Below are 68315 nucleotides of genomic sequence, written 5' to 3' on the forward strand. Positions count from 1 at the left end.
AAATAGTGCAGCGCCTATTTGGTAGTCGCTTGCATCGGTGTCTACCGAGTAGGGTAGGTCCTTCTTCGGCAGCGCCAACACCGGCGGTGCCAAGATGGCGTCCTTGAGCTTATGAAAAGCTTTCTTGCACGGTTTGTCGAATCCTTCCAACTGGACCGGTTGTCCTTTCCTCAACAGTTGATTGAGCGGATGCGCGATTTTCGCATAATGTGGAACGAATCTGCGGTAGACATTACGAAGTCCCAAGAAGCTCCTGAGCTGGGTCTGCGTTTGAGGGTACCTCACTTGTTCCAATGCGATGGTTCGCGCAGCGTCCACTTCCAATGTACCTGGCCGAACGACATGGCCCAGGTACTTGATCTTTTCGACGAAAAATTCACACTTGCGAAGCTTGAGCTTCACACCTGCCTTCTCCAATACAGAAAGTATTTCATCCACGTGCACGATGTGCTCCTCCCACGACTTGCTAAAAATTATTATGTCGTCCAGATACACCAAACAGCACTTCCAACGGAACGGAGAGAGCAGGATATCCATTGCTCTCTGAAACGTCGCTGGCGCGTTAGTTAGCCCGAAGGGCATTCTTGAGAAGCGATACAGTCCTGAGTGACACGAAAATGCGGTCTTGTCGCGGTCGCGCTCAGGGATAGGCATCTGCCAATATCCCGAGATTGCGTCTAACGCCAAGAAAACCTTGGTGTCACCAAGCGAGTCCAGGCACTCATCCATGCGCGGTAAGGGGTACGTGTCCTTCACCGTCACTGCGTTCAGCCTGCGGTAGTCTACGCAAAAACGCATTGACCCATCCGGCTTGGACACCAGCAACACGGGCGACGCCCATTCTGACTGCGCTGGTTCTATCACTCCTGCCTCCAACATCTTCTGCACCTCTGCATCTTCTACTTCGCGGGCTTTAGGCCTGGCCCGATACGAGGCTTGTGCGATGGGACGAGTCTCGGGGATCAACTCGATCCAATGGACGGTGGTATTAATTTCGCCAAGCGTCCCATCCCACATCCTTGAATACTTCTTCAACATCCGACGGAACCGCTCGCGCAGCCGTTCCGGCACGTGGCTCAGGTCGAGGTCCTCCACGTCCGGCGGTGGCGGCTCAATCCTGCGTTGCGGCTTCGTAGATGCCGACGCGGAGAGCCCTGCCGACCGTTCTTCTGGCTGGTCCTCGCGCGCTTGATCCGACGGTTCGCATCTTGTCTCGCCCGTAGGCGTCTTGGTGGAATTAGGAAAATTTTCGTTCTTCCTTTCTTGAATTCCCGAGAACTTCACCAATGGTGGTTTTGCTCTCGAGCGCGGCTCTCGGATGCGGTAATAATTCTGCCACCACTTGGCCTTTTTGCACCCTGACAGGGTACGTCCTAAAATTCGCAACGAGTAAACGAAATGGCCTGTCAGGCTCAACCTGAACGACACGATTTGTGCACGTCAACCCGTGCCTTTCGTATAACTACGAGTACGGCTGAACCGCAACCAGGCCCGCTCTCTTCGAGGTGCATTCCACGACGCGTTGCGTCGCTGGCTCGATAGTCGTGGCTCTTGCCACTTTTACCTTAGGGGAAATTCGCTCCCCCTTTCCACCATTCTCGTCCTCTCCCGCGACGAGATTCTTCTTCCCTTTTCTCGTGGAGAACCGCCTAACTATCGGAACCTCCGAGAAATCCGCCAACTCAACCGTTTTCTTCCTTAGATAAATTGCTTCCACAAACCGGTCACAGTAGTCCGCGCCTAGAATTAGCGGGACTGCTAGTTTTTCGCATACAATAAACTCGGCTGCGGCCACGAATTTTCCAAGCCTCACTGGCATTCTAATTGTGCCGAGAGTTCGGAGTGGCCTATTGTTCGCGTCGTCGATATCTTGGGTCGGTCCGTAGGACACTAGAGATTCCATTCCAGCTGGGAGTTCCGATTTTCGCACAAGGTTTGGTCCCGCGCCGGTGTCTAAAACAGACAACACCCGGCTCATCAATCCAATTGTGGGTCCGATGTCCGCGTAAACCTTGTAGTTTTTTTCGCGCAAGAACCAAAATCTTCTCAGGACACTCCCTTCGCTTAACCCTGTACCAGGGTCTTCGAACTTCTTCCAGCGGATGATCTCGGGCTCGGCTCAAAATTTTCTTGCCTTGAGCTGGCCCTTTGGGCTTATCCACCAATCCAACAACCTCCTCCTCCAGGCCTGATTTTTCCTTTAGAGACGGGGAACGGGGCTGAGCCCCGGGCACAGTACGTCGACCCTGTGCCTCTCGCGACTCATGCAAGATTCCCCTCTCTAGTTTTCCTGCCGCTGCGGGATCCTTCTCACATCCGACGGCGCGGGCCACGCGGTGGGCCCTCTGAAGGGTTGGTTCGACCTCGGCGTTGAAGCACTCGGCGTGCTCGCCTTCTGCGAATCGAACCAATTCTTGACCTTCAGGTAACTCGTCGATGGTATCCCTAACCTCGCCATCGTAGACAACGCCTCATAATTTTCCAAAACTCAGTGCATTTCCCGGAGGGAAAGAATGCACGTTGGCGCGGCGTGCCCCTTTTCATAGCAATGATAGCACACCAGACCGTGCGTCTTGACGGGATACGGTGTCCTAGGTCCCCCACGGGCCGGCGCCCTTCCTTGACGTTGCGGCCTTCCCATCCAGCCTGGCCTTCGAAACGTCGTACCCTTGTCTTCTATCGGAATGCAAGGCGCCGGCGTGTGGCCGCGCCCCCGAAACATCATCACGGGATCCGTGGGCTCTGAAAACGACTCCGTCTTGTATGCAGGCGTCGGTAAAGTTGACGACCCGCTGTCCCCGTAGTCCTCGTGTCCGTAGCCCTCCGATGGCTCAATGAACTCGCCTTCGGCTACTAACGCTCCTTCGTAGTGATTTTTGCTACTTCCATGCGCACCGCGCTCATCTGACGCGGACATGGACTCGGCTAAATGGACTGCGGCGTGACTTTTGCGACCGGGATAAGAAGCCCTCGGCTTCTTCCTCGCCCTGAACGTCGAGGGCGTCTGAATCGTGACCTTCTTGGTCTTCTTGTCCTTAGCGCGGCTCGCCGAGCCATGCGCCTTCGCGTAATTAACTAGTCTCAAAAACGAAACGTCCTGATTCTCTTGTCGGTATTGAGATATCATCGGCTTGATACTCGAATCGAGTCCTTCAATAAACATCGTCATCTGTTCTTCCATCGAATATACGTTTCCACATCGATTGCTTGCGTCCGTCAGACGGATATAAAATTCCATCTCGTCTTCAGACGGTCTTTGCTGAACTTATCGCAATGCGAGCACGGCTTGACGGATCGCCTCGTTGGTTGCGAAACTCCTCAACAACCACTGTACGGCCTCCGGCCAAACGAATCTCTTTCCGTGATTGGCCCCGGCCGTCTGAGACACAGAGGTGTACTGTCTCAAGGCGATGCCGCTTAAAAATTCAGGCAACAGGCGGATCGCTTGCCCCTCGTTCATTTCTTGAGTATCAAACTCTTGAACTAACTTTGCCAAAAAATCCAACACAAGGACCCCGTCCTCTCCTGTGAACGTGTTGTCCTTCTTCACCTTAGGCGGAATATCTCTCCTAATTTTTCGCACGGCGGTCCGCTGGGAACTTGACAAATATGTCTGCAGGTTCCGCAAGCGGTACGTTCGGTACGAAAGTAACTTCTTGAAGAGGTAGTTGGTCGGATTCAGCTCCTCCAACTCCTCCCATCGCGGCCCGCGCCGCGTTGCGACATCTTCGGGCTCCGCGTCCTTGTCTCTCCGCGAGGCGGACGAAGTGACTCCGCCTCGTCTGGAAGAGATTTTCTTGCTTGACGAAATTCCGTTTCCGTCTTCTGAACAGTGTTCGGAATCGCCCGAATGGTTCGACGAACCGCCGTTACCATCTTCGGAGGGACCAAGCGACTCCAACTGTGAGTCGCGGTTCTCCGGATCGTCACTACAGTGACCCTTGCTTGCACGTCGCTTGTCCTTCTTCGAGGGCTTCGACTTAGAACTCCGCTGCCGAGCGGGCTTGTCCTTCTTCGACCGACGGTCGCCCTCTCTACCCGAAGGGAGCGGCTCGTCGTCCGATCCTTGCGGAGCTTGATCCGCGGCCTGCTCGAGGTCCTTGAGACGTTGCGCGGCGCGATCGAATCGGTCATCGATGCTTGTTCTAAATTTTCCTAAGGACTCCAAGGCTTGATTCGCGTCGCGCCTCGCGTCTTTGACCGAAATTTTCAACGAGGCTAGGACCTCCGGCTCCAGACCGTCGGTCGCCTCACCTCGCTCCTTCTCGACGAGATACACTCGAGCCGACAGCTCTCCCAAAACGGTGTGGAACTCGGATGCTTGCAACTCCAGTTGCTTCCGGACGAGGGCTAATTCAGCCTCGAGATTTTTCTTCGCTTCTTCGCGAATGTCGCTGCTCATCTTCTCCAACTTCTCGTCGAGGTCAGTCTTGTCGGCGGCTATCTCCGTAGGGGATTCTTGATCTCCGGGGTCCGTGGCCGTATTAGCCTGGTTCCAGTTGCGAAGACCCCTCGGGATCCTCGACGCTCGTGCCGATCCGGCTCTGCTCACCCCGGGACCGACGTCCCCGGGTGCGCTTGTTGACATCGCTCGTACGAGCGGACCTACGCAGCAAAGAAGTTACAAACAAAAAGAAAATAAAAAAGAGTCCGCTACCCAGACCACTTTTGTAGTGCGTCTCCAGACCTGGACTTTCGTCGACAAAAATTCTAGGTCGGGAGACCACTTTTGTAGTGCAATGCGCCTGTCGGGCAGAGACCGCGGTCCGATGGTCCAGCAAAAACAACAACAGCAACAAAAAGAAGAACTGCCGATGGCACAGCGCTACGGAGTGTCCGACTCTCCCTTCTCCGTTTAAACGAGCTTGCGACTCGTAGTAGCTCGGATCCCTGATGGGGGGGCACAGAGAAATAGCCCGGCCCGGGATCGGTGTGGTAGAGACTTGCGAAGAGATCTGCTCGACGAGTGTGGGGTGGGGCGCGTACGTAGGTACCCCGGTTCCACTGGGTTGTAAGGCCAATGCTCGTTGAGCTTTTTCGACACCTTGTAACGCGACAAGGCCTTCGACGGGGGCGTTGCAACGCAGCCCGACGGGATGAAATGAAAGTAGCAGCGCTACGTCAACCGTGCCGCCCGATGGCTCGAAACACCTACACCGGTTCGGTCGCAACCGACACCGATGGTACCAACACTGGCTCGTAATTTAACGGAGCCCTTCGAGGGAGACGTCGTTGCAAGAGTCTCCGTCGGAAAATGGGTCACAGTAGCAGCGCTACGTCAACTGTGTCGCCCGATGGCTCGAAACACCTACACCGGTTCGGTCGCAACCGAGGCCGATGGCACCAACACAAGATAAGGGAAAAATAGGTAGAATTAGAGATAGAAAAGGATAGGGAAATAAAGGAAAAAGGAATGGGAACCCCGAGCGATAGGGGATGCCGTAGGCTTAGGCAAAAGGGAGCGTCTTGGTAGAGACGGACTTCGACCAAGGCGACATTCAACTCCGGCAACTCGGGTTGGTTTATTGACTTGTTCGGTCAAAGGGCTAAGTTATACAGAGCCCCGCCGGGGCGAGTACAGTAGCTCCCGGCTCTAGATTCTAGATCTAATCTAGTGTCAGCAAAATTAATGCCAACTAATTAACTAAATAAAATAAAATAATTAAAAATTAAAACTGTGCAATTATTCACACGTGTGTCCCCCAAACCCGGACTACCTTTCGTATCCAAATGTTTTCCTTTGTTTTCACCCCCCTTTCCAATTGCGTATTGCACTACAATACCACACGGGTCGCCAGTCGTTCGGCTCTTCGTGCTCCTGTAGTAAGGTGCAGCCGAGCTGATAGGCACTTGCGTCGGTGTCTATCATGTATGGTCGAACATGCCGGAGCAACGCGAGGATCGGCGGAGCGATCATGCACTTCTTAAGGTTCTCGAACGCCTGAAATTGCGCCTCGGTGGGGTTGTAGAAGTCAGAATCCGAATCCTTGCGCGTCATGTCTGTCAGAGGACGCGCTATCTTCGCGAAACCCTTAACAAATCGGCGGTATAGTTACACGCCCCGAGGAACGAGCGCACCTGAGTCAGCGTCCTCGGGAACATGAACGTCTGGAAGGCGTCTGCTGCAGTATCAGCGACGCTCAACTTACCTGGGGATATAACGTGCCCCAGGTAGTGCACTTTCGGACGGAAGAAGCTGCACTTTTTGAGCTAGAGGGAGATGCCGGCACTCCGCAACAAGCTCAAGACGGTATCGAGATGCGTTGCGTGTTCCAAGTTCGTACGCGAGGACACGATAACGTCATCGAGATAGACGAGGCATATTTGCCAACGGACTCCGGAGAGTATGATGTCGAGAGCACGTTGGAAGGTGGCCGGTGCCCCTTTTAGTCCAAACGGCATGCGCAAATGGCGGTACGTACCCATATGTGTCGTGAAGGTAGTCTTATCCCCGTCCTCCGGAGCGACCGGGATCTGCCAATAACCGGAATTGCAGTCCAACGTCGTAAAGACGGCTGTATCTCCTAACGAGTTGATGCAGTCGTCCATACTGGGCAGCCGATACGAATCCGCTGCAGTCTTCGCGTTGGGGCGCCGATAGTCCACGCAGAACCGAAGAGAGCCGTCTTTCTTCGGTACGAGCACCACCGGGGACGCCCAATCAGTGCTTGCGGGCCGGATAACCCCAGCATTCAACATTTTGTTGACCTCCTTCGCGACCATTTCGCGCGTGGCCGGGCCCTTCCGATAGGGCATAGAACGAATCGGTTTAGGTCCCGGTTCGAGGGGAATGCGGTACTCCGTGGCTTGGATCGTTCCGAGCGCACCGCTCCACGGACTGGAGTGCTTACGGAGCATCTCGAGCACGTGGCCACGGAGCTTGTCATCGTCGACGTATGACATGTCAATCTCTTTTTCCCAATCCATCGGTGGGTTTTTGGGATCCTTCTGCCGGGAGGTACAGTACCCTCCGCCGTCGGTTGGGATATAGGTGACCGTTCGTCCGGGTTAACCCCTCCATCCCAGCGGTATCGTCGGAGTTGGATCGGCCAGCTCCTGCCTCTCCGACTTGATCGGTCAAGTCGGTCAGGTGCAACGCATGCGCGATCCCCACAGCGACTCGACGTTCGGGCGTGAGGATCGCAAGGGGGTTGCGCTTCCAGTATCCCACGACGGTGTGCTTCGGAAGCCGCCTATCCCGTCGCGAGAAGTTCGTGACGATGACTTAGAATGTCTGGTTCGGCAGGACTTCCTCGACGCCATTCCTAAGCCTCACTCCATGTCAGTGTTGGAGTGGGGTCTTGGGCTCCAGGAACACAAGACCCCTCCCCGCAGTTGTCACACACACACGGGCTTGCGATATCGCGTGGATGGTAACCCAGCGGACGATTCGGATCGCCTGCGGGGCCTCCTCGCGTACCTCTGGGCGACTCGTTTGGGGACCGTGTCGCGTGGTAAAGGGAGTCGGTTCCCCTTCCCATCGACGATGGCTACCGAGCCACCGTGACGAAGTTCGAGCTTCTGTCCGTCGATGTCGATGCTGCGTACGTGAGCATCGATGAACGCGGTCCCAAGTAGAACGGCAACATCGAGTTGTTCGGCCACTACGAAAGGTATGCAGAACGTCGTGTCGGCAACCGGATCGCGAGGCGGACGACCGCCGTAAGCCGAAGCTGGTTACTGTTCGCGCCTGCCAGTCGTGGTAATGGCGCGTCCCATATTACGTAGCAGATCCAGTCGGCGGGGAGGTCGGCCTTCCTCACCAAGTTGTAGCCCGAGCACGTGTCGACGGCGATCGTGTGGGGCTTAAACGCGTTGCCTCCGGTGGCCACGGAGCCCAAGACGTTGTATATTTTCGAGGTCATGAGGCATACGAGGCCATCGACCACCTTGGGCGCAACCGTATCGGTGAGGTCGTTCCGCTGGGGCCTTCGACTTCGGCGTTGGCACCTCTTGCGTTTCCTTCGGCTCGAGTCGGGGGACGTTCGCGTCTCAGTGATACCCGTCCCGGTGTTGGAGTCCATACGAGGCGGACATTTCGCAGGCGACCTTGGGCTCACGGAAGTCAGGAGGTCGACCGACTTTTGTCGGTCGTTGTTACTCCCGTCTCGCTCGCCGCGGGTCACTGGGACGTCGGGTGTTCCGGTGATGCCTTCTTCCAACATCGGGTCTACGTGGGCCTCGGTGCTCGGTTTCCCCTGCGATGCCGACATTGCTGGAGTCCCCGTGCTCGACTTCGATAGTGGGGGATGTATTATCAGACAATACCCCCCGTGTCCTTGGCGAGCACGCGGGGACCGGTCTAGTTCGTGGGGAAAAGACGGCTCACGCGACCGCGTGTACGTAACCGTCTTTACCCTTTTTGGAACTACCCGTGCTATCGGAGCTAACCTCCTGGCTATCGATGGCCAGGTCTTCTTCGAGTAGCCGACCGCGTGGGTCGGGACGATTCCCCCACTACAGCCGCGCGTCATCAGCGAAGTACTCGAGTACTTCCTGACCTTGGCCTGCGACGTTAGGACGTCGCAGGATATAGGGGGACGAGTCGAGCCGGTTCTACCCCGTGTCCATCCGTAGGTAGAGGGTAAGGATCCTGTACCCAGTCTTGCAGGTACATTATCGCATTTTGTACCTGTTGGGGTAACCGAGAACGGTCTCGGTCCCCTCTCCCTCCTTGGCAGGGGTACCTTGTGTCGGCCTGGCGGTAGTCGGGCCGACCCCGACGATCGAGTTCGGTACGACGATACCCGCCTCCACGAGGAGCGAGGCGAGCGCCCCCACCCGACCGATTCTGGTAACCTTGACGCGGGGGACGACCTTTGCCGACCGCTTGCCGGAGGGGATTGCGCGCCCCTGGGCGCACCTCCATCTGGTAGCGGTAGTTCCTGTACGCCGTGAACATCCTTTGTTCCGGCGACAGAAACGGGCAAGCGTACATGGCGTATCCGTATGTACGGCATAGACAGCACACGTACCGCTGCCGTCCGTTGAGGCGAAAGTCGCCCCGTGACGCGCCTCCTCATCGGTGAGGAGGGGTACGCGAAGGGCTTCACCTCCGGTATCTCGGTTCGATATGTCGAGCTCTGCGACCCGGGGGTCCGTACCCCTTGCCACTCTTGGAATGGCTGCGAATGCAGTCGCGTAACTCGATGTCGTTCCGGTCGACATCCGTGATGGGGTTCCTGCCCCCACGGGCCCTGCTACTCTCGTAATGAGAACAAGGTCGGCCTGCCACTCATCCTCCCCGATATGGAGGGTCGAGGCGGGCGAACTTGTCGCGGCGGACTTCGTAGTCCTGCCAGCCCTCCCTGCCGGTTTCGGATCCGGCAGAGGTGAACCGCGCCGAGCGCGGTACGTCGTCCCTTCCGCCATGGCGATGTGGCGGATGGTCGGAAGATCGGTTTTCTGACTGCCTGGCAGCCTTTGCACAGTTTCGGATAGTGCGGCACGGGTTGCGGGTGCAAGTCCCCGCACGAAGTAGTGCGCGAGGGACTGTTCGGAGAACAGTGCCGTGCGTCGGAACGCAGCAGTTTCGAGTCGGTCAGCAAACGTGCTTTCCGTCTCATATGATTGCTGTCGCGCCGTAGCGACAGCGTCGTACGCTTCACCTAACACGTCGTCCGTGAGGTAGCGTTTCAAGAACTGATTAACGAGCCCCGGCCAGCTCAAGTTGTCGTGGAGCTGGCCCGCGCGGAGGCCACGCATCGTATAACTCGTATACAGGCGCTCCGCGTCGCGCTCTAAGAAGTGCCCGAGGATTCGTATCGCAACACCTTCGGTCAGGTGTTGCGAGTTGAAAGTGATCCGGATATCTTTCAAGATCGGCAGCAGCTGGATCGGGTCGGTACCGTCGAAGCTGCGCGTCGTGGGACGGATCCCACAACAGCGTTGGACGTACTTCGCGATCCATCCCGCATCACCCGAAGTAACAAGCCTCGAGGTGTTATCCAAGAGGTACATACGATAGTCAGCAACGGCGCTGAATTCTTGGATCATCGTAAGTACCGGCTCGAGCCCGGGTTCAGCGGGATCCAGCTTGCCGAAGGAGGTAACGGGTAGCGTACGGACGTCTACCGGACCTGGACGCTCGGCGTAAATCGCCGGCTGGTAGCCACCCCAGCGGGGATCGACGGAGAACATCGGTTCTCCAGATCCGCGGGCGGCTCCTCCACGGTCCTGTTCGTCCGCGTACGATACGCGGTCCACTTGCCGCCTTCTTCCTGTGATAGGCGGCAAGGCTTGGGCCTCAGACGCGAAGTTTGCGTCTATCGGATGACGGCTTCCTTCCGTAGTCTGACTGGTAGAGGCACCAGTCGGACGCCAACCTTCGGGAGCGGCGGCGCTCGGAGATACGGTACTACCGGGCCCTCTCGAGGGGGCACCGGGTAGCCTTTCGGCCATGGTACGTTCCATGTCAAGAGCACGCCGACGGGTGGCGTTGAGCTCAGCGGAGAGGTGCGCGAACGCACCTAATTGCTCCGCGGACGGAGAGGTTCGGTCCTCGGGTCGTCTCACGGAGGTCGGCCTTTCGGGGCGACCTTGTCCGGACGGTCCGGGCGAGGCGAAATGGGAGTCTTCGACGAGCACTATCCGCGAGTGTAACTCGTCGATCTTTGCTCGGAGATTCTCTAAGGACTGCGTCACTCTATCGAACCTCCCTTCACGCAGGGAGCGGAGTTTGGCCATACATCGAGTGTAAACATGGTCTGATACATCGATCCGGACGGAAGTACGGACTTCCTCGATGTATTCGGCTATGTCGTCGAATATCGCCGCCGATCTTTCTTCGGAGGATCCGAGCGACGGTTCGCGGGCACGAGGACCTGCGTCGCCGTCGCCCGACGGGGCGGATGGGGACTGCACAGCGGCCGGACTCAGATCCGCCGCTTCGGCGCGGATCGAGGGCTCGAGCTCTTGGCTCATCTCGACGCGATCGGTTCGCGGAGTGAAGCGGAAGTATTCTCGGAGATCGAACTCCAGGGCCTTCTAGGTCGGGAGACTACTGTAGCATAAACACCCCCAGATGACCGAGGGTGTATGCACAGTCCGACGTAGACCCCGTTCTAACAGGAAGACGGGGGAAGCACCAGCTAGCGAGGCAGGGAAGCGAGCCCTGGTAGCGGTGTGGTAGAGCGGGACGGTCGGGGACAAGCGTACGCGCAGGCCGATCTACGCCTCGACGCGCCGGAGCAGCGCTGGGTAACGTACCAGCGCTGACGGGCGGAGGCAGATCTAGGCTCGCTTGCGTACGCGGCTGTCCCCTACCCGCTTCGTCCCGGTTAACGCGCGCGAAGGCGGATCGCGCGAGTTAGTTAATCTGGAAGACGGACCTAGGCGGTAGGTCGTGGACAAGTCCGTGCTTGTCCCTCTCACCGCCGCCGGTCCGCTCGCGTATTTAATATACCAAGTAATCGTAACTTATTACAGTACAGTACGGGCTGTACTGTAATACTGTCATCCATCGGGGCTGACAGTACACGTGTGCGCGCGTGCTCCTTCGCGTGCGGCACACGCGTACACGTGTGTACGCATGCGCCCTGTACCCGAAGGGTACACGTGGCCATGCGCGGTAGTACTGTGGAGCTCGACGCTCTACAGTAGCTGATCTAGTTCTTGATCTAATCTAATTTAAAGCCCCAGGGGGGCTATACTACAGGAACCACACTCCCCCGAACTCGCGGGCTGCCTTTTTCTGCTGGGGGAGGAGCTTGGATTTGAATGCTGGTTTTGTGTTTGGCATACAGTGTGTTCTTTAACGGTTTCGTAAAGATGTCGGCTTTTTGGTCTGTCGTCGGTATGCGACGGACCTTGATTTTTCCGGTTTGTACGGTTTCGTGCAAGAAGTGGTAGCGAATGTCGATACATTTTCTCCTTCTTGTGGCGCCTTTGTTTTGCGCCATTTGCAATGCTGCAGTGTTGTCTATGTGCAGCGTTGGTTGGTGTGTGGGGATGGTCGTTTCTCTCATCATGCTGGCCAGCCATAGTGTGAGCGTGGCGGTTTCAGCGGCGGCAATGTATTCCGCCTCGCAGGTGCTCTTGGCGACGATGGATTGTTGTCGTGCCGGCCACTGCACTGGCGCGCCGTTGAGCAGTGTCACGGTGCCTGTGATGGACTTTTGAGTTGTCACATCGTTGGCAAAATCAGCGTCCGAGTACGTTTGTATGGTGAGGCTGTTGCGCTTGCCTCTGGGCATGAGGATGCCTTCCGATCGCGTCGTGTGGAGGTATTGTACCAGTCTCTGCAGTAGCTTCCAATGCCGCGCGGTCGGCTTCTTCCGGGCGCGGGCGAGGGACGTCGTTGCGAACGCGATGTCCGGCCGGGTGCTGTCGGCGATGTACCTGATTTCGCCGACAGCTTTTCCGTATATCTCCGTGATGTCTGTTCGTGCGCCTTCGTCGCTCGTTGGCGAGTCTCCTCTGACTCCGACTAAGTAGGGAGTGGTCTTGGGGTTGCTTGCTGCTCGTGCGAACAAGGTCACCACACTGTCGACATGGGCGGGCTGGGAGAGGTGTATTCCGGGTTTGCTGTACTGTACGGACCAGTTGAGGTACTTGTCGGGTCGTCCTTAGCGTTTGACTGTGTACTTTTTGTCTAGGGCATTGTACAGCTCGTCGATCATCCCTCGTGTCGTGGCGAAGGGCAAAAAATTATCCATGCTTATTCCTACAAGTATGATGTTCTCGTGATCTCTTTTCGTGAAGAGAGAAGTGTCTGCGCGGAGTTGTTTGTACCCGTGTTTTTTGAGGTGGGTATGCAGCTCCGTGCTGAAGATGTTTGATGCGGTTGGTGCGCCGTACAAATTTCCCTTCAGCTGCCCACGGTTGCTCTTGTGTTTGTATGTTCGTTAAACCGTGGTGGTTGCCATACGAACACTTTGTTGGCGTGCTGGTATTTTCATCGAGGTATGCCCCCGCTATGTCTAAATGTTCGACCTGCATATCCATTGATGCCGCTATGGCGAAGAAGGATCGAATCGTGGTCCGGTCCGCCATATATGTTGCGGTTTTGTCCGGTCGAAGTGTACTGTAGGCTTCATGAGGTCCCCTTTGATTGAGCATCTGGCTTTGCGCTCTGTGCCCTTGGTTTTCTTGCCATGTTTGTGGCGGTACGTCATTGTGGTCGGCAGGATATTTTTGCGGTTGGCCGGGGTGGTTTTGGCGGTCCAGTCAATTGCGTTCATCCTATTGAGCTGGTCTAGCTCATCATCATGGGCCTTGCTCCACTGTGGGGCGTCGGGGAATTTTCTTGCCTGCTTGAGCGTCTTGGGGGCAGCGGTGGTGGTGGTGATTTTTTTGGTATGGTGCTCGTGCGCTTCTTGCTTCGTTGCTTCTTGGTGGCCGTTGCCGGGGTGTTGGTTTTGTTGGTGCTACGCTTTCCTCGTTTCTTGCGCGGTGTCGTTCTTTGCGCGTGGTATACTGTGTTTGTGGTGTGGCACGGGTCGTGCTGCCGTTCGTATGGTCGGAAGTCAATGGCACGAATTTTTGTGTAGCGTCGTGTTTGGATGTTTTGGAAGCAGATGTGCGTTTCATGAATTCCATACATATACCTCTATTGCGCGGCTTTGGCGTGCAGCTTTGGCATGTGCGGTTTGAGGATTGGCGTGAAGCCAAGTTGCCCGAACGTGAAGACTTTTTGTGCCGAGGTGCTTCGCCGTACCACCGTCGGTGTGATGTGTTCTGGATGCTGTGATGGTACGTAATGTTGTACTTGAACACGGAGTCATTGAGGGCATCTTGCCAGTGTACGTCGTGCAGTTGGCTGTGGGACAGTGTTGCCGGGACTTCGTCCATGAGGGTCCTGTTTATGCGTTTAGCTAGCGCGTTTTCCTGCGGCGTGTAGGGTGTGGTTGCGCGGTACGTTATGCCTCGCTGTTGGAGTTGCGATTGTACTTGTTTCGCATGATATTCCTTAGCATTGTCGGTTACCAAGAGATGCGGGTGGTGTCCTTTTTCTGCTGCGACATGGTCTATTGCCTCTATGATTGCTTGTGGTACTTCCGCGCGGTTGTTGAGGTTGTGTGCCTATAGGTATATTGTGGGGGTGTCAATAACAGTGAGGAAGTAATTTGCATTGTGGTTGGACGTAGGCTTAATTGGGTTGCATACGTCGGACGATAGGCTGAGGCCTCGTTCTGTGTCGTGGGATGTGCGCTTGTGCGGGCGTGATGATGTCTTGCCGTTGATGCAGCCTGTGCATGTCATTGTGGCGCTGTTGTCCTTGAGTCCTGTCGGCATTCCAGGGAGTAGCTGTTTTTGGACATGAGTGCTATTGTTTTGGGATGTGCGTGGTTTAGTTTGAGGTGCCACTCAGTCATTTGTTGTTGTGCCGTTGTGTCTTTGCGTTTTGCTTTGTGTGGTTCAGGGGCGGTTCGGAGCGTGGGTGTTTGTCTTTGGGCACGCGGCGGTTGTATGCGGAGGAATTGGGAATGTGTGCTGCGCGTGGGGGGTGTGCTCGGGGTTGTTGTTGGGGTGGCTCTGGTTCGCTTCGTTTTCGTTGTGGGGGTTTTACGAGAGTATTTTCGCGCTCCTTAGGCTGTGGCGTGTTGGTCGACTCTGTATTGACTCTTACTGTACGTTGCTGTGAGAATCGCTTGTGGTAATTTTCGAGGCTTGTGAAGGATGGCCTTTGTTCTTGAGAATGTCACTTGGCCGTGGGCAGTGAGGTCGTACATTGAAAGGAGGTTCTCCTTGATTTCGGGTGCGTGAACGGCCGGTACAGTGATTCTCTTATTCCTCTGTGCGATAGTTATGTGCCCCGTGTGTGTCATTGGTGCGCAATGGCCCGTGACAGTTGTAGTTAGTGTCCCGGTGCTTTTTTGCATCGACGCGTGGGGTGTAGCGGTATGGGTGGGGTGTAGCGGTATGCGTGGGGGTTTGCGCCGGAGTCCAGTATGAAAGGTTGCTTACCATCGCTGGTTTCGCCGGTGTCATATAGCGTTGTTTCGAGTGCCGTCAGCAGATCCTGCAACTCGTGCATGGGGCTGGTGGGTTCCGCCGCGTCGTCGGTGTCAGCGTGGGCTGTGCGCGCGCGTGGGCGAGTTGCTCGCGGTTTGTATCTGCGTGCATAACAGTTCTCTGTTGTGTGCGTTATTCTGCCGTGTATTTCGCACGATTGACATTGGTGGCCTGCTGGTTTGGTGTAGCTGGGTTTCCCTGCGGGCGGACGTTGCTGTGGGGCGCGTGTTGGGGTGCGGCGGGGTGCTTTGCTGTGTTGTGTTCTGTGCTGTGATCCAGGTGCATTGGCCTGCATGAGTTCCACATGTTGCGTATGGTTTGTGAAGGCCTGGATTGTTGGCGGGGGGTGGCCCGCCATCACCATGGCCAGTGTACTCATCTCAGGGTGGTGGATTAGGCTTTGGAGCATGTATCGAACGGTGGTGCGTTCTTCGTTGATATTTGGGTAATTTGCGACCTGCATTTTGTATTGCATTTCCCTGTGTTGTTTCACATAGTCCTGTAGCTGTGTGCCTTGGACGTACTCGATTCTCCTTGCTTCGGCGTCCAGTATTTCGTGGTGCTCGGTCGTGGAGGTGTCCACTACACTGCTTATGATGCGGCATAATGTGTGGATCGTACCTCAGTACGTGTGGGGGAAGGATCCGAACTACTTTTGTTGTGAGGCTTTGCATTATTGCTTTGCGGAGTTTGTCCGCTTTGCGCTGCTGTGCGGCTTCTTGATCTGGATCGGGATCGGTGGTGTGCAGAGTGGTGTGGTGTGGGTGCCGGCGTCGATCGTCCTTGCGTAGATCTCGAGAGCGTCGTACCAATATGTGAAGTTGCTGCTCTCGAGTCTTGGGAGTTGTCCTGTAGGTGATTTTTGTGGTTCTGTCATGTCGTAGTCGCAGTAGAAACGGTGGAGGCGTGGAGGGTTAGTCGTTGCGCTCGTTTATCGCCGTTGAGAGTGATTGTCTGTGTGCTGCGGATCGATGGTCAGTGGTGTGTTTGGTGCCCATAACCTGTGATGCCAAGATCAGACCGATGCCTCCGACCCTCGAAGGTGATCGGAGCGCCGGCGGCTTTATTTATGTGTAACCTATCGCTGCCTTAAGGGCGGCGCCCTATCTATGGGTGGTGCCCTATTAGGGTGGAACCACAGCCCTTTTGCTTGAAGGACACTGCTGGGAGGACAGTGCTGGAAGGACAATGCTGGAAGGACAGTGCAAATACCTACAATGAGGGCACTTCAGGCCACTCTTGGCATCACATTGAATTCAGTGTGGGGATCATGCGAAACTCGAAAAACATGAATATTTGAATGAAAACTAGAAATTTGATAAAGTCTATCGATGACTACATTCCATCTTGACACCCCCTCCGAACCAGGACAAGACCGCAAAGAGAACGGAATTTGGGCCACTTGCGTTGCTTCGATATCGTTGAAACCTTTTCAAATGCTTCAAAACATCCCCATGAACGGGTTAGTGGTCATTGATTGGCCAATGAGCTACTGGGACATTTTATTGACTACAACAGATGTCCGAAAATTGATCCCGTTCTCTCGCGAAGTGCGTGTTAAAATAGTTTCGGAAATGACGCTACAGTAGAGGAATACTCCTGACGCAGGCGGATCAGCATTTCGAAAAGGGCTGCACTTGCTTTCCATGATACTGTACACGATACGAGAGAATGGTTCGCAGTTATTCTCCACAGCACGATATACTGTACAGTACCCCCTGGGTAAGGGTACAGTGTAGTCCCCATGCAGCGTGTTAGCGAGGAAGCCAGTCCTTCCTAGTACTGTATGAAGTGTCCGCCTAAGGCAGCACTATTCTTCCCTGATCTGAAGAGAATGAGCCCGTTGACCTGTTGCTGAGCAATCCCTGCGATTGATCTCTCGAAGAGTCCAGGCCTGCCCTACAGCACTGTGCCACATCGTACTGTATCTTGTGGAGATGGAGATATTCGTTCTGTACAGTACCGTTGGTACTGTTTCTATTTCTCTTGCATCTACATCTCAGATCTTCGCACTTTCTAGGTGCGCATTGTACAGTACAGCGAGACAGATTTTTTATTCTGTGCGGACTTCAGCAATCGGCCAGTGCGCCCTTGATGACTACAGTATGGTACCGTTCTTAACAGAGCGATGCATGGCCTTGATCGTGGACCAAGTCGAAGCAAGTTCGAAGGCATTGTCTTGCGTCTAAGCTCGCTTCGAATCGGCATTGCGCCTGGTTTGCCGTGTTTATGACGCAACGAGTCGGAATCAGGTACGAAGGCGGAACGCAGTTTGCGTTTTGCGCCAAAACGCGAGTTAGTTCCTGTTTTCCCTATCATTATGGCCATGCCGTAAACAAGTTTTTGCCTTATAGCTCCAAGGCTTTTTTAATTCTATAAAACCGTCTTTTCCATCACGTTTAGCTCGCCCAATACGTGTACAGAGCCTCTTTCCTTCTGTCATTGGAGCAAAAGGGAGCTGCCAAAGCGCGAATAGCCTGTGTCCCTCTCATTTTGGCCAGCACTGTACAGGGGGGGGACGCGCAATAGTGCCGCTTTCATTATTGCCACCCTCAAATTAGTGGCGGCAGACACAGCACTAATGCGTAGGGTCGACTGTACTGTCCAATCGAAGGTTTGGATGCAAGTACCCCTCTCACTGGCTCAATCTGTGACACGGCTCAAATTGGGACACCGAAATTATCGTGTAGCCGCGCTGGATATTTTCTCGCATATGATCGTGCATGGCACCGGCGAAGTACACCCCCACGTACACCAGGACATCCAGAACCTTCAGAACGGCATCGCGAATGGCCCTTCTATCCCTTCCCGATGCCTCCGTCTATGCTTGCCCAAACGCAATGGCACCGACGGCGACAAGAAGGGATTAGCAGAAGGGATAAGGCGTTAGAACTTGTGCAGCAAGGCCATTCAATTCGGAAGGTCGCGACAATGTCTGGCGTCTCTCGAGGCACTGCATTTCGAATAAGTCAAAGTCATAAGACATCCGATCATGCACCACTGGAACGACTCATGGATCCTGAACGGTTCCTGCGGGGAAGACGAAATATACTCCATGCAGCGGAGGAGTCGCTGATTGTAGACCGCCTTTTTCCGCTCGAGGTGGGTTTGCTGTAGACAATGTTGGATTGACGTCCGTTATAGAACGTGCAGCAGCAGATGGCCGTCCAGGATTTGCAAAAAGCATTCCTTCTCCAGATGCGATACGCTCCTTCCGCGCACGTAACTTGATCCGCTTAACTCAAATGACTTCCAACACGCAGATGGATCTTTACATTGGCTTGGTGAGGAACATTGGTGCCCACCAGAGACAGCATTATGCGTCACAAAGGCCGGGTCAATGGACCGTGAAATTATCAACAGTGTTGTGTGTCACATTAATTCACATGCGAGCAAAACAGTCTCGCAGGATGAACACATCCTGCTTCTCGTAGATGGGCATAGCTCCCGTGAGGGAGTGGAGTGGACGGAAACGTGCAGAAGACTCAATATTGTGGCAGTTAAGCTCCCGGCAAACAGGACCCATATGCTACAACCATGCGATCAAAAGACTAACAAAGTTTTCCAACAAGAAATACGTAGGACAAGGGATTTATTGCTGAACATGAGCCATTTCTCATGGGCAAAAACGGCTGTGAAAATTAAGCTGGCAGTCGCTGGTCACAAAGCTCTAACCTCAGATATCGCCAGAGCCTCGTTTCGGGAAGCTGGGCTCTGGCACATGGATTTTCGCTTCATGTCATTTTTGGATGACAACAGCACTCGAAAATTGAACAGAAACCAAGGGGAATCTCCTGGGATGGGGTTGGCAATGCTTCATGACGCAGACGGCAGCGCTATCTCGCCACGAATTTCAGCAATTCGTTTGATGAAAAATATTGATGCTCTTACAGACGGTCAGTTCTCTGCTCCTCATGCTTTAGCCGAGGTTTCTGTCGCTCTCAATAGGGAGTATGTCTTGCGTAACATTCTAACAAAGAATATATGCCTGCCAAAAAACCGCACACCCACGAAATCTAGGAGACAATTCTTCGCAACAGGAAACTCAGCGGCCCTCTTGACAGTTGGCATTTTGAAGTCCGTTCGTGCTCGCTTGGATGGGCGGACTATTCTAAAATCGCCCGTGGCCGACGTTTGTCACATTCAGGAGGATAATGTAGAGAATGATACTTCAAACAAAGAAAACATTGACCCTCAGAAACATCTGAAAGCGCAGTTAGCCGTGTCGCCTTTCGACGACATAGTTAGCGACGACTTGCCAATCTCGCGATGGCCAAGAGCCCGAAAACAGCGGATGCATGTTGAGGAAGGCGAGTTGTTGAGGATTCGAAAGCACACGGCAGCGTCGGCTTTGTTGGGACTATCCCATTACAGATGAAGCGTGCAACACATGTCGTCTGCCGTCGTCCCACTTTGACCCTGCCACACTTTGGAAAGCAAATTTGTTGGCCAAATAAAGGCAATTTTCCCCGAATACGGACTGTATTCGCATATATTATCATAACATCCTATGCGTCCCACATTGAGCCAGTGAGAAGGGTACTGTCCAATCGAAGGGAGTTTGGATGCAAGACAATATTGCCGAATCAGTTTGGATGCAAACTCCCTTCGATTCGGCAATATTGTCTTGCATCCAAACTCCCTTCGATTCGGCGTTGCTTGTTGATTGGTGTGTTTATGATGCAGACCCGTGCTGAAACGGCCAAAAATGGGTTGCGTGTCGCGTATGATAAAAAAGTTGATTTACAACCAAGGAGAACCCGCCCAAGAATAAAACTTTAGGCCAATGCCATTATCTCTCGCGTACCGGACCACATACTATAGCATATCTGGCGTACTAATCTCCAGAAAATGTACCAACTCCAGGAGGACAGAATTAGTATTGTTTGTGGGCCTGTGTGAAAAACAAAAACAAACGGCCGCTTGTTATTGCAAGGAATCAGGCGATGAACTGTGACTTGATCCTCTCGTGATAAAAACTTGGTACGAACGAGGAAAGTCGCAGGTCTGCCGAGATCACGCAATATGGAGGCAGTGCAGCACTGCAGTACCTATGCTGTAGCTGGGATGCAACTTCCCAAAACGCGTATAAAACCCTTGCCCTAGGAAAACAAAACCTCCCCATTCATCTCTTCCCTGCAACAGCAAATCGTCTGCAACAGCAAATCGTTTCTCACTTCAGCAAATTCTTCGCCTCTGCACCATGAAGTTCTCTCTCGCCATCTGCCTCCTTGCCAGTCTTGTGGCCGCAGTTGCGGCTGTTCCGGCGCAGCCTCGCCTTCCCAAGCTTGGAGAGGTTAGTCGCCAATATGACATTGATTGTAAGTTTTCTATTATCCAGGAAATGTTTTTGGGCGACAAGGGAAATCTGCAACTGACACCAGAAACTCTCCAATCTGTGTTCGCTACCTCGCCTTGCTCTTGTCACACTTCTGTCTCCTCCCTTTCATCAGGTCTGGAAAGATCGTATCCAATATTCAATCCTTGCTGTCTAGAGTTCAACAAGGGCACTTCAGGCTGCGAGGGCGAATACCACTACAGCTAGTAGCTCTACTCTCGTCACCTCGGAAGTTGCTGGTGTTCTCTTCCTTTCTTAAGTTGCTTTGAAAGGCATCTGGTCACCTGACATTACGCTGCGCACGAATCAGAGATCTCGTAAACGAAATTAGAATTTGTGCGTTGTGCCAACCTCCCTTTCTGAGATTCATTCATGTTCGCCAGTCGGCAGAATAGTGCTCTTCGTTCCTTGTCGTTCAGTCTAGGTGCACATGGACATATCGGCTCGTACAGCACAGCTCTTTGGGGAAGTTTCTCAGTAGACACATTTTCGTGCGTACCACCGCTGCCGACAGAAGAGTGGAGCACTGTACCTTTTCTAGTTGCAGAGCGTTCCACACACAATCCTACCAACGCCATCTGCCGCCACGTCGCGCCCTCCAGCGTCCGCATCCAATCCCCCGCCACGCCGCGCCCCGCGCCCCGCGCCCCGCACTGCCAAGTCTGCAGCCGCGCGACTCGCGAGCAGCGCCCCGCGACCGGCGCACGCTGAGTCAGACCCAAACCCGGGCCTGGCGTCAGACGTGCCGCAGACGCCGCCGCCCGCGCCGCTGCGTCCGGATGTTGCAGCCTGGGTCGTCTGCCTGCTCGTCAACGTGGCCTTCTGCGGTGTGATCAATCGCCCTGCGGGAGATGTCCGACGCGGACGACAGGCGGGCGTAGTACTGTAGCGGCGCGTGGACACGTGCTGGTGGCGCTCGAGAGACTCGGAGGTGCGGCGTAGGCGGGCGCTGTGATGAAGCAGAGCAGGCAAATACAGGGATCGCATCAGGTGCGTGGCGTGAGCGAGCGCCTCCGCGCGCGGCCAGACGGGATCGGGGCTGGTGGGGAGGACGGGGTGGCGGCGGGCGTTGAGAGGCCGTAGTAGGCTGTGAGGCGTGTGTTGCGCGGCTTGCGCGGCTTGCGCGGGACGGCGTCCGTCATGGCGGGGTGGTTGAAGGGGCAGAGGGAGGGAGGAGGCGAGGGAGGAGGCGAGGGAGGAGGCGAAGAGGGAGGGAGGAATTGAAGAAGGAGGGAGGAGAGAAGCGAGAGGGATATGTTCTGGACCAGAACTTCTGGTTGAGGTGGGTTTTCCTTACAGCGGTGCTTCAGTAAATACGGTCATTGTCATAAAACAATGCACAGCACGAAAGTGCAATCAAACCGATCATACCGGTCGGCTACTGCATTTTATCAGCAACCATTGCCGAGAGTGTTTGAGTATTACTCACACAGAAACATGGTACTTAAAGAGTAGCTGAGTACCCAACGGTCGGACACCGGGGAGAATACGAGACAACCAAAATAAATCAACAAGCTCCATTTTTCGCATCCGCCGCCGGAAGTGCGGGCACTATCGCGCCCGCTGCGGCGCACCCCCGCCGCGCGCCTTAGCCCCGCCCCAATCCATATCGGATATGGATTGGGGCATTCGCCGGGGGTGTGGATTTTCTGGGGAATCCCCGGAAAATCCACACCCCCGGCGAATCCACCTCTTGTCCCGCTGACTCGCCGTCCCCCCCCCGCTCGCGAAATGCATCCCCGATAGCCCCCCCGCCATCCTCCTCCGTTCACCCTCCCCGCCCCACCTATGGAGCGTCGCGTACCCCGTCGAACAGACGGCCGTGCTCGCCCTCTTCGCAAAGGTGCTCGCCGGCCTCCCCGTCGGAGGCTTTCTCGGCGTCTTCTCCGCTAGCGGCTCTGTCGCCAGGGTCGTGTTCGCCCTGCTCGCCGGCGTCGTGTGGAGCGGGTGGGGCAGGGAGGCCGTGTTCGGTTTGATCGTCGCGTACATGGTCGTCGCGGCGGTCATGGTTGCCGCGACATATCGCAGATTGGTGCCCCTGCTGCGCAGCAATGTACTCGGCGGGTCGTTTCTTCTGTGCGCGGAAAGACTGGTTTCCACTTGTCTGGAAGGAAGCGATTCGGTTGCTTCAAGAGCAATCGATCCATTGCAAAATGCTGCCAGTAGCGCAGCTGAACGTCGGAGATGAGATACCAATTGAGGACGAACTGCAACGCGCAATTTCACTACATGCTGTAGGAGCTCCTGGCGTCCGCACGTGCTGCATTCTTGCTTACAACAACCCAAAGAGAACTGTGGTAAGAGCCGGCATGTGGTAAGAGTCGGCAGTGATGTGGTCGTTAAGTTTGGGACAGGCGTGCACGAATCTGAAACTCGTAGCATGCTCCTTGTTGCCTCCGTGACGACCATTCCAGTCCCGAAATTGCGTGGCGTACTTGTCGAGGGCGATACGACATACATTGTCATGGCCCACGCCCAAGGTCATCCTCTTGACACAGTGTGGGACACACTCAAAGTGGCCAAAAAGGAAGAACTTTCATTACAATTACATGCCTTTTTCGGGCAGCTTGGCCAGATTCACGGCAAGTATATCGGCAGTGTGGACCGTGGCCTATGTTGTCATCCGAAGTTTATGAAGATACCAGAACAAAAACGGGGTCCCTTTGAGACCGAGCAACAGATGAATGAAGCTTTTGCCTACAGTTCCAAAATTTCAGATCCAGTTAAATCGTACAAGCTGTCAAACCTCCACAGTCAACACAAAGTTGTTTTCTCTCATGGAAATATACGAATGAACCACGTTCTAGTAGTAGATGGTCGCGTTCAGACCATTCTAGATTGAGGACAATCTGGCTATTATCCAGAACATTGGGACTTTATTAACGCGACTAGCAACATCGATTGGGACTCAGACTGGGGAGTATATGTCCAGAAGTTTCTGAAGCCATATTACGAGGATTTCGCCATGTGGGCAGACTTCATGGGCGTGCTTACATGACAACTTCACTGCTACTTCTGTGTTAGTGTCACTATCCATGAAATCAGGATGAAGAGCTCCTTGTTCTAAGCCGTCTAGCAATATCATGTGGAGTTATCAGAGCTGCAAATGTTGGGCGTTTCACCGATGAGTTCTCGACGGGCGTCCAGACATTCATGCTGTACCTTCTTTTACTTGTCATCAGTATTGATGTCTCTTCCACTCGCTCGTGTTGTTCTCGCAGGCGTTACTTTAGTAGAGATACGTATTGATAAGGACGTATACCTCCGCCTGATAGTCGTGTGGAACAAAGAATCGTTTTAGGTAGATACAAAAGTCATCCGCATAGCTGTATCGAGATCCAAACATTATACTTGCGTACTCCCAGTAGTTGGGGTAAAACCCTGCACACTCCCAATCAATAATTGCAGATACGTGACCGCGTGAGACAAGGATATTTCCCATGTGCAGATCATTGTGAGTACAGTAAACACAATTGGATGCCCTGTCTGCAACATATTTTCCAGCATGGTTGAGAAGAACCCACGAAGTGCATTGTTATACGAATACAAGATAGCTTGGTTCATTTCCTCCTCTGTTTCGAAAGGCCCTGCGAACGGTTCGGAAAAACAGCTTGCAACGCATTTTGTTTTGCCCAGACGCTATGTGCGAGGCCGTAATGCATTGAAGTTGACAAACATATTCTGCTAACTCTGATATGACTGTTGATTTTCCTGCGACGCCAAGAGTATGCCAAATTTCTCCGAGTGTCGAACCTGGAACCTGTTCGATGACGACGAACATGACAGTACTATCATTGTCATCTTGGGCAATGTGAGTACGCAGTAGCTTCGGAACAGGGACAGAGGTTTCTTTTGCGACTAGACGTATACCACCTGCTTCTCTTTTTAGCGACGCAACATTGTAGCCATATTTCACAATAACAGATTTGGATTTGGACAAATCCGGGGCAGGCACAAGCACAACCTTTGACACTAAACCTTCTTTCAACAAGGAGGCCTGATGCGCACAGGCAACGTGGGGCGCATGCTGCCGCAGTGCCTCCTTCAAATTCCCTTGCACAGGAACTTTCTTCATCATGTTTCAGCCTTGCAAACCGGCCAGTGGTGGCTAAGAAAATGCTGTCTCTGCGGTGGACAGTCGCTACAGGTTTGTGCCTAACCCGCCGAGATCTAAAGACTGATCGGCGTGCCAATAACACGGCCCTCCAAGGGCAGGCGGCAGTGCCACAACCGCTGCCGTGGAGGGGAACATACACCCCTTGAACAAAGAATTTCTGAGGGTGCTGTACTATGCAATGTGCAGTGGGCGACGAAGAGCGCTCGCAAAAAACCCCTTTGCGATACTTCGAAGTAGTGTCCAAAATTAGTGTTTTCACAAAACCATGATCCTTTGGCGATATACGCAGGTACTCTGCGCTATGCAGTTCGAGAAGGATGTGCGTGATGAAGAAGTCGCGTAGCCCCCCGAAGCCAGAGGATCCGGGCGAGGGACGGCGAGCTTGGTGTATTCGGGGAGCAGTGCGGACGTGACGTTTTAAAGTCCGAAAGTTTCAACCGGATTGGCCGCATAATGTGCTTACAGGATCTGCCTCAAACTCGATGAAGATGCTGTGAAGACGTGTTCCCAAAGTGTCCAGACTAGTGCGGCTACATCAGCAAATTGCGGCTATCATCCGGCTAGAACGTTATCCCTATTAAAGACTTTTACAACCGACTTTGACAATTGCTACGAGACGCGATGAGAAAGGTACAATTCGTGAACGAAGTTTACACGGACAAGGGCGTTGGATATTGAGAGGCACTTTTCTTATGCTGAATGTGACTGCAAGATTGCTTTGGGCATCGGGACAGGCAGGCCTTTTACGGGTACTGCAACTGCACCGATTCGGGGGCAAGAGAGAAGTCACGACTCTTGGTTACAACTCCGGCGTCACAAAGGGCGATTATAGCGTTCGACACCCATTCTTGACAAGCAGGCCGCTTGCACATTTCCATGGTAGCTGGGCTTTTCGGAGGGGGCACGCTTTGCACACTTTGCGAAAGGCCTTGACGCTTTGCGTGGGTATTGTTCCAACCAAAGTCTTGGATATGAATCTGGGGCAGGTGTGAGGCGTGGCATCTTCGTCTACGTATTTCATATTGGTCCGATTACCAGTGACTTCAAAGATGCGCCCTTGTTGTAGCTTCGGACTTATCTCTACGAACAGCGCTCTGTGTTCCCTCACGGTCTGATCTCTTCGGGGTTTTTCGATCACGTAGACTCGGCAACTATTGTCAGCGATGTCCTTCTTACTGCCGTCAAGAGTGCCATCAGAAGATGCCAATGCGGACTGCCGACCTGTACGTTGATGCGATGTTACGAGCGAAGCGGAACGCTCTTCGTCCATTTCACAAAATGCTTGATTGTTTAGTCGGGAAACCTGGGGTCGTTCACTTAGGGTCGTTCACCCAGGGACATTCTTTGGTTGTTTGGCCGTTGTTTGACCGTTGTTTGATGACTGACTTGAGCTTACAAGTTTGTCCCGGAGGGCTGGAGGTCTGTGGGATCTTGTGCAAAGGCTCGGCTTCCATTCAGAGATATTTGTTCATTTTTGTGTACAATGTGTATGCCCAGGAAGATGTGACGGGAAGTACACCCGTGAACAGGATTTAGTATAGCCCAGACTATTTTACAGGAGCCTGAAAATGATGATGAAACCTGTCAGGGGGTGTCCTGTGCTTTCCCTGATGTTCAAATGATGCCATGCCCCCAACCCTGTCATATGAAGGGTGATCTCGAGAAAAGTGCGCGATACTGATAAACTACAGGCGGAAGGGCGGGGTGCTAATGAGATAGTGAGATGAAGAAGAGGCGCAACTAGGCGTACATTAAAAGACCAACCTCGCTCGTGCGCGTGCGTCGTCGAGGTTTGAACAATGACAATCGTATCAATCAATTTGCACTAGATGGATCACGTTCAACTATGAGTGACGGTTGCATTTTCGACAACTCATATGCAGACGTTTGAAGAGCCCATTTCGTTCTGTAGCCCTAATGAATGTCATTCCCTCAAGAGCATCTCCAGAGTCTCTGCAGCAGAAACTCTCAATGTTGGAGCAACGGCATTTCCGCCAAGAAACATGTCGGCCATAGCCCATGAAAGTTGCGGGTTCCTAACTTCCCCCATCCAACGCCCGTCGATCGTTAAACTGACCTTGTCTCCATCCAATACTACCACAGCCTCCGATCCAACCTTCATCGTACCAACTCCGAGAAACATATCGGCAAACTTCTTAGTAGCTTTCTTACACTCAGACGGTTTACATCTTCCTTTCTTCACCGCCTTCGCTACGCGCGGCGCCAAACCCCGCTCAAATCCAGTGCGCATGTGCCTTCCACCGACCTCACGAACTACGACAAATCTAAATGTCCTCGTGAAAGATGAATTCACATCGCAAACGGAATCCCACAGAGCATCCGATGATAGGATTTCTTCTCGCGAAAAGCCCTTCCAGTTCGACAAAGCATCACGTAACGCGGAGCGATCAGCGTACAAGCCGAGAGCATACACGCGAACTAAACCGCCCATCAGGCGCACACCCGTGCCATGCAATGTGCCAGCATCATTAAAGGTTATCGGGAATTGTACACCTGTTGCATTCTCAGTCTTGGTCAGCACTGACAAACCGACCGGCTCATCATCCAAAATGGACGCCGATGGGGGGGATGTGGCTGCCTCTGCATGTGCTACCACAGCCACAGAAGATGCGAGCACAAGAGAAATACCAGAGAGGTAGATGTGTGGGTTTCGTGTGTGGGTGTCCTGCGTCGATACTGCTTGAAAATTGCGAGAAGATGAAGCCGTTGCTACCTGTATTGATCGGATTGAAGCATGGAGCCCCGAATTTTTTGACATCAAACGCCCGAGACGTGTCGCAGAAGAGAAGATGCGTACATTCATGCTCAAATACTCCCGAATTGCGTGAAAGGTCGATGCCTAAGTGGTCCTCACGATCGACGGGGAATGCAGTTGCGAGAAACTCACACTGCACTGTACATTGCCGCCTTGATTGTGTGGGAAAAGTGGCACGAGCCCCAAAAAATGGCTGTTTTTTTCATGAATACCGCCGAGTAGACTTCAAGAAAGGGAGGGATGGCTGTCACCGTGAAGAAAGACGCCGATGAGGTAAAGGATCCTTCGTAGATGTCCTTCGAAGGGTACTGTGAAAGTCTTCGAGCCAATCAGCCATGTGCAGTTTGGATACAGACGGAAAATAGGAAGTAGCCTCGCTAGTGTTAATGTCCTTCTCACATCTGTTCATGCAATCGTCGACCAATGTCGGGACAGAGCCAGCGGAAGAAGTAAAACTCGGCAAGGCCGTCCCTTTTGCAGTGGTGAAGAGTTTCTTCTGCATCAACATGGAAACCGCGTGAGTAGTACACCTAAAGTTAGCGCTGTTTGAGGCTAAGGTTATCTTCATATGCTGCATATACTGAAAGGGATTGCAAAGCGTGCACAGCGCATCTGATATCTCCCATCGCCAGACAATCCTCGGCGCATTCGCTAAGTGAAAGCACTACCCAGTGAAGTTGGCCATCGTGAAAAAGCAAGCGAGAAGTGTCTGTGGACAAGCCATATTCTTTATCTTTCATTACATGGAGCGTTACCTCTATTCTGTGCCCGTGATTGAATTCGCCAGGACTTCGCTGATAGATAGGTCCTCACTTCTCAGAACAATCTCGAGATTCACACCATCCGACGCCACAGTGAATTTGGAGTGGAGCATTACTTGAATACCGGGCATGAACACACCTGTCATCAGCAGGATGTGCCCTCTGGCGCGATCGTTGGCAACTTCAGTACCCTCGCATGGTGCCATGCCCAACAATGCCATCATCCCCTTCACAGCAGATGCGACGTTATCGTGTTGCTCCAATAAAAAGCTATCAGCCACTTCATTGTCTGGACCAAGTGCCTCCCATGCAGCCTTGAACGAACCGGGTAATTCGGCTGGTTTCGCCATCAAGTTAGAGATTGTTAGTGGCAGGTCGTCCAGGCCATACTCATCCTCATATCCTTCCTCATCTGGTTCTCCAGTTGATGGGTCAACGTCTTTCACGATAAATTTCATCGTGCATGCAAGGTCACCCAACGGGTATTCCCCATCATCTGTTCGTTCGATCGACACGTAATTCCGGGCTGGCTCACCGTAAGCGAGACGTGCCGCAGGCACAATCGTCATTCCACCCAAGCCTGACGCCGCAGACGTATCCACTTGCACAAAGACGTTCTCAAGCAATTGGTCATTGAGAGTGTTCACACAGACGAACTCCAAAATCACATGACTTTCGTACAAGTGAACGATGACTTGGGCAGTGTACTCTGTTTCGGCTTCGGTAAGATCCTTGGGGGGACAAGACTTGAATGGCCTTCCAAGTGATGTAAAATCGGGAACTTTCAGAACTTCCGCAGCTAGGTCTGCGGGAGGTGTCGGGCGCCCCCTTTGAGCGCGGCCCAATGCGGATTGTCGATTCGTCGCGTCGCCTGTTTCCAAAGTCGGATGGCCTGCCGTTGACATCATCGCAGCCTTTGAGACTGAGCTGATATCAAAGGCCTGCTCAGAATTGCCCGATGCGACATAGAGCAGGAGTTCTGCCTCGAGATTCGCGATGGGGCACGGAAGGGACAGCATGTTTTTCGTCCCTTCCTGCATCTTTGACACTTCTTCAGGATTCCGAGATTCTCCGGTATGCTTTTGGTATGCCTCAAGTCCAAGGGACTTCGAGAAAAACGTCGCACGATCCCGCACTTCGTCGTCACTGTCCATCAAAGACTGGCGCAGTAGCACCGCAACGGATTTTCTTAGCGATTCGGAAGCACTACCAGCAGCGAAACTTGATAAGGCCGAGACTGCAGCAGCTCTGACTGTGGCGTTTTCTAATATGAGTCTGTTATAGATGTAGCGAATGTACTTCCCAGGTTCTGGCATCGAAGGCCCTTCCTTCCCAAGCAAATGTAAGATCCGGGTAGAGAGCTGGGTGTGCTCGCAATCTTCAATAAATTCGCAGAGGTGTGACAGACAGGTCTCTTTCGATTCCGGGATCTTGTCCATAAGTCCAAGGTATGCGTCGACAATTGCCCGTTTGAATTCGAACCCACCTTCTTCACGAAGTGCGTTCCCAAGGAAATTCATCAAAGCGTAGTACTTGCTAGGGTATTTGATACAAAGGGCGTGGATGGCGCTGACGACTTTGACCTTGAACTCATCTGCAATATCTGACAAGAATGTTTGGATTTGCTTGAGCAGTCTCTCAATAGAATTCTCTGATCCGGTGCGCAGCAAGGTAGTGATGGCGAGGGTGGCAATTGAGCGGTTGTGGTCCGCAATGAGGACCTCCATGTCGGCGTTACACGAGGTTACTGCCAATGGCATGGTCGAGGCAATCTGGTTGAGAGTTCTGATTGCAGCAAATCGCAAAGAGGGTTTGGGCTGGACGAGGAAGCGTTGCAGGATAGAGACAGCATGTTGCAGTTCAGTCGGTGTGACGTTGGGGAGATTTGCAATTGCGCGAGAGGCCTCGTAAATGACAACGTCACTGCGGTGCTTGAGGCAGGCTTCCAAGAAGCCAAAGAATGGTCTTGGTTCTCCGTATGCATCTTGCACTTGCGATGGGGGTTCGTCAGCAATGATGCGTGCGACGTAGCGAATGAGCAAAACTGTAGCCATGGGTGAGCGAACACCCTGGCGGCACATCGACTGGACGAGCTTGGAAACGGCGAGACGATCATGTTGCTTGATAAGATAAAGCAAGGCCAACGCGTGATATTGGACCATGGGAGATTTGTGATCCAAAGCCTGTGTGACCTCATTAACCCAACGACGCACGACGTCGCCCTTATTGTGCATGATAAGCTGCTGGCCCGAGACCAAAGCAGCAGAGGCTACAACGGGATTGCGGTCGACGATCTCCTGTTTGAGATAACGCTCGATTTGCTGAACCATCTGGGCGTCTGTGATTTTGCAAAGGACGCGAGTCGCGTTGGCGCGATACATGTCGACATCCGAATTGATATCCTTAGTAAGACAATTAGTGACGATAATGACTTCCTCTGCTGTATGGGCGAGCTCCTTTATGGCGAGATAAACGAGACGGCGGAGGGAGGGCTCGTTTGCTTGGAAGAGCTTCGTGACGGAGAAAAAGACGTTGGTGGCTTCCTCTGAGGAGAGATGGTCACCTTGTCCAACGAGGTACAAAAGACGGATTAGGACTTGCTCGCAGCGGCGTGTATTCAATTGGAGATCGTTGAAAATACGGCATTCCTGAAGAACAGCTCCCTTCTCGATGCCATCAAACGGGGAAAGGATGAGATCCTCGTCCTTCATTTTGGCGAGCGCTCGCTCGTCAGAAACCATCGCCATGGTGAGTAGCTGGGAGACCGCACGCGGATCGCGACTGCGGCTACACTAGTAGAAACGGCTAGCACCGCAGGTCGGTTAGAAGACGTAACGGAGGTCTGGATGCCGTGACGGTGGAGGAGGAAGGGATCATTGTGGCCGCAACAAGCGTTGATTGAAAAGCTGGCTGACAGCGTGTTTCTCAAATTAATTACAACACCCTGAAAGAAATTAATGCATGCCGTATTACAGTGAAGTAGGAGGTGGATGGGACATGGGACACGGCACAGACACGAAAGAGTGTGCCATCTGGTCGAAGACGTCTTCCACAGGCGCCCTTTTTGCCGGGTTTCAGTGCCTCCCGTTTTCTCCAGACGCTTCACCCCGTCCCGAAACGTTCTATGTAACCCTAGTTTTTCTCTCCTCCATTCTCCCTTACTTCTTAGCATACTCAATCTCAGCCGTTCCCTTCCCTTTTCTTCCCCTGTGTGGCCACCTATCCCCGGCCTCTTCCCCCACTCCGCTCCCCCACCCCCCCGCATTCACCTAACATCCGCGAGCAGCTCATCCTCCTCTTTCGCGTGAGACACCGTCACTACCATGTCCTACGAGGACTACCGCTCCGGCCGCCCCGCCGGGGCTCCGATCCGCTCCACTTCATCCCGCTCCGCCTACGACTCGTTTGCCGCGGGCATGAATGCTCCACCACCCCGCCCATCCGCCCCTTCAATACAGGACAAACCAGGGCCTCGCACGTCATCATTTACCAACGCGACTCCCGAAGTCACACCCCCTGCACCCTCTCGCTCTTCCTCACTTCCTCTGTCTGCGCCATCGACCAGCGGCAGAGTGGAGAACCCTTACCTCACTAATGCCTACGCTTCGTCAAGGCCGGGGGGCTCTACCTCTCAGTACTCGGACGTCGGAGGGATGGACGCTTCCAATCAGTTTTACATGTCGTCGCGCCAGAAGGGAAACATGCAAGGAAAACTGAAAGACACCTTGAAGAGCACTATGGCTGCCGCCAAGCAAGATAACTGGAAGATCGTTTGTGTCAAGGCCACCAGTCATCACCTTGTCCCGCCAAAAGGCAAACACGTGCGTGTCATCATGGAGGGTTTGCGCTTTGGCGGTAGCATCTCAAACCGCGAGAGCCCAGTAGGGGGGATCTTCTACCACTTGCGAAAGCGACTGATGTTGAGCAATTGGGTGGTCGTCATCAAAGCCCTCACCATTTTCCATCACATCTTTCGGGATGGAAACGAAAAGTTTGTTGAGTATGTGGCCGTTACTTATCGCTCCATGTTTAAGATGGACTTTTTTGCTGATGGCAGTTCAGAAGGCTTTGCGCATTCTGGTTTTATCAGGACCTACGGCGCTTATATTGAACAGTGGCTCACAATGAAGGCCGCAATCAACTTTCCACCCGGCAAATCCAAAGAAGACGATACTGCTCTTACCGGCCTCTATCGAAATGCCAGCATCGAGGACCTTTTAGCGGCTTTACCAGTAGTAATGGACACCGTTGACGCTTTGCTTGGCCTGCAGCTCCAAGGCCAGACCCGTCACTCACCAGTCGCCAACCCTGCTTTCACTATGATTCTGCGCGACATGACCATTTTCTGGATTACGCTGTCAGAAGGGTTAATACGCCTGCTTGATCTCTATTTTGAGCTTGATATCCCGAAAGCAGTGATTGCGTTAGATGTTTACAAGCGTTTCGTAGCCATGGTCTCGAATGCACAACCATTTTTTGAAAACGCTAGATCGCTTCCGTTGAGATGGCAGATTCCTGAATTAGGCGCTATTTCGTTAGAACTGATGGACTCGATGCAGGAGTACATAGACAGGGGACCTCAGGTTCCTGAAGATCCTCAGTACTCAGACCAAGAAGAGTATGATGAGCCAGAACCGGAACCGGAACCTGAACCAGTGCCGGAGGACTACTATGAGCCAGAGCCCGTGTACTATTCCGAGGAAGAACCTGAACAGTTGCCGCCACCGCGGCCCCGCGCACCACCTCCGGTCTCGTCTTCGTCGTCTGAGTCTGAGGCGAGCACTGAGGAATCTTCGTCGGAAGAGGAGGAAGATGACACGGATGTGCTACCAACCGCACCGAAGCCGGCTCCCACGCCGAAGCCCTTCGATCCTTTGGCCGACCTGTTAGGGATCGAAACTGGTGTTACCGCTAATGGACATGGCAACATGGCAACGGCGGCACAACCTGCAATGGCTCTTCAAGTGTACGGAGCTCAGGGAAACGTTCCTGGAATGTACCAGCCGGCAACCCTTGAGCATACAGTGGATGATAGAGTCGCAAATGTGAAAGGGATTATGGCTGCTACAACACACGGTGGTGGGCAGCAACAGCGAAGCGGCTTTGGTGTAGATGGCACAAATATGCAAGTTGCAATGTACGGACAGCAACAGCCACAGAACCCTCACGCACAAGCACGGCAAGCGCAGCAACATTTGTACAATTCTGTTGCGATGCAACAGCAACAACAACAGATGATGGCGTACCAGTCCATGGCTGCATATCAGACAATGGCCAACCAACAGATGGCGAATCAGCAGATGGCCATGTATCAGATGCAGCAGCAGAGCACAGCAAATGGTATGGGAGGCATGGCGCCCATGAATGGGATGCAGCGCATGGGTATGATGGGGGCTTACCAGCCTGTTCCACAAGGAAATCAATCTGTACCCGTGATGCAGGCTGAGGGACAAGCAAGGCAAATGAAAGACTACAAAGTTCAGAAGGGCACAAAACCCACTCGTGTGAATGATGATGACATGGCCTTCGGACCACTGCTCGATCAAATGAAAAAAACCAAAATCGGCAACTAGGTCGGTTCTGGTCGGGCTATGTCAACACTTGTAACTGGGCAGAACCGCGTGGGAATAACGATGGAGGCTTACTCGACTTGACGGATCCATACCAACCGTTGTCTAAGGTTATTTATGCAACACTGGATGTGAAAAGCGTATTGAATGGCATTGTCCAGCATGCGTTGCAGGAGAAGTTAAGGATTGCTCCCCATAACAAGTTCTTCACTTAATGTTAAAAATGTAAAGTAGTCGCATTTCAATATTGATGGAAGGGCAAAGCAACAGTACCTCGAAGGGTACACGCATATTACCCAGGGTACAGTATAAGGTGTCATTATCCACGCTGGAGTGGCAAACTGTCGCATTGATGTGCGCATATCTCTTGAGGAATGGGGTACAGCTAAGGGCTGTTCACAGCCCTCACATGAGGAGCGGACTTCTCGAGGTACACTCTCAATGTTTGCCCCAGTTGTTGAATTCGGCATCAGGTCGTAGAGGTTATTCGGTGTGACTTCACCTGCGAAGCCACGGGGAAATGTAAGACTTCAACTGGTGAAAGGCTAGACTTCTGACACGGTACTGAGTTCCGGGTGGGTCTTGTTTCAGATGGAACATGGTTCGTGAGCCATGTCACGCGTGCCACGGTTGGTATTGCTGCCATTGTCCACATCGATAGAAAACTACTAGAGGTGCCTCAAAACGATGGCGTCCGCAATTATCATAGTTTTTCAAGCCGACTGGCGTCAACCATCAGGCTTGCATCTTCTGACGTATGGGTGGTGTACAAATGCAGTGATAAAACATAGCTTGTTTGCTGTGTCCAGTATTCGCTATGTCAGTTGCTCCAACTCGAAAATAAAAACATTCGCTAAGGCTGCATCGCTTCCAATGCAGCAAGAATAGATGATATACTATGGTCATGTACCATCCACGACGACGCTTCGATATCCCTGAAATGCGCGCAATCCTTCCACACGAGAACAGCAGGCGGCAGCTCTGAAAGGTCCATCCCGCTTGTAGCCGGTTCCCTCACCCGCCTATCCAAGTGGCACACTCTCCCCGCCAAGAAAACCTCTCGCGGCGCATCCTGGACCAAAACTCGATCAATATCCTCCACTGACATGCCAAACTGCCTCGCAAAAGCATAGTCCGGGCGTCGTCTCTCATTAACTAACGATCGACTCTGCCCATCCGCCAGCGAGCTGCTTACCAGCGACGACACGAACATGGTGGCGTTTAAGGCCATGTTCCACAGCGGCGATTGCTGCTCCCGCTCCGGACGCTCCAGCGTTGCGCGGGCCGTGGCTGAGATGGCGCCCGTCGCCAGCGACATACCAGATACGCCATGCTGCACCACTGTGTCCGCGATTGCGCTTGCATTGCTCGGATCCAGAAAGGCCGTGGCGACATTCTCCACTGTGCGACCTATAGATTCGCTGACATCACGTCCCCAGTTGTACTGCGAAACAGCAACGAGGAAGCGATCCAGCGACGCTGCGGAAAGGCGCGGGACGACGTCCAAACCGCTCACTAAGGTAATGATGCTCCGCCTAGTTCGCTGAGCAAGTTCCTCGCTCAAAAACGGCGGCGGCGCAAACGAGTAGCATTTGGTAGAGCAAAACGACGCTCTTGTCCTCTCCGACACACTCAAATGGTCAAACTCTCTATCATGCGTGACATCTCTCAACAGCATCGTTAAAGCGGAGGCTACAGCACCGCCTAACGAATGGCCTACAATGACAAGGCCACCCTGCGGTTCAAAGCGATCTAGCAACTCGGTAAGTGTTGGCCTAAGGTGTTCGTATAAGTTGTAGGCCGAGCGTACGACGCCTTGATGACCATACCCGCCCAAAAACGGCTCTACCTCAGCCGACAAATTGGTGACCATATCCGCTAGCTCCTTAGACCCACGCACAACAACGGCAACTCTATCATACCTCATATCGCGGGCGACAAAGTATCCGGGCGCCCATTTGCCACTCTCTCTGACGGTCAAGAGCGAGGGAGCGACACCAACGACGGCGAGGTAAGCGGTGAGGTCGTCCTCCGCGGATGCGTATGCGGCATGAGCGAGAGCGACATAGTAGGCCAGTGAGGCGATTGATGGTAAGCGTGGAGAGCCAGGAGAATGTGTGGGAGCGGGGGAGCGGGTTTCAAGACGGGTGCGGTCGCATCGGGCGATGTAGTGGCGGAGGGCAAAAACGAAGTCGGTTATCGACGGAAGATTGCCGGCCGTGCGAAGGGAGAGGCGCTCACGCGCGGCGCTCAGTTGACGAGCTAGCGCGAAGAGGAATGCCGTATCCATGAGAGGGGAGATGGGCATGGTGGCGCAAGGAACGCCATGGGTAAAGACGTATAGACGAGGGGGCGTAGGAAAAATAACGAAGCCCATGCAGCGATGCTTTTTCCCACAGCAATGACGCTTTTTGGATTCAACCGCACATTTTCTCTTGACTACTGTACAGTAACACAACTAACGCCAGAGGCATACCGAACGTACTTTAATTCCTCCCCCCGCCCCGCGGCATTCCTCGCCGTAGCATCACCAAGATCTCTCCATCAAGATAAAGCAAGACTCTCATGGGCCGCACAAACCACCGCCGCCATGGCGGCCGCACGTCTTCCAATCGCCATCACGTCCCCGACGACTCGCCCTCTGGCTCGTCAGGCTACAATGGTCCCCCCCTCTCCATGTGGGATTTCAACCATTGCGACGCCCGTCGCTGCACGGGCCGCAAGCTTTCGCGCCACGGAATTGTTCGCTCCGTCCGACCGACGACCTCCATCCCCGGCGTTGTTCTCTCCCCCCAAGGCGCTAACGCCATCTCACGCGAGGACGCCCCGATGATAGCTTCTGCGGGCCTCGGCGTCGTCGACTGCTCGTGGGCACGCCTGGATGAGGTACCTTTTGATCGCCTCCGCTCGGGCGCTGATCGCCTCCTCCCATTTCTCATCGCCGCTAATCCGGTCAATTATGGGAAACCGTTGCGCTTGTCGTGCGCGGAGGCCCTCGCTGCCGCCCTTCATATAGCAGGGTTCGGGGAGGAGGCAAGAAATGTTATGGCCAAGTTCGTGTGGGGCGACGGTTTTTTCACTCTTAATAAGGAGCTTTTGGATGCCTACGCGGATTGTAAGAATGGAAAGGAAGTTGTTAGCGTGCAGAATGAGTACATTGAGACGTGTGAGAGAGAGGTAAGGGAGAGGAAGGAGAGGGAGTACAATCCCTTTCCTGACATGACTTCGAGCGAGGAGGATGACGAAGAGGAGGATGACGGCCGTGGTGTGGAAGATGAGGCAAACAGCGGGGATCGCGGTGATGACCTCAAGCCGCCGCGGCTTGAGAAAGAGGAGCCTGACTCTGAGGCCGACGGCATGACTGGTTCATCGGTTAACAAAGAGGTTTATGTAAATTCCCAAGAACAGAATGATGCCCCGGATGCACCTATCGCAGAGGCTGCTGCTTTGCAAATAGAAGATGAAGCGCCCGCTACTGGAGGGTGACACGTCATGGCAGTTGCGAAAAGCAATTGAGGAGCACAGTTAATCCCAAGCGGATAGTCGACTGTACCGGCTGGATTTAATCAACAAAGGAAGGCGGGCTTCATGTGAGGCCAAGCGCGCACTGAATTCTGTTCCATCCCGATGTAACAACATGACGGTCTCTTATACACTAGAAACTAGACTAGGTAGCCACCTGCCAGGAGGCTGCTGTCCTGAGTACCAGTACAAATGAGATTCGGAACACGTTTACATGCCTCATCATTTCGGGTCGTAGTTAGAGCAATCTGTCGTTCTGCTTGAAAAAGCAGCCAAGACTTTTCCAGCTGCAAATACTCAAATTGACGACGTCAGTTACAGAGCTCGAATCCTGTTGTCCATCTGCCGCGCAGTAGAAGGCCTCCAGCACGCCAGTTCCAAACCATCACCCAAGACCCGTCTAGGTAATATGTTTATTTCGGGCGTTCTTGTCTCCGGTATTTCATCCTTCTATCGGTATACATATGTGAAACGTCTGCTGTTATTGGATCATCCGGCTGTACATTGACTCCGTTACCTGCGGTCTATGATGAAGAGACGAAAACGATCACCTAGGTTACCACGATTCATCGGGTGACGCGGCTGCGCAAAATGACAGTTGCGGTAACAGATTTAAGCATTCCCCCTCAGCGTTTCAAGACTGGAAGATACTTGGCCATGTAAAGTTCCTTCTGCGGACCCGTGCCGAACTCCTGAGTCCGCAAGTACTCGGAGAGACATCTCTTAGTCATCAAGCCCCCATCTTTCATGTACAACTTCATCGCAATCTTTCGAAGCGTTTCTCTGTACGAGACTTCATTGTTGGATACTTGTTCAGCATGAAGCCTCAGTTCACGGACGATTTCGTCTGCATACCGATCCTTCAGTATCGACCCATTTAGGCCTACCATTCTTTGTCTCTTAGTCAGCTCCTGGAAGCGTTTCGGAAACGCTCCTTCTCGGCCTGCCACGACTTCTGGGCTGTGGAAATGTAGAAAAGCTTTCGCTTCCTTATCATTGTCACGAGCTCTTTCTTCAATTCGTTCATGAACAAGTTCCAGAACTTGCTCTTGGGTCAGACTTGTCGGTTCCTTCTTGAAGTTGAAGAGCGCGAAGGCCATCTCATCGACCAGATCCATGAAATTCCCGTATACATCTGAATATCCGATCAAAGCTCGCGTTAATGCCCTTTCTCGTTCATCTGTCCAAAATGCGTTGGGAGAGCTATTCGGCGGTAGCTGTGACTTTCGCCGCTTCGCCAATGCCCGTGGCGTCACGGTAGGCTGGGTCACAACGCTGACCGCTGGTTCAGCATTTGCAATTTCTGCGTTTCGTAAGCCCTCATCTCTCACGGGTGGGGCACCATCAACGCTCTCAATGCAAGCCAAGAGCCTCCGCGCTGATTTCAGCCCTGTTTCATAGGCGCCATGGACGCACTGCCATCCCAAATCACTGCAGTGCTCTCCCGCAAAGAAGAGGTACGGATGAGGGTCGTCTGGTGGTTCTGGTGTTGCTATCTGATCAATCATCTGCCAGTTTGAACCGCAAGGCATAAATGAATATGAGCCAAGGGCATACGGGTCCTCATCCCATCGTGTGACGATGTACTCTTCTGGTGCTGGAAACTTTGACCATGTCAGACTGCGTTGCTGGGGCCCTAACTCAATCTCCTCAAGATCCTTCTCATCTCCGCGCTGATCCATATGGTCGTGCATCTTTGCTGCTTTCTGACGCAGCCTCGCCGAATGCTCAGGTCGTTTCGAGGGAGCCTTTTGGTCCTGTTCTGCTTGTGGTCCCCAATCCATGACCAGTCCGCAAGAGCTACACTGTACACCACCCCCATTTCTACCCTGCGAAGTGTCCTTGGTCACAGCAGCTCCACAATCAACTTTTTCACAGATGTTGAGAAGCTGTGCAACTCTTCTTCGTTCTTTTGAGGTTTTGTTGGCTGCTTGGGCAGCAGCATCATCTACAGAAGTGTCGTTGCTCCGCTCTCGCTTGCAGAACATACCACCAAGAACGGTGAGTACTTCCGCCACTACCCCAGCATCAGAGAGACCGCTGAAGCCCTTGGCAAACCCGCTTTGAGCGAATACTTGCACCAGAAGAACTCCAGTTTTCCCGTAGCTGTGCAGATTAAAGAACTGAAACCTAGGGTCTAAACAGTTGAGCTGTGGGATCTTGGGGGGCCAAAATACGTCTTGCTTTCGAAAGCGCAAGACCACTTTGTTGTGGACCCCCATTGCCATGCCCCCGATTGCTTCCACCTTGTCATATGAGAGAGGGGGGGAGAATTGGACTGAGCTTTCTGCATGCTCTCCTCGCAAGACTCCAAGCGGGACCGTCATAATAACAAAGTCTCCTGGATACACATCACCAGTGCGAGTCGAAACGATTATGGATCTTGAGTGGACATCTGAAACGCCTTGAGATGTCGCATGGGGATCATTTGACTTTGTGCCGCTAAACCCCTGAGCCTCTCCGATCTCTGATGTTCCCTCATCAACAACGGCTTTGTGCACTTTGGCAACTCCGCAAACAGCTTGGCCGAGGCGGATATCGACGCCATGCGCCAACTTGTCTATAAGAAAAGGAGTGTAGCCATCGAGTACAATTCGATCTCCGCTACCTCCGCGTTTGTTCGCAATCATAGGCTTTGGCGGCTTTTGAGTGTTGATGACAGCTTTCGTCAATCGTGCGGCCTGCTGACGGATCCCATTCGCAGACATTGCTGGAAGCTCACCCGGATACGGCGGATCGTCCTCATCAAACTGGGAGCCAATCTGAATGTCTGAGCAGGATGCATCCATACCAGCACTGGCCTGCATCAAGGCCATTCGATCCATGGAGGAGCAATACCCTACGCTCCTCGCGCAGATCTTCTTCATGATCGCATGCTCGACATCTGTCAACTTTCTCTCCCCCAGTTGATCGCACACATACTCGACACCACAATCGAAGACGGACTGCAAATCGGCGGCGCCGTCGTCCGATACAGCGGACACAGCGGCCATGTACCTGCTGGCCATGAAGAATATATTATGGACCTCGACGACCTTCTCCGACGGGATACGCTTGCCAGTGTTTTGATCAAACCAGAGAGCGTGTTCGGTGCTTTCATAGAAGCCACCGCCGGCGACGACGGGGGCACGAATCTTTTCCTGAATGGCGCGATGGAATACGTGCTGGCTGTCGTCGCCGCAGCCGTGCATGATGGAGGCGCCAATGTCTACGGCCGTAAGCGGAGCGGCGTCAGAAGTTTCGCGCGGTGGGTTGAAGGTGCCGTTCACCAAGGCAGCGAATGGAAGCGCGTGAGGAGTCTCTTTGGAACTTGACGGATGGGCAAGGGCGGGGTTGGGAGACTTTGTGTTCGGAGCCCAGTCGCGTACGTCGGCGGCGGAGTGTAAATCAGCTGTCGGGGCAGTACTTGGGTCCGGAGCGGCGGGGTCTGGCGGTCGATCGTGCGGGGCTTGTTGTAGCGGTTGGTCTGGGTCATGTTCCACGGTGTTGAGCCATGTGGTGAGTATACGGCCGCCGACGCGGTTGCGTGCCTCGAGGACAGTAACTTGGATGTCATGTTGTGAGGCGAGAAGCTGCTGTGCAGCGGCGAGCCCGGCGACGCCTGCGCCGACGATGATGGCGTGGCGGCGCGGCCGGGCGCGCGGGGGTTGGGACATTGGGGTAGAGCGTGAGAACGTTGACGCGGGGCGCGGATATGGAGCGGGCGTGTTCGAGTTTCCGAGTACAGTAGACGGTGAGAGGTAGGGCGGTATCGCAAAGCACCTCAAAGCGGATCAAAGCTACTGCGGAGCGTCGCCAACGGTGGCGAGGGTTAAGGTGGGCCGTTTTGGCGCCAAACCGCGTGGACGTCCCATACGCCTCGGAATAAGCCTTTAAATGGTCCGAAGGAGATGTTCTGGGGCAAGAAAAGGCCTTTTTGGCGCAATACTGCCTACAAACCATTACACTGCACCGCGCAGACCTTGCACAGGGGCGCGACCGACCCCCCGAGACAGCGAGATGAGGTGTAAATCGAAGTTTTCCCTCCCTTCCACAAGGTCCCCACGAAAAAGTCGGTCCAGAAAAATGGCTGAATGCAGCCCCGCCTGAACGAAAGACTGCAGGCAGAACGAAAGCGCACCCCACGTGTACACACACCAGAGTCCGGCGTGTCCTCCACGTGTATTGCGATCCCTCTGAATGGCATCGTTGGCACACGTGCCGTTTATCATCGGTCCAATCACCAACCTTCTCCGCCAGTCCAGTACAACCAGAATTGTTTACAATTCTGTTCACGGTGCTGAACTGTCCAAACGGGCACCAATACCGTACCAAGGGCACTTTACTGTGCGCTACACTTGGTACAGAGACTACCTCCTCAATAGTGCAGTTTTGATTAGTGCAAACCGCCAATAGTGCAGGTCAAAGCCGCTTGTCACGACTTTCGACACGTGTGCAGCTTACAGTACATGTCACTACATTTCAAGTAAAGCTACTGTACAGTATGCTGTAAAAGTGGTTGGCGAGATCTTCCCTTAAATAGTGTAATACGCCAATAGTGCAGTATATAACCGCGTGGCACGGTACTGCACTATTGAGCGGTATGGACTGTAGTACGTACTGTACGGCAGTTGAGATCGTCCCATGTGATCCCTGTGGCCAGGGACAACCATCACCATCACCATCACACATCAGGTCCTCCTCTCCCTCCCCTCCTCCACCTCCGTACGCCGCCACTTCATCCATCAACCGCGCTCCACCTGCTGCCTGCATCCTTCCCTCTCCCAGCTTGCAGCGCTCCGCCTACCGCCAATCCCCAATGGCCTTCATCCCCTCCCTTCCCCTCGCCCGCGGTCGTCTTAAGCCCTGCACGCCTTTGGTCCGCCCTCCCTTTCAAGCTCCCCGCACATCTCGCCATCCCCCAGCCGCCAACTTCTCCACCGCCCGCGACGCCACCCCTACACAAGTTTGTCCTCAGTGCGCCGACCGCAAGACCCTCCCTTGCACCCTTTGTAATACCTTCGGCTTTCTCGAAGTCAACGAGGCCACCGTTTGGCGCACCTGTCACATCTGCAAGGCCCAGGGCAACATTCCCTGTCCAGCGTGTAGCCCACCCCCGAAAGATAATTCACAAAAGCCTCAGATAGCTCCCGCCAACCAACAACAGTAGAAAGGAACCACTCCATCATGCCTCCACTTACCAATACCGCAGTCCTCGCACTCGTGTACGGCGACCACTTGGCCGAGATTCTCACACACGCCTCCAAACCCGCAACACCTACCCTAGGTACGTTCTTTCTCCTCATTCTTTATAAACCTTCTCGCAAACTATGCAACGCCAACGTCCACGCCAACGCTCACCACCCTTTCTCCTCTAATCCCAACTCCCCACCTCACGCAGACCGCATCGTCGATGAAGGCGTCACCACAGGCCTCATGCTCACCCCTTCCGAGCTTACCTCCGCCGCCGGCGCAGCCTCCCTGTGCCCTCAAGTCTATCAAATGGCTGTCTCCATCACCTCCGCCTCCGGCATTGTCTCGCTGCCCGCCGAAGACACTGCCGCCGAACTTGCCAATCCATCCCCCGGCACCCGCGTTTTCCTCATAGACGCAGGCTCCGACCTTCATCTCGCAGAAGCGGCCGTCACCGAAGCTGCAGCCGCCTTTCCGGCACGCTTCAAGCACGAGCCGACACGCGCGTCCAACCCCGACGTCGCCCCGACAGCGTCCGCGATCATAGGCGTCATGCTCGTCGGCCGCGGTGAGTGGGATGATATGCTACCTTCGCCGCGTCGCAAAGGTCCCTGTTGTGATTTCCCCCTCCCGCGTCAGAGCTTTGAGACTGGTGATGAGGAGACACAGCTCGCCGGCTTTGTCGCGTGGAGCGGGGAGGGGCTCGTCAGGAGGGATGATAGGACAAGACTCGGGCATGCGGGTTCCGCGCCTGGGGAAAGCTTTTTAAGACTAGAGCAGGCCGTTGCCGAGCCGCTGTCGAAGACGGGCTTACTCAAAAAGTACGGCGCTTGACCCGCAACGAGGCCTGTATGGGCCTTTGTGTTGGTAGAAGGAACTGTTTATGTTCTTTGCGCTAAGAACCACGCTATGTGCATGTTCGTTTCAGTTGACCGGTCTTCTTACAATAAAGATGGGATGTTTGTGCGTGCAACTTTCACTCGCTGGGAACCATTTGCTGCCCTTGTCCGCAACCTTTCTCCGCCGCGAACGCTCCGTTTTGTGCCCAGAGACCTTGCTGCAACCTCGAAAACCTTAAATACCACCACCTTCTGTGAGCTCCAGCTCCGGCTCATAGATGGGCTTGCAAAACGGTGAATCCGGTCCGAACGAGTTCTGCTTGCAAGCCGAGACTATAATCGAGTACATAAACACACCAAAGAGCGCCAGAAGCGTTCCCGCGATATTGAGGGCGTTGACTTTCGTCTTGAAAATGATGATAGATGTCGCGATAACGACTGCCCGCTTTACACAGTTGCCCACGGAATGCGTCACAGGGCTGACTTTCCGCAAAATCATGTAGCTACTCAACACGTCAAGGCATCGACAGGCACCCGCAACTGTGAGCATTCGGTACAGCCTTGTTGTGCTGATCCCCGTGGTCGCCTGACTCACCGCAGCGCCGGCAAGAGGTACGCCCTCCCAAAAAAAGCAGATAGGCAAGAGAACGAAGAAAGCCAGTATGCTCATGGTGGAAAACAAATTCACGTTATCAAGCGAACTTAACGTAGACTCCTCCTCCTCAGTGACTATTCTCTCCTTTCCATTCCGATCAGTGGCAGTTCTATCACCACTGCTTGTGTCCATCAGCTTCTTGGACAAAACATTCCTCCACTGCAGGGCAAGATTAGAACCGAGCGCAGCAAAAAGGCCGATCCAATTGAACGACACTTCATTAGCCGACGCGAGAGCGACACCTGCGACGATGGGAAACAAAGAGACCAAAATTCCCCACGTAGGAATGTCACCCAATATCGACGGCGTGAGTGCAAACGAGAAAAATGGCTCGGTACTCTTGACGGTATGCGTGAACGCGACGGAAACCTTCCCCAGCGACATGTTAGTGAGTAAAAAGCCCGCTGCATGCAACACAGCTAAGGGGGTGGCAAAACGAAGCAAGAAGCCGTTGAGCTTTGGCGGCTTCTTCAGCCGAAAGAGCCAAAACGCGGCCATGACGCCTCCTGCAACGGCAAACTGCACCACTGTACATGTAAGCGGATATGGAAATACCTTGAGGACTTGCTTATTGTAGACGTTAAACACGGTGTTCGACCAATACCACAAAACGAAAAGCGCCATGAGCAGCAAAGTGGCGCCGACGCCGGAGTCGAACCCCGCAGCAAGCTGACGACGCAGGTATTGAAAGTCGAGCTTCTTCTTTCCAGTGGGTCTTCGACGGACGAGACGGCGTGGAACGACAGGGGAGGCGCCGAAGGAGCCGTCGCTTATTTGTAGGGCTCCAGAAGCGTCAACGAGCGAGGCCGGGACTGATTTGAAGATTTCTACTGTGATAGCGGGATCGCGGAGGGCAGCAAACGATGGAGAGTCTGCCAGCGAGGATGGGGGCGGCGACGATATGGCATCGGACGGTGATACAGAGGCCGCGCCTGGGGCGCCTGGGTCGTAGGGTGGTAAATCAGACGGTTGGTTTGCATCACGATTCTTGGGTGGAGGGGTAGGGGGGTTCGAATCGTCTGCTGGGGGGTTTGAGGAGGCGCCGAGGGCTGCGTATGGAGTTGAGCGACGGCGCGGACGACGATGGGTAATGGCGGGTTTGTACGGCCTGCACAGGAGGGTGAGGGAGCCAGCAGGCATCGGAAGGCGTGCTGGAGAGGCGAAGGCGGTGGTAGACATGCTGGGGGATCCTCCGCAACGCGGAGCGCTTGGAGGGAGAGGGCAGAGGGCAGAGTTGAGGGGATGGGGACGGGCGACGGTGATGACGGGGCAGGGAGTAGAAAGGCGTGTGAGGGAGATGGAGGGGATGAACGAGAAAGTTCGGGTACAAATGTGGCGGAGCTTGAGGTGAGCGGGGATTGGACGAGCACCGAGGAATAGATGGGTCTGGCGACAATGTAGCACGACGCAATTGGACAAATTTAACTGGAATATTTCTCCACCAATCGTCACCTTTCATTGGCTCTTCCGGAGTCGCTTTCCATGTGATGGCGGCATGCTCGTTCGGCGGAGCATTTTTCACCCATGGCGCATATGTTGATTTTAAATTAGAGAAAATTAGGTACAGCCCAATGGAGACTTCGCTGGACCGACAGATGCGAGAAATTGGAGATGTTTTTCCGTATACAGGGGGTGCCCTCATTAATGCACATTTGGACAATGCACATTTGGACAATGCATATGCCCAGTATTGCACCCCTACGGCCGGAACACGGTTCTTACACGTGTTAAGTTGTCCAGACGGATACTGTACAGAGAAAAATCTCGATACAGTGGCCCCTAAAGGTGGCGACCCGGAAAGGCCATTAGGGTCACTGTACCGGTGAGGGTCACTGTACTGGAGCTGGATGCAGGTGCCCCGCAACGGCCCCAAACAAAGCGGTGAGGTCCAGCTGACAGAGCTGACAACTTAAAAAGCTAATAAAACTGGGGCCTGCACCCATCTGATGCAGCTCAAAGCTGGCGCGAAACTCAAATAGTCTTGAAAGTAACCAAAAAACAACCTTCGTGTCACCAACAACGAGCTGAGGGCCATCCAAAAACTGCCTTCTCGCTACCGCGAAGGCCACTGACGTAAGCCCTGACATCAGCATCGAGTACGACACTGTGTCATACTCTTCCAGTCTCAAAACATACTGTAGAGTACACGTGCATGAACGTTACGACAGTCTTTCATGCTGTACTTAAACATCTTGAACATAGTTTGCAAGACAGAACGACCGCACATAGCGTCGTATCCCACATTCGAGAGACGTCAACATGTCATCAAGCAAACGATCTCAACCCACCATTGAAACTAAGCAGCACGTACTCCGACTCCTTGGAGCAAGACCTGATGGATCGTTTGGGGCTGCAACTTTAAACGACTCTACAAGTTCTCCGTGGACGTGCATCGCTTTGGCCAAAGAGTACAGCGATTCTAAAGATGCTATATTCAGTTGGAAGAAAAATGCCACAAAGATAATGGAACAGGAGCTGCATACCCGCAAGTCCCGTAAACTTTCACGAATGAAAGACGGAACATTTCCAGATGTCGAATCGGCGGTGGCAACCTATATGAGACAGAGAATGGTATACATGCAAGGCGAGTCTCTCTTTCGTGCCGATGTTGTTGCTAGAGCGGCTAAAGACATTGCGCAAAAGATCATGGAACGCCACGAAAAGGAGTTGGATGAAGAACTACCAGAAGATCAGGTCCTCGCCTTAAAGCAAAAATTGAGTCTTTAAAAGGATTTAAGGGCAGCCCAATGTGGGTTGCAAAGTTTATGCGGCGCAACAATATGCATAGTTCGAAGGGCACCGGACAAGCAGGGCACTTTGATTCACAGACAGTGTACATGGCTCGCCGTTCTATCCAGAGATCAGTTTGCACCTCTCCAATTGGATGCATCTCCAACACTGATGAAGTTGCCGTACTGTATTGTTCCTTTCCAAGCCGTGCGATTCGAAACATTGATGAACCAGCAACATACTCACGTCTGAAATAGCGCCTAACCGCTGTACTAACCGTATTTGCGGACGGTCGAAAGGCGCCACTCACCATTATTGGAAAGTCGAGAAGGCCGAAGAGTTTTCCACAACATTTTGATGCAGCAAAGGATTTGGGAATATTTTACAAATCCTAAAAGAATGCTTGGAACACTCAACAGCTGTGGACTTCTATTGTCACTGGGCTGAACAAAGCTACCCGTATACACCACAAAAATGTTATCAGTGTCGTCGACAATTGCTCTGCACATGCAATTGACTACACGCCGCATGACAATTGGTCCACAGTGTCTCTTCCTCCCAATATGTCCCCAGTCTTGCAACCTGTTGACGCTGCAATTGGTCGTTCTTTTAAATCTGCTTTCCGGCGTCTGCTCGTTGATCATATTCTCACTTACGTGGACAAGCAAATGGAAATGCCCGAGGAACAGCGCTCTACTTTTAAACTTACACAGATAGTTACAACATACGATGCCGTTGTGATGATGAAGAAGACATGGGATATGGTACCTATCAGCGTGGTTTTGAACAGTTGGCTAACGACTGGCATTGTTGCACCCTATCAACGCGACGACATTTTGCAGCGAAAAACTGCTGTTGGCAACCGCTCTGAGCCCGCAATGAAAGCGATTAGCAGCTCTGCTACTTCTACGGAGTCTGCAATCAATGCATCGGAGGCGTTACGCGCAAAGGCAAAAGGATAGGAGTGGCTCAAAGAGGAAGAAAACAATACAGACAATGGTATTGAGAACCACAATGAGGCATGGGGGGACTGCGAATGGACGGGAAACAACATGCATTTATTAATGAGCGACTGGCAAGAGTTGGCACGATTGAACGTGGTAGAAAGTTTTAGTAATGGATATTTGCAGGAGTTTAGCAGGATGGAAGATGGCCTGGATATTTGCGTGCCAGTTTCAAGCGACAATGCGCTTGACGAAGCTGTTTCTACTGCCACGGAAGAGGTCCGAGGGCCTACGGAGCAGTCTGACTCAGACTCCGGGGCAGATGCACAAAGAGAAGAAGAGCGCTGTGAGGCAAAGAAGCCCTCTCTAAATCGTTTGCAGGCAGCAGCTGTGGCTTTGAGAAAGGAGGCAAATTTATTTGCCCAGAGTGAGCATCCATTCTCAAAATCCATGAGGGATGATTTTCTGGCACTTTTGGACATTGAGATAGAGAACATTGTTGGCTATCGCAAGCGCTGTCGTCGTCAGTCAACGGTCGACTCATTTTTTCCGAGCTCGTTACGTGAGTGACCTTACAAATTTCAATTAAAAATATACTTTTTCTACAGTGACCCACTGCAAATACGGGTCACTCAACAGGAAAGGTCACTGTAGTGAGGGGGTCACTGTAGAAAACGAAAGTGGGCTTTGTGGGCACACAGGGCAATGGTGGCAAGAATTTTCTGGCCATCGGTCACTGTACCGAGGGGGTCACTGTCACGAGCGGTCACTGTATCGAGATTTTTCTCTGTACTCCCCTCGTGGCTTGGTACTATCCCCTCGACTGTACTGAATTTGCCCCTAGACAGGGGCAAATACAGTTGAGGTCTGGCCCATCACAGAGGACCACGACGCATAATTTATCATAAACTACGTATGAGTTGTCAAAAACTCGTTCAATTCATCTGTACCGCCTTTCCTGTTGCTGTCCATTTAATAACAAGGCTTGTGTCGCAAAAGTAGAAAAAAACAGTAAGTGTTAACCGGCAGAACCGGACGAGAATGTTTGCGTCAATTTACTGTGCTGGTTTCGTCCTTTTTGCTTGCCCCAAGCAGCTATCCTGCCCGGGCTTCCGACTATTTATACTACTACTCCCGCGCGTCTCATCCTCCCGTTTTACTCTCTTCTTTGCGATTCCTTTGCTGATAATTACGAGTTATTGCATTATCAGTAGAGTCGTTGAGAGAGGCACTGTAGGTTGACAGATGAGGTCAATTAAATTCTGTCCATATTTAATGCACCTTTTTTAACGATTCGGATGCACTTGGCGGACAGTAACCGTCACCGTCAGCTGATAATTTCCACACTCCCTCTACTTGTGACGTGACATATCCTCAGTGTGGCTTCTGTCAATCCATTGATCCACGGGATGATTGATTTTTGCATATTTCAACGTTTTGACAAGGGCAACGTTACCATTAGACTTCGTCAAGCAATCGGCTATGTTATGCTCAGATCGAATGAATCTGATCTGCTCCATTTCGTTTTGTTGATAGGCCATTTTAACTACCTCAAGGTCTATCATTATCCTTTTTCAGCTATAGTTGACGCCTTTGTGATAACATCGAATAGAGACAAACTGTCAGTGAACATCATGATGAGTATTTTTATGTTCATCATTTTTTGTATATCGTATCTGATCATGAAGGCCATGTCAAAAGAGTCAGCAAACGCCATTATTTCGCTGCCGAGAACTGAATTGGATACTCGCTTAGCCTTGTGAGAGGACCAGTAGAGTGGTTGGCACAAGTCTCTGTTATCACATAAAAATATGATGTATCCGAGTTGAGATGAGCCATCTGAATTGTTCGCGTAGGACGCGTTGGAGTAAACTCGTATGACTAATTGATAGTTACAGAGCTTAGGCCTTAATGGCAAGTACGGTTCTTTCTTCAATCGTTTTATGGTGAGATTAATGTATCCGATTTGAAGTTTCGGATCCGTCTTATATTGTGAGTCAGTAACTTGGGCCGCTTGAGCAATGCTGAAACTTATATCTGGCCTCGTGTACGTGATCCAAGCTAATTTTGCTCTTAGTGACCGACATTCCTTGTACGTGGCTGTGTTAATGAGTTTCTCTGTCTTTTGAATGTACGAAGTCTGATGGATTCTGTATTCGGTGTCGTGTTTTTCAACCTGCACTCCAACGAAGCTAAACTTATCGTATGATCTCCCTTTGCATTTAAACTTTTCTTCCGTCTTTTGCGCAAAGGCTGAATACTCTTTGCTGCCTGCTTGAAGGGCATCGTCTACATATGTTATGCACATGCCATCAAGCTTTCCTCGGATGCATTTGAAGAAAAATGCCCCATCTCCTGTTGTTCCGGTCATGTTCAAGTCTTGTTTTATGTGATTACTGATGGTACGGCCCCAGTAGTCACCGCTATCTGCAAGACCGTATAATAGTTTAATCAGTTTCAACAGCTTGTCCTGATTTAGTTCAAATTCTCCAGTCGGTTTGATGTAAACTTCTCTCCATAATTTTTCCGCGCTTTGCAGGTATGTTTGTGTTACATCTGTTGAGAACAGTCGGAACCCACATATTGCTGCCAGTCCTGTCAAAACGCGAGTGGAATGTTGCCTTGGTGTGGTCGTATCGTGCACGAGGGATGTTTTGAGTTTATCCCTATATCCTTGAACTACAAATCGGGCTTTCCATACTTCTTCGTTAGTCCCTTCATCCTTTATTGCTAGTACAAATCTACCACCGAGAATATTTGCGTTCTTAGGCACTTCTGACTTGCAGACAAGTTTCCAAGTTCCTTTTTCAATCAAACCTTTCAGCTCCTTTTTCTTTGCGGCTCTGAATCTTTCATCTGTCGATCTAGGGTCACCAGGTTTGATCACTTCAGTGAGTTCTACATCAAAACTGGAGGGCTTGGGTCTGTTTACTGACTTAAACGGCTCCAGCATCGTAGTCAGGAACTCGTCCCGAGAGAGCATGTCTGTTGGTTCAGAGATTTCTCGAACATAAGGCTTAACTTGTCGCATTTTCATGGTCTTATGCCATTGCCCGTCGTTGCTCTTGACATCAACTGTTTTGTCCTTTATACCTGTGATGGTGGCAGGTCCAATCCATTCTTTACTTCTTTCTTGATACACAACAACTTCTAGACCTATTCCAAATACTAAGTCAGTTGCGGTTGGGATGCTTCTGGTAAGAGCAGCAAGTATGCGCAGCTCTGCTACTACAGCATTCATTTCCATTTGTGCCTTTGAAAGTGCAAGCATCCTTTCTTTCTGAGCTGGTATATCTGAGCTAATAATTGGGAATCTTGGTATTATCTCGAATACGACTAGTGAGGGAACCAGTCCGTTATCTCCGTTGGTATCTTTCATGGCTTTGGTTGACAGTTTCAATGCAATGTTGCGGTCAAATTGAGGAAAGTCGAATATTATCTTTCGATATATTTTTCGGAGGGCTGCATGTAGTCTTTCTCCAATGACTAGTGAGTTGTGAGCTTCAACTCCTGAAATTCAAAGTTCTATCCCAACGCTTTCGGCCATTTCCTTCCACCTAGGCGAAGTGAAAACGGATCCCACATCAGTTCTGACGCGGTTAGGGAATCCTGTATAAAGAGTGCACCACGCCTCAAGGAAAGCAAGCCATATTCCGTTGACTGATTGTCCGTAATTGTGACCCTGAGAGTCTAAAAATATGGCCGAGCTGAAACGAGTTGCAGTGTCGACAATATGCAGAATTGCTTTTCCTTCAATAAACATCAGATCCAATGATATTTCTTCACCGAACCTAACTTCTTGTAATGTCGGTATCGTGGTCTTGAATCTAGTTGGTTGTGATCCAAGCCTTTGACAGGTATTGCATGACTTAGAAATCTCTTTCAAGACTTTTGTGGTGGCCTCGGTGGCCTCCTGCGGCCGAGCTTTTCTGATGAGATTCAGAAGTTTCGTGTCCGTTGGGTGTCGAAAACCTCTATGAAGCTTGACCAGTTCACTCCTTGAGAATATCACTGCGTCTTCCAGTTTCCATTCTCGATAGACATGTCCAAACTTCCTCACCACTGGGACAGAAATGTTTCCCGGAGAGCTGATTAGTACATTTCTTGTCGTATCTAGGTATAGTTGAAGTTTATCGAGCAAGTCCAATCCCAAAAGAAAATGTACATTCGCTCTAACTACGTCAACCTCAATTGGCACGAATCCGTCCTTGAGAAACGGTAATCGAATTGAGATTGATCCAATTGACTTCTGTACATCAACACCAAATCTGTACTGGTTGAAGTTCGCTTTTAGTTTGAACTTACATCCAACAAATCTGCGGTATGCTTTGGCTTGGAGTAGTCCGATAACAGTTCGTTGTGCTCCAGTGTCGATACAAGCTTCCTGCCAGTCTTTTCTGCGTTCATCCAAATTGGTTGTCATCTGTGAAAGACCTCGACGACATTTTAACACAGAATTGGTCATTGCATCGCTGGAGGATTTTCTGAGATGCCGGTTTCTTCGTATGTCATGAGCTGTCCTCGACCTACGCGAGATTTTGTACCGAGACCGTTTTTTCTTGAGGACAGTCTCGTAGCGTGACTTATTTCTTTCGACTTCAAACTAGGACGGTAAAGTAGACTGCCTCTCCTCAAAAATCCTCTGGATCAAGGACTGATGCAATGCCCCGATTCTCAGAACCAGTAACGTGGAATATTTGTCCTCCTTTATCGGGATGTTCATGCGTCTCATCCTCAGATGAGGTAGTGTCCTCCTGCTTGAAGTTGTCTCCTGTAAGGGTAGCAGAAGGGTCTTCTTCGTCTGTAGAGAACAACGCATCTTCCACTTGTTGACAGAGTTCGAAGAGGATTTGATGGCTTTTCTTCGGATATCTCCTGACTTGCGATGAGATATTTCGCATCACGTTGCGAGGTTCGGGGCATTCCCTGATGAAATGATTGGTATCCTGACAATTGTTGCATAGCCTGAGGTTGCCATAACGGTCTAACCCATTTTGACCGGCTTTTATGCTGTCTTGAGGGGGCCTGAAGGGGGCAGATGAGCGTGGTCCTGGTTTCTTCGGTCGTCCGTAATATTTGTGACCTTCGTAGTAAAGATCAGGAGTACATTTGGATGAAGATTTATCTCTTTATGTAGGGAAGATTGACCGATGTTCAGATCTTTCTTTCTACCTTCTTGCTCTTCCTGGCCTTGAAGCCAGGCGGCGTCGAGTGCCGTATACAGATGTTGGAAGTCCCAAGGATTAGATGCGGACTGCGAGTTCGCAAGGGCTGACTTGGCCCGCGGGGCATCAACGACAGCCTTGTAAAGGTATTCCACCTTGTCTTCCTCGGAACGGCGAGTCCGTGGTCCATGAGGAGCAAAACGTGTGATGATCTCATGTATCTCTTCCAAAGCTTCTGCGGTGTTGAGCTTCTTGGCATGCATCAAAGATTGAATTCTCAGGCTCTGGAGGTACTTCCTGATTCTGTTCTGCCGAGTTATGCCGTTGTACTCGTCTTGCATAAATTGCCATGCTTGACCAAAATTTCCACACCTGTCCCTCACCTTCTCTCGATAGAATCGCTTGGCTTCTCCATCGAATATGTTTTGGAAAAAGGCAAGTTTGATGGTTTGGTCAAGGTTGTAGTCCTGGGCGGCATCAATGTAGTTATTGATGTGTTCCGTGAGGTCCTCACCCAGTTTTTCTATCAATTTATCCTGATTCTTGAATCGCAATGCCATGTTGTAACACTGGTTTGGTGGTAACCAGAATTTGGGATACCAAACAGTACCAGGGGCACCCCCTCGGATTCCAGATATTTTTATGGTTGCAAAGCTTAGAGCAGTAGTAGTGATATGCAGGAAACAGAAGTGGACAAACCAAAATAGTTTAGAAGTTATCGTCCAACATGTACTCTCTAAATCTGGGGGATGGGGGGTTCTGTATAGGCCAAATCAAAAAAATTATCATGCAATTTTACTTGGAAATTGCAGTACAATTTATTTTATATAAAAATTTGATACCTGTTCACAATCTGCCGACAGAATTTAATCCTAAATTCTGTCTGGACTTGCTCGAAGTTGCCGATTGTGGCCCACTTCAAGCCTCCCCAACCCACTACGATGACCCGTATCGTCACGTCCACCCCCCCTTGCCGCCAACTCCGAGCTAAACACCAGCATTCCCTTCCTGGCCATCACCATCAACAACCGTCACACCCCCGCCCAGCATGATGCTGTGTTGGACGCTGTCGGATGTCGCCCAGAGCGTCCAGTATGTACCCCATGAACAACAATGTTTACTGTATTCTACCCGTTACTTGAGGCGGAGGAACTTCATGATGTGGTTGGTAATGGCTTCGTCCCATAGCTTGGCTGTCTGCTGGTTCATGTTATCATCTCGGCGTGCCTTATGGTACCATTTGGTCAACTTCTCGAACACCAACCAGATGCTGCGGACTCGAACAAAGTTGTTAGACGTTTCGGACGTGCTGTCCGGAACATGTCGGTCGGATACGGCTCATTGCAGGCGGTCACAGAAGACGGCATCTTGATGTTAGTTGGTGGTCGGCGGTGATGGTTGAGAAGGCGGGCGTTGCGGGGGTTGTGTCTATTATATAGACTTCGACAAAGTGGATATGACGTTTGGCAGAGCCCGGTGTGAAGAAGAGTTCAGCCTTTTGTGCTAATGCCTGCTGCTCATACACGGCAGAATGTCTGCAATGCAACGATGCCCGAATAGTGCGTGATACGACAGCGTGCCACTCTGTGGTGAGCGTAAAACAGATAAGTGGTGATACGGTGAATATGGTTTGCGAAGCCCGACGTGAAGAACAGTACAGCCTTTTACATGAGTACTATGTGTTCTGTACCGACGAGTGAGTAACAATCGCATCATTGAAGAGCGCCATACTGTGCAGGTCCCAGCCGCAGAAGGCGCTACCTATATCACGCAGACTGTTCGGGACTGCCTCCTGTCCTTTGAACTTGTAAGGGTAATTCACACTCCTCGACTCAGGTAGAATTGACACACGGAACACAGCAACTAAGCTCTCTCCATCTCTCTCAACATCTTTGAGCTCGTGTCCGTGCAGCCTTCTGTAGAACTTCGAAGAATCGCCCGGAGGAAGTTGAAGAGTACCGGTTCCTACCACCTTCCCGGACACCATCAATCGCACGTTAATTCCCCGTTTCACAGCTTCTAGGAACGACGCATTAGATCCCCCAGTTGTAGCTGCATGTACAGCCATTGAGGGCTCTTCCCCACTATCAGCAATACCGCCTTCAGTTTTTCTCATATCACGTAATAACAGGACATTGTCGGACAAGTTATTAGTATCGCTCGTGATGGAGTTTCTTGTCACGAAGGATGATACGGAAGAAGGATCTTTGCATGACCTCTTCATTGGCGCATTAGTAACTTCTGATAGACCGCAGTGGTTTTGGGCGATTAAACGAAGCCGTTCATGGGCGAAACGATATCGCTCAGCATCTGCCTCCACTACAGTGCACTTTCTTTTTGTCCGAATGCAAGAAATTGCCGTAGAAAGAGTACCACCGTAAATGTCCAGAACATGACCGTTGTCTGGACAGAACGTTTACATAAGCTCAGCTAAGAGATTGGGATTTTTCTCCTCCGTCAGAATGGGTGATCTCGTTCCAGGCCTGAGTAACTTGTTAGAAGTAACTGGTACCCTAGATATTGCCGTAAACTTCCGTTTCTCTGCGGCCTGCAAAACATGGTAGGGGCTCAGTAAATCTACCTTGAACCCATCCGGTCGATGCCCTGGTGCCTTAGCAAACATGCCAAATTCACAGGCGTTCTGAGGGAAGACGTCCCCTCGATATTCTTGCAACGTCTTGGTGTCCTTCATGATGACGTAAGGGTACTGAGGTCCGCTGAAACCCGTTTCCTTAAACGCATTGTGCCATGTACTAAAGTACTGTATTGATGTGAATATAAATACTCATCCACCGGGTTTCAGTATACTTCGTGATAGTTCTGCGACGGCCTTCATTTCCGTGGTGTCGACGACATTATCATAACCGTTTCCTGCACCTGACCGGCATGATGGCGTACCGTACGGAGGGTCTGTACACAGTAGATCGAACAATGGGTATTTGTCCGTTCTCACGGATGCATAGTATTCCTGCCATTTCATTTGATATGCTTCTATGCCAAGTTCCTTCAGGAAGTCTCTCCTTTTCATCATGACAACCTCCCTATCGTCCGTGTAATTGACACATGTCTTAAGTCGTTCTGAGGCCTCGCTTTGAGGAGCAGCCGACTTGGCATATGCAGCTGGCGGAGGATCGGCAGTATTCTGTTCAGCTGGATCTTTCCCGTCGGCGGATATATGTGGATCATCGGGTATAGCCGGCATTATTTCATTTCCTTCATCAGCAGTACCCCCCAGCGTACCGTTGCCCTCTGTATGAGCAGCGGCCGTGGACGTATTGGGGCCGCAAGCTTGGGTAGCTGGTGTACTGTTTATAGCAGGTGATGGGGCAGGGGTTGTAACATACTTGGCCTTGTACTTCTCTTCCTTGAATGAGGCGATCTGAGGAAAAGTTCGGCGATACAGTTCTAGAATAACATCCAGTATTGTTCTTTCGTTTCCCTTGTTAGTGAGCACTGCTATATCGAATTTGGTTGTGCATAGTAAATTCGCTTTCGTTGCAACGAATGTGACAGATAAGTGGCCAAGTAAAATAGAGACATGTCTCTATTTCACTTGGCCACTTGTCTGTCTCCAACAGTTCTTCGAATTTTCTTGCTTCCTGCAAAGCAGCCTTAGCCTTCTGAAACTGCTCTACAACTAGTTTGTATGATACAGGTTTGAAGTTGTGCAATCTGCACATGTCACGTACACGATACAATGTATTTACCTGAGCAAGCTCGCCATCTGCACCAGAAGCATTCATGAATGGGATGCAAGACTTCAGTGAACTGATGTGAATGAAGTTGCGAAATACTCGACAGTCCGTGTTGCTCGTGCTTGAGGATTTGGACGGTCTCACGACACTAATTCGCGTGCATGGTGATGCGATGAGATCGGGATGTTCAGATGTAACAATCTCTCCGATTGTGTTGACTACTCTCTGCGACAGTCGCAGCGCAGTAGCAGCAGTCTGTTTCAAGGTGCTCTCCTTCTGATGCGTACAACCATCGTAAGCACAGGCGATTTGCTTTGCTGTCGGTGTCCGGCCGTTTTTCCGCTTTCAAACGAGCCGCCTCCTCTCGCAGACCACAAAGAGTATCGTAAAAGGTCGTTTCAATGTAATAACTAGGGGCATGCTTCCTGTTTTGATGAAGCGCAAGTTGCCGCAACACTTGAACGTTATGGCCACCACTCAATATGGTCACACTCCAAGAGAATCCATTCCATTGCGCAGGTAGCTCGTCGATGATCTCGAGGATAGCAACAAGTCTGTGCATCCCGTCAACCACGCCGTACCATTGCGTCCTTGTGCGACTTTTCTCCCTTGCCTCCGTCTCCGTCAAACCCTTCCCCTTGAAATGGTCGATCACATATCGCCGGTAGGTACCCGTCAACGGCATGAGCACTGGCATATCCGATCCCGCAGTGATACCTGGTTCGTGAGGTGCCTCACCCGCTTCGTCATTACCTTCGGCAACGGCATGGCCTCGGAACAGTACCTTCATACGTTTTACACCTGAACGAACTATAGCTCTAACATTTGTGAGCGGTATGCAGTCCCTAGCATCAACTGTCGTGTTAGTTGAGCCCTCCATCACGTCCGCAAACAATACTTTTGCCACCTCCATCCTGTCGCGCACCTGTGAGGATGGATCATTCCGAGACGCTTGAGCTGACTTCCCTTTCCGCGTCATACCTGATAGTGGGTTCACTTTCGTACAGAACGGGGGTCTGCAGTACGACAGAAATTTTAAATTAGGAAGGAGGGTGGCGAAGAGTTTGCCGACAGAAATTACTCTAACTCGAACCAGTAACAATTAACAGAATGGCTTGTTGCTACCGGTGTTCTGGTGCTTGTGAGCACATGGTCAGGTCAATGAGATAGGGAAGTCGAGACATACAGTAGCTCCGAATGAGCCATGAACAATTCCGAAAGAAGTACGAAATCCTGCACCTGCTTGTGGAAACTGCAGTATCCGACCGTGCCGGACCGAATACTTCATTTCTGCCCTGGTGTTATAGCGAACCAAACCAGAATTGCATACTGATACCACACGTTTAAGAGCAAGGCAAATCAGAGTGATGTCCGTGATGTCCGCCTGTTCGATAATTAAACTCCGTCTCCACGCCATCAGTATGTGCAGTACGCAGCAGGAACCTTCTGGACATGTCTGCACGTAGCCCCGAACGAGGATCGCGGTCGATCCTCGGGGGTTTGCAGAACTAACGGCTTGATCGCCGGCGTGAGACCCTCGATGAACAGGGTAGTCCTCTCGTAGGGCGAGTGTACGTCGCCACATCTCCCGAGGGCGTTCAGCATCCGAGTGGCGTACTCGGTTTCCAGTTCGCCCAGTTTTTGGCGTAATTCTCTCAGCGCAGTGAGGGCGTGCTCAATTTCGAGGTTGGTCGCGTAAGTGCGCAGCAACCAGTTTACGGCTGCCGCCCAGTTCGCGATCCCTTGGGATTTGCGGTGTAACCCTCTCTGGGACTCATACGCCTCTTTTGCCGGCGGGGATAACAGGTGGGGGAGAGCCATCAGGGCCATCGCCTCAGTCATATTGGCGTTATCAAAGTTCTCCTTGCAACGCGCAAGGAAACTTATGACTCTGATTGGGTCCACCCCGCTGAACTTGTAATCTCCCATCACCACGAGGAGGTACTGCACCCTCTTACGGGTCGAGGCATAGACCTTGTCATCCACGGTCTGCCTCGTGTCCTCGAGGCGATACGCTCGGTAATTACATACGCCCCGGAAGCGGTGGTTCGTCGGCTTCCAGACGGAGACGTGCTTCTGTCTGGGGCCGAACGTCGGCTGCGGGGCCGTGAGTGACTCTGTAGAGGCGAAGACGAGGCTGAGCTCGAGTACGACGAGGAGGGTCCCTCGGATGGCGGGTAGGCACTCTTGCCCCCCTTCTGACGTCGAGAGTCGCGCTTCTTCCGGCTTGGCTTGGACTTTTTTCGTCGTCCCTCGCCATCGCCGTCGGAGCTTCCCCCCGAGTCGGGGTTTCCTCCCGGGGGATTCCAGGAGGGGAATTCACCCTCACGGGGGTCCAGACCGGCGGGGGCGTCCCCTGGGAACGCCCTGGCGGGGACCATTGACGCCGCCGGGTCGGCGAATAGTTGGGGACCGGTCCCCACGGAGGGGACGGGTATCCCCGCGGCCTGTAACGCCGGGATCGTGACGTTGGACAAGAGTAAGTTCTCGTCTAACGGAGGTAACTCCCGTCTCCGGGAGGTGACTGGCACTTCGCCCGAGGGCGGAGTTGTTGTAACTCCGCCAATGGCCGGAGGCTTAACAGCAGCAATGGCTGGGGTGGGCGCCACCGATCCGTCCTGAGTAACAGGCCCCGGATCGGGGCGGTACGTCTTGAGGACGGATATTTCCTGACGGAGGGACTTGACTTCCTCCGTTACAGTAGCGATCTCCGTTTTCAGAGGGAGGATCGCCTCCTCGACCCTGGCCTCGATGTCTTCTTGCCAGGCCTTGGTCAATACGCCTTCCAGGGCGGAGAGGCGATCGCGCTCGCGCGCAGATTGTACATCCGCCTGCGTGGCGACGGTTTCCTCCACGAAGGAGTTGAGGTTCTCTCGTAGCGCGGACGAGTGCGCTGCGAGTTTCTCCGCCAACGTTGTGAGCGTAAACCTTTCGGCTTCTCGGAGCGCCTCACGGCAGCTCCGAGTTCTCCACGCCGCTACGGGCGCAGGAACGTCTCGGGGACGGGTTTCTCGGGAACTCTCCGACCCGGACACCATGTCTTGAAACACCTGTGAACGGTGGTGAGCACCCTCAAAAGAAACAATTAGAAAAAAGAAAGGGGTTAGAGACTCCGCAGAATTCTAGGTCGGGAGACCAAAATGTCGTGCACTGGGGTCGGGGTGTATAACCCCAGGGCAGAGCACGCGTGTTCGGAACGCATGTTGTACGGGAGACCACCCGGTGATAACCGGCAACGGGGTCCGGGCGCGATCGGCGCAGTAGGTAGCAAAAAGGAGGGGTAGAACAGGGGATCGCGCAGAGGGGGCGGAGCGGTAGGGACGTCTCGCGCGGTAGAGCGGTTAGCATCCTCGGTAGCAGCACGCGCGGTAGAGCGGTTGGGATTCGCGGTCGTAGATGGGCTCGCGTGGTGTAGCACGTTATGTGCTAGACCGGCGCGAGGCTACTACCGCGGTTCCAGAAGCTTAGGAAAAGAACCCAAGGCTTTGTGCCTTCTTTACTCAGGGTCGAGCGTCGACTATATACTAGTCGACGTCGTAATAATAATAATAATTATTATTATTAATTAATTAATTAGAACACGGCAAAAATTACCGGCGTACCAGCCTCAGCGCTGTACAGTACGCAATTCCCCCTGTATAGGGTTATGATACCCGCCTACACGTGGGAATGGACACGCCTAGACGTGGAGTGACAGACTGTCCGTACTTCGACAGGGCTTACACCCGGCCATGCCTGGGTGGGTAGTAACACGATTACACGTGGTACATGTACACGATCATACGCGGGTAACACGTGGGATGCGCACCCGAGAGGGTGGCATCCCGCGTATGCCTCGCGATTGAGGGAGGCGTAACAGTGCACTACATTCTCATTAGGCCAATGGCCCTCAGAGAGCCCAAAGATGTAGTTAGGCCACTCGTTGCTCGACGATACTCCAAAACTATTGAATTTCAAAACGGTAATAAAGTGTAGTTGTCCTGGTTGCTTCAAAAGCTTGGGAAACAGAACCTTCCCAGCAAAGTCGAAAACAAAAAGTCTGATTCCGGCGGACGGACTCGCACAGAATTCTCTCTGTATAGAGCAATTGAATGAAAACTATGTAGCGGCGTGCTGAAGATGTTTCTCCAGCATCTCAATAAATGCATGTAGCAGTTCGTCTCCGCATCCTATGTGTCTGATTTCACTTTTAACGCCAGTTCAAAAAGTCGCGGAAATCGTTCCATTGGTCGCAACGCGAAGAAAAGAGAAGTACGCTTGCCAGTATCGGATAAATTCAGAGTAGGAGAGGCCATTAGGTTTGTTTGTGTTTGTTAGCTGCTCAATGAGAGCTTCCAGCAATGTATTCCATTTTGAAACGTACGTGTCGTGTACATCTACCTTTGTAATGGAGGAGGACAGCATCAGCAGTGGCTGCTCGTCTCCAGACGCTTTGCGTCTCGGGCATTCAAGCCCGTGCCTTTGGCCATAAAAAGTCGGAAATCCAGATACAACCATTCTCTGTATACCATACCTACCCTTTCGTCATGCATTATGATTTCCATCATATTAGATTGGCATTGTGCTGTTTGCAACTTTGTCGGCGTGTATCAGTATAGTATGTTAATCTAGTCCAACTATAAGTGCGAAAGTCTAACGGCACAGTACTTTCCCGCGTAAAAATATAAAATTGATGAGCTCTCTTTTGCCTCAGCGGATATGTGGGTCTTCCCGGCGTTTTTGGCGCCCCAGTACATGTAAATTTAAACAGAGCAAGAATCGGAATTTGGAATACAAACCAGAAAACTATGTTCCAAATCTGCCCCTTTAGGAACACAAATTCGTGGGCACCATTTCACCCTTACGCGAGACTGCGCCAGTAACCAGGGTGGAGTATGAAATAACCCGTCCATTCTAGTTAATGGTGGAAAACTATCTGCCACGTGTGCTGATAAAAATCAGCGAAGACGAGCAAATGTCCTCGTCGTTCTCCAAGAACTACTCACAAATCTCCCTCTACTTCCTCGTCGCCCGATCTTCGAACGCATACGAAACGCTCTCCTTTCTACACTTGTACCTTCACCAACAGTCATAGGTTCGGGAAAAAGTCTGGACTGCAGAAGAGAGCCTCTCGCTCTGCCGCGCCAATATAGTCGCATCTGAAGATCCCATTTCTGGTTTCGAGATAAAGAAAGAGCTCTTTGACGAGCAGATCTTATCGATGTGTAAGAGCATTATACAGGACGTCAAATTGGTGATTCCGGACACTGACTACGCGGTACGGACTGGAGATGTAATCCCAGAAGCGCTTCCGAAAAGCGCGCTGTGAGTGTCTCAAATTTGAGGAAATCATTTGGAGCATAAAAGCGAAGTAAACAACTGCATCTACCTCGGATAAGGACATTCGACGTGCAGGTCAAGCCGTATACAACTACGACGTGACTGTAGCTGACATGTACACCTATTTTCGCGATTAAAGTGTAGATCCATGAGTATCGTTCCGGCTTATCGATTGCCTCTTTTTCTCCGTCAGAAGATAGCGTGGGAGATGCTGGTGGAAGCCAAGAATATGAAACGGTCCACTTCTGTGGCAGCTGCGTCTGATAATAACTCTTCTGCGCATGATGCAGGAATGGCACCGAGAGAAACTAATAGAGAAGAAGCCGTGAGGCCCGCTGCATCGGAGCCGAGCAGCTTAGAACGCCCAAAACCGAATGGGACAAAAAGCGGCTCTTCAAGATAAGCAACATTAAGTTGTTTTGAAATCAGGGCCGACAGGATTGCTAGGCTTACGCAAGCCTTGCCGAAACGAAAAAAAGTAGCCGAACAATTGTTAGCCGCGAAAAACACACAGTCCATGGTTGCACGTTTCTCGACGCCTGGTACAGAAGAATCCTTATTTAACAGGTTCATACAGCTCTCTCAACGTAAAGAAATAGCTTTACTAGAATCACCACTAAGGGTTTCAGGCGGAAGTCGCGCCCATACTGCAAACAAAATAATGCATGTGTTCCCGCTTGGCGGGTAGGAGCCGAAACAGGGAGGACCAGTACAGCTGCCAGTCCGCAATGATGAATGTCCGGAGCTTCATGAGCCCCTGCCCACCCTCGCTTCTCTATTAAATTAGTAAAGCACCGCTAGTCCACGTTTCAGCACAACGTTCCTGCGTGAAGGTTTTGCTCGATGGGAAAATGCTCATTGTTCCAACCAATTTCCTCCCTTTGGCAACCGTACGAGCGTCTGACCTGAATAACTCTCAAGAAACCCATAACTCCTGCATTTGCGACGTGTTACGATCACATGCAGCTCGAGCTCTAATTCTTCCGAACTGGCGTGGAACTGACACATAATTTTTGACCCAATTCGCTAACCAATTGGTTCAGTACGAGGCGAATTAGGTTAATAACTGAGCCGCTCAAGGCGACGAATGGCGACCTCATGCTCATCTTCCCCGTCAGTCTCTGCATCGAGCGACGGTCCCTGTCTAGCTCCAAGTCGTGCTTGATTTTACTCTTTCTGGTTTTATTGAGGCGTCTGGTCACCTACAGCGAGATCTCTTCCTGGCCTCCAAGCCAGACGCTGCCCGCCCCCGACAAACTCTCCAAATGTGTTCACATCCTGCAGGACGTGGAACCATTTGGAGAGGCAGTCCAGGTTACCCATGCTTACCATGGTGAAACTGGGCAACCTGTACTGATAAAGGGCCAATTCGACCTAGAGTTGCCCGTTCGTCGCAGCGGCGTGCTGGGCGAATATATCCAAGATAATTGCGGTTCGGTTAAGGACAATGATGCCCTTGGCCTTGATTCCAATCTGGAAATCCAACGTGTGCTGCTTTGCCGGGCATAGCTCGACGTTTCAAATACAGGTGCAGCAGTCCTCGGCCTCTATCTCGCCGGGGACACCCTGGACCCTGCTAGCACCGATGTCGGTGCTGCACATGAGGTCTATCAGTGAGGAGGTGATGACGTCCACGACGCGCATGCCGACTGTCTACACCAAGGGAAACAGCTTGTACAGCGACTCTTGGATGCCGGGAATGCGACCGTACTACTGGGCCGTAGAGCTGAGCGTGATCATCACGATCTGTGCATGCTGGTGGGCGTCCTCATCTTGTCACCTCCCTCCGGCATGCACAGATCCCTACCTTCTCCGGGCTCACGCCCAAGGAGAACTTCTCCTATTGACCAATTGAAATGGTCCGACGGCGCGGAGGACTCCTCGCGGCGATGCGGTGGAGAGGCCTGCGCGTGCTAGGAGGCAATTTCCATGGATAACGGGGCGTGAAGGCAGGAGGCTGCAGACCGTAGGGGTATTCATCTCCCTCTCAATACATTTATGATTTATCAGACGTCCTTACCATCACACTGCAATCTTTCATTTTACGTCTCCACGGATCCAGCTCCTTGCTCCCTGTAGTGCCATGGCACTGCATAGGAAAAGGAGATCGGGGGGTACTGTAGTCCGGATTGGGGGACACAAGTGAAAATCATTTTACACAATCTTTTTATTGTAGCCCAGTGGAACCGGGGTACCCTACGTACGCGCCCATCTCCACACTCGTCGAGCAGTTCTCTTCGCAAGTCTCTACCACAACGATCCCGGGCCGGGCCTTTTCTCTGTGCCCCCCCTTTTCAGGGATCTGAACTACTACGAGTCGCAAGCTCGTTTAAACGGAGAAGGGAGAGTCGGACGCTACGTAGCTCGGTACCGTCGGCAGTTGTTGCGTTTGTTGTTTTTGTTCTTTGTGCTGGACCATCGGACCTCGGTCTCTGCCTGACAGGCGTATTGCACTACACTCCCGACCCATGTACCGTGCATCGCGGCCACAAACCGTATCCAGGTACACAGCCTGATCTCCCTTCTAAGTAAACGGATATACTGACCATGTTTTTATTGGGAACAGTGTTGTTCCCATAAATGATCTACTATAGCAAGCGTGAGATCTCGATGCAGCTCTTTCTCCTCAATACTTTCGCTAGCAGTGTAGTTCGATGAAGATGCAGTGGCTAATAGTATAATAACGAGTAGTTCGATGACGATGCTGCGGCTAATGGCAGTATAGATCGGAACGTGATATATGTAATATATCACGCCTGAGACTCAATGGTAGTGCCGCTGATCGCACCAGAACCATCACTGTGAGTAAAATCTCTCAGCTGCTCCACCATCATAACACATATATTGTGGAGGCACACTGCACAGCTCGCAACATCTCTCATTTAGAAACTGTCTAAATTTCCGATGCCACATACAGCTTGAAGCGTCTGAACAACACCGCCAACACCCGCTCGACGCACTTGCGTACAAATTCATGGAATTGACTGAAATATTTCAGCTTGGTGGATGTGGCAGAGGAAATGATTTTAATAAAAGTTGCCAAAATGGGTAGATTGTATCAGTTAGATAATAAAACCATGTAAAACGTTTTTCAGAGATAGTGAAAGAAGGTTATAACAGAGGAAATACCACACCAGAACGTCATGAAAACGGAAACTGACTTCTGAAATATTGAAGTCGTTTAAGGATCCCGGCATCTCGAATCGAAAGGACCATATCGACAGGTCCAAGTCGCAAATTACCTCCATCCGAACAGCTGGAATGTCATTTTTGCCTTCCATTATGCCCTGCAAAACCTTCGAGTAGTTTTGCCAGGTCCCACCGATACAATCCAGGCAACCAATACAGCCAGAAAATCCTGCCTCCCTGAAACTTTTCTCAATTTTGACCAAGGCGTCCCGGTTTGGTGTGCGCAGATAGATAGGTCCGAAACAGCTCTTCATAGACATACGAAATTCCTCAAAGTAACTTGAGGATGTGGCCTCAGACACATCGAATATATCGTCTCCCAAGTCACTAGGAAGCCCACAGAACAATTGACGCATGGCGCAAATCTTTTTTATCAGCGGTGCAATGCCCAAGCGCCTACAGAAGTCCGACTGGATACCCTGCCGTAAGTAAATTGAGGGCGCTGTTACGGCTGCAAATACCTTTTGGAAAAGACAAAATGACACAAGAAAGCGCCTTTCGAAGAAACACGATCCTGTTCGGGAACATAATGCGTTCTCTCCGGGCGCATTATTTCAACGAGCTAAAAGTACTTTTCATGTGATGCAGATGCGCATCAGTGTAGTCGCCTTGGTAATTTGCCGCTTTTTCAGTCCGGGACCCTCCGTGCGCTTTGTTATTCACATGCAACAGCGCCATTGTCACCATTTGAAGCCATAGAGAGACGGTGGAAGCCTCTTCTGGTTCTTCGTCGGCGTGCCTCATAAGTGTGCCTCAGAAAGGTGCGCAAGGCTTTCCACATGTTGTGCACCTCCCCTGGCCACTCGTTTGGCGCTGCGCTGTGCACGTACTGTATCAAACGACGGCGAGGGGCGACGGCTGTATTCTAGTTTGATAAGGAGGTTTATCGCAAAGAAGGTTAGGATTCTGCCGGTGGGGACAATCGTTGTTCAGTCTATGTAGAATGTGGTACAACCGTAGATTATCAAAACTCTAAACAAAACAAAGGACAGGCTGTACCTAAAATGAAGGAGCCTGAGGGACCACTACACTGGAGAGTCTGTGTAGTGCAGTGACCCTGTACTGTACGGCTGGCCACCGCCGTCGTGGGGCCGCGCTCCCCGCCTTTGACACTTGTACTGTTCGCGCACACTTGGGAAAGTACCCCACGTGTACCACACGTGGACACACGTGTATGACACGTATATGATACGTGTACGACACGCGTACGACACGTATACATACGTGGTGCCCAACAGTTTCTACGCTAATTAGCGTCTAATGCCAAGTGGTAATTCTAATGGCGATAATTAATTATTAATTACCCATTTAGTAACCGACGCCGACGACGGCGCTCGGCGTATATAGGTCGGGTGTCGGAAGGCACTACAGTAATGAGGCATCAGGTGATCAGACCCCATCTCTGGTGGGATCCTCTACGGTTCCTATCTAGTTGGCTAAGTCTGGTACCTGCACCCTTCGTCGTCATCCTTTTTCTTGTTTTTCCTTTACTTTTTCCCCTATTTTCTACGTTTCTACGCTAAACTTCTCCTTCTTTCTTTCTTCTGCCTTCTTGTGTTGTTCTTCTTCGACGCTGTTGATAGCGGTCCGCGACACGACTGCCACACCCACTCGTTCTAATTACTCGATCCCGAGCACCCCTTCACGCGCTGACCGCAACTCTACCCGCGATTCTCGCGTTACCCCTGAGCTACCACGGACAGAGGGCCCCGAACTCCCTGGTGGTGACTGGACATACCGCTTTCCCTCATAGCGAGATTTACGCTCTCGTTGGCGAGTGTGTCCACTGCACTACAGTCTGGTAGGGTTATACGAATCGGTAGGAGACACTGGACGAGGGAGGTACACTGCACTGGACACGCGCAGTCGTACTGGGGTGTCGAGCAGTACAACCGATGGCGAGCTGGAACCCTGAGGGAGATTACTAACCGTACCGGAAAAGGACTGGGGTAGGAAGTAAAGGGAAGCGTGCTTGCCTCAGTTTACCTCCAGCCCGCCTCCCCCTTATCTTATCTCCCCTAGAAGGGCGATGGCATCTGTCGGACTACATTAGATGTACATACTGTAGCCAGCTTGCTGTAGCTTACGGTAACTATAAATGAACTACTGTACTAACCCACCAATCGCGCGCGCACCACGTGTACACCTGCACTAGCTGGTACCATTAACTACACGTGGGTGCCCATGTGGCCACTAATACACGTGCTGGCCACATATGTACCGTGTCGGTTAAAATCTTACTACAATAGTTGAGCGGGACTCCCGACGCCCACCTGGTACGGTAGCATTCATAAACATTGTACCACATAGAGCACAATGGAGTTTTAATCTATCATTAGTGGCGTATAATATTTTGACAACGGTCTCCAATTGGATTGAAAACCCCGCACCGGTGGAAATGATCTAATTTCGATAACTGGGTGTATCCGTTGCGTCCTTACTCACCAAACTCTCCGTTTCGCCAGCGCGACATTCACAAATTCAATAATAGAATATGAATATATTGACACCTTCTGCTCAATCAAATTGCAATCAGTATCAGGAATAAGTCCAAAACCCCTACATGGCTACTGTTTTCACCAACCAGCTAATATTGAGGAGGCCTGAAGCTTATTGTAACATGCCAAAACAGTATCGTTTTATGAGAATTGCCATGCCAAACATAAATTGTGAGAATCTATGCGCCGTGGCCCGTACTTAACCTTTTCTTCGGAGCTTCATGGACTGCATAATAGGAGCCGTTGGCAGCACCAGAACCACGGTGACGAGCTCGATTGCGTCTTCTCTCTCTGGTTATGCGAAGAGCAGTGAAAATGGTGGAGCATTGAGGAGCAAGAGCCACAACACGACGGAGTCAGTGGCAGAGTCTAACCGGTATTCACGTTGTAAATCGTTCTTGTTCTGCCACTTCTGGCGTCATCTTTGTGCCTCGGCTTCGGCGGCTCTCTCTCCACCAGGACCTCAATGACAATATCTGCAGTAAGATGCGCGCCTCTTGTTGTATAAACTGTAATAGTGCCTTCTTCCTCAATGTATGCGTCCCGGACCAGACCCCTCCCCCGCACCCTAAAAGATAGTAACACAGCTTCTAAACTTGAGAAACATACCGATTCTGATTCATGGAGTGTGTGGAGCTGGTGTCGTGCACTAGGGTCGCGGCGTATATCCCCAGGGCAGAGCACGCGTGTTCCGAACGCGGTGTGTACGGGAGACCACCCGGTGATAACCAGCAGCGGGGTCCGGGCGCGATCGGCGCAGTAGGTAGCAAAAAGGAAGGTTAGAACAGGGGATCGCGCAGAGGGGGCGGAGCGGTAGGGACGTCTCGCGCGGTAGAACGGTTAGTATCCTCGGTAGCAGCGCGCGCGGTAGAGCGGTTGGGATTCGCGGTCGTAGATGGGCTCGCGTAGTGTAGCACGGCTTGTGCTATACTGGCGCGAATCTACTACCGAGATTCCAGAAGCTTCGGAAAAGAACCCAAGGCTTTGTGCCTTCTTTACTCAGGGTCGAGCGTCGACTATATAGTAGTCGACGTCGTAATAATAATAATAATAAGTTATAATAATTAATA

The 68315-nt window shown here is 52.1% G+C and overlaps 14 protein-coding genes; 8 read left to right on the forward strand and 6 right to left on the reverse strand.

The window, feature by feature from the left end:
• Positions 1-18295: 18295 nt before the first annotated feature.
• On the forward strand, positions 18296-19333 carry CHC_T00002801001 (hypothetical protein). Its single transcript, XM_005713965.1, has one exon. The coding sequence runs from the start codon at positions 18296-18298 to the stop codon at positions 19331-19333; it is 1038 nt and encodes a 345-aa protein (XP_005714022.1).
• Positions 19334-19950: 617 nt separating this feature from the next.
• CHC_T00002802001 (hypothetical protein) lies at positions 19951-20500 on the forward strand. XM_005713966.1 is given in 3 exon segments: positions 19951-20158; positions 20159-20276; positions 20409-20500. 2 exon segments carry the CDS (start codon positions 20159-20161, stop codon positions 20498-20500), a joined length of 210 nt encoding a protein of 69 aa, XP_005714023.1. The 5' UTR covers positions 19951-20158.
• A 73-nt stretch (positions 20501-20573) lies between these two features.
• Positions 20574-20663, reverse strand: CHC_T00002803001 (hypothetical protein). The gene has a single exon (XM_005713967.1). It carries the CDS (start codon positions 20661-20663, stop codon positions 20574-20576), a length of 90 nt encoding a protein of 29 aa, XP_005714024.1.
• A 2-nt stretch (positions 20664-20665) lies between these two features.
• Positions 20666-21004, forward strand: CHC_T00002804001 (hypothetical protein). The gene has a single exon (XM_005713968.1). The coding sequence runs from the start codon at positions 20666-20668 to the stop codon at positions 21002-21004; it is 339 nt and encodes a 112-aa protein (XP_005714025.1).
• Positions 21005-21844: 840 nt separating this feature from the next.
• On the reverse strand, positions 21845-22753 carry CHC_T00002805001 (hypothetical protein). Its single transcript, XM_005713969.1, has one exon. It carries the CDS (start codon positions 22751-22753, stop codon positions 21845-21847), a length of 909 nt encoding a protein of 302 aa, XP_005714026.1.
• A 4-nt stretch (positions 22754-22757) lies between these two features.
• On the forward strand, positions 22758-23622 carry CHC_T00002806001 (hypothetical protein). XM_005713970.1 is given in 2 exon segments: positions 22758-23135; positions 23136-23622. 1 exon segment carries the CDS (start codon positions 22758-22760, stop codon positions 23133-23135), a length of 378 nt encoding a protein of 125 aa, XP_005714027.1. The 3' UTR covers positions 23136-23622.
• A 2712-nt stretch (positions 23623-26334) lies between these two features.
• Positions 26335-27234, reverse strand: CHC_T00008856001 (Chalcone-flavanone somerase). The gene has a single exon (XM_005713971.1). The coding sequence runs from the start codon at positions 27232-27234 to the stop codon at positions 26335-26337; it is 900 nt and encodes a 299-aa protein (XP_005714028.1).
• Positions 27235-27878: 644 nt separating this feature from the next.
• Positions 27879-30688, reverse strand: CHC_T00009109001 (Coatomer subunit gamma). XM_005713972.1 is given in 2 exon segments: positions 27879-27943; positions 27944-30688. The coding sequence occupies 1 exon segment, from the start codon at positions 30686-30688 to the stop codon at positions 27944-27946; it is 2745 nt and encodes a 914-aa protein (XP_005714029.1). The 3' UTR covers positions 27879-27943.
• Positions 30689-31363: 675 nt separating this feature from the next.
• Positions 31364-34411, forward strand: CHC_T00008646001 (Phosphatidylinositol-binding clathrin assembly protein). XM_005713973.1 is given in 2 exon segments: positions 31364-33520; positions 33521-34411. 1 exon segment carries the CDS (start codon positions 31364-31366, stop codon positions 33518-33520), a length of 2157 nt encoding a protein of 718 aa, XP_005714030.1. The 3' UTR covers positions 33521-34411.
• Positions 34412-36193: 1782 nt separating this feature from the next.
• Positions 36194-37003, forward strand: CHC_T00002807001 (hypothetical protein). Its single transcript, XM_005713974.1, has one exon. It carries the CDS (start codon positions 36194-36196, stop codon positions 37001-37003), a length of 810 nt encoding a protein of 269 aa, XP_005714031.1.
• A 26-nt stretch (positions 37004-37029) lies between these two features.
• On the reverse strand, positions 37030-40695 carry CHC_T00002808001 (hypothetical protein). XM_005713975.1 is given in 2 exon segments: positions 37030-37665; positions 37666-40695. The coding sequence occupies 1 exon segment, from the start codon at positions 40693-40695 to the stop codon at positions 37666-37668; it is 3030 nt and encodes a 1009-aa protein (XP_005714032.1). The 3' UTR covers positions 37030-37665.
• Positions 40696-41621: 926 nt separating this feature from the next.
• On the forward strand, positions 41622-42188 carry CHC_T00002809001 (hypothetical protein). The gene has a single exon (XM_005713976.1). It carries the CDS (start codon positions 41622-41624, stop codon positions 42186-42188), a length of 567 nt encoding a protein of 188 aa, XP_005714033.1.
• A 17-nt stretch (positions 42189-42205) lies between these two features.
• CHC_T00002810001 (hypothetical protein) lies at positions 42206-43201 on the forward strand. XM_005713977.1 is given in 3 exon segments: positions 42206-42305; positions 42420-43045; positions 43046-43201. The coding sequence occupies 2 exon segments, from the start codon at positions 42206-42208 to the stop codon at positions 43043-43045; spliced, it is 726 nt and encodes a 241-aa protein (XP_005714034.1). The 3' UTR covers positions 43046-43201.
• Positions 43202-43285: 84 nt separating this feature from the next.
• Positions 43286-44884, reverse strand: CHC_T00002811001 (hypothetical protein). The gene has a single exon (XM_005713978.1). It carries the CDS (start codon positions 44882-44884, stop codon positions 43286-43288), a length of 1599 nt encoding a protein of 532 aa, XP_005714035.1.
• Positions 44885-68315: the final 23431 nt, after the last annotated feature.

This window comes from Chondrus crispus, genomic scaffold (assembly GCF_000350225.1).
Source record: "Chondrus crispus Stackhouse genomic scaffold, scaffold_157, whole genome shotgun sequence".
In the NCBI taxonomy this organism is placed as follows: domain Eukaryota; phylum Rhodophyta; class Florideophyceae; order Gigartinales; family Gigartinaceae; genus Chondrus; species Chondrus crispus.

Coding starts and splice junctions, on each gene's coding strand:
- CHC_T00002803001 (XM_005713967.1), bottom strand. CDS start 20,663: ATGAATCTCAGAAAGGGAGGTTGGCACAACGCACAAATTCTAATTTCG.
- CHC_T00002804001 (XM_005713968.1), top strand. CDS start 20,666: ATGTTCGCCAGTCGGCAGAATAGTGCTCTTCGTTCCTTGTCGTTCAGT.
- CHC_T00008856001 (XM_005713971.1), bottom strand. CDS start 27,234: ATGAATGTACGCATCTTCTCTTCTGCGACACGTCTCGGGCGTTTGATG.
- CHC_T00002809001 (XM_005713976.1), top strand. CDS start 41,622: ATGGACTGTAGTACGTACTGTACGGCAGTTGAGATCGTCCCATGTGAT.
- CHC_T00002802001 (XM_005713966.1), top strand. CDS start 20,159: ATGAAGTTCTCTCTCGCCATCTGCCTCCTTGCCAGTCTTGTGGCCGCA. Junction 20,277..20,408: donor TCGCCAATATGACATTGATT/GTAAGTTTTCTA, acceptor CCCTTTCATCAG/GTCTGGAAAGATCGTATCCA.
- CHC_T00002810001 (XM_005713977.1), top strand. CDS start 42,206: ATGCCTCCACTTACCAATACCGCAGTCCTCGCACTCGTGTACGGCGAC. Junction 42,306..42,419: donor ACCCGCAACACCTACCCTAG/GTACGTTCTTTC, acceptor CACCTCACGCAG/ACCGCATCGTCGATGAAGGC.
- CHC_T00009109001 (XM_005713972.1), bottom strand. CDS start 30,688: ATGGTTTCTGACGAGCGAGCGCTCGCCAAAATGAAGGACGAGGATCTC.
- CHC_T00002801001 (XM_005713965.1), top strand. CDS start 18,296: ATGGACCGTGAAATTATCAACAGTGTTGTGTGTCACATTAATTCACAT.
- CHC_T00008646001 (XM_005713973.1), top strand. CDS start 31,364: ATGAATGCTCCACCACCCCGCCCATCCGCCCCTTCAATACAGGACAAA.
- CHC_T00002811001 (XM_005713978.1), bottom strand. CDS start 44,884: ATGTCTACCACCGCCTTCGCCTCTCCAGCACGCCTTCCGATGCCTGCT.
- CHC_T00002806001 (XM_005713970.1), top strand. CDS start 22,758: ATGGCCCACGCCCAAGGTCATCCTCTTGACACAGTGTGGGACACACTC.
- CHC_T00002808001 (XM_005713975.1), bottom strand. CDS start 40,695: ATGTCCCAACCCCCGCGCGCCCGGCCGCGCCGCCACGCCATCATCGTC.
- CHC_T00002807001 (XM_005713974.1), top strand. CDS start 36,194: ATGTGGGATTTCAACCATTGCGACGCCCGTCGCTGCACGGGCCGCAAG.
- CHC_T00002805001 (XM_005713969.1), bottom strand. CDS start 22,753: ATGTATGTCGTATCGCCCTCGACAAGTACGCCACGCAATTTCGGGACT.